A 72,089-nucleotide genomic window follows, 5' to 3' on the forward strand; every position below is an offset into this window, starting at 1 on the left:
AGTACATGTGTTTGCATGTGGCATGTACACGTACGTATGCATGGCACCGTAGACTGTTTAGCTCCTTGATTGAAGAGGCGTAATTATAGGTTTCTCCCCCGATTAATTTGCCAGGTTTTCTTTTCCCACCACAAGGCAAAAAATGCCAAGTTTATCAAGTTGTGCTAACTGGTGCCTGCCATAGAATATCCGCACGTACGTACACGAGGTAGGAGTACTCCTCAACAAGCACTCCACTACTGGAGTTGTATACTAGTGTACACGTAGATACACAAATTAAGCATATTATAGTGGTAAAGATAATCGATGAATTAAGTTCAGCCTGTCTAGGGATTACACCACGCACAAGTAAACATACGTCGGCGTACTACTTTGATTACTCGTATTGCTTACGGTATACAGTAGTACACTGCTCCAACCACTGTCGCAGGTGGCCGTATGTTGAGCATCCCGCAGTCGCAGCGTAATTAACTAAGTCGTCTTTGTGTTGGTTGGTTAATATTTTTTTTTGACGACAAATAAGTTGACTAATTAACGAGAGCCAGGTTAATTTGATTTTACTACATGCTACCACGGAGTTTACCAGTAGTACGCCGCCGTGGTTGATCCGTACGCAAATTGTCGGTAACCAAATGTTGCTAGCGCTTCATCGACGGTTTATATAGTATACTAGTACTAATTTGACTGTGATTAGACTGATCTTGGCTGCTGCGCGCGCTACTATTTACTGTACTACTAGTAGAACCGAATGAAGAACAAACCGTCGGCGCCCGTTAGCTAACGGACGGACGGAATCCGTTGCCCCTGTAGAGCACGCAACGGAACGGAACAGCGTTATGATATGCATATGTGATGATGTCAGGCTCGGGTGGCCGTAAAGCCAAAGTGAGAGAGCGAGAGAAAAAGCTGATATGCCTTCCCTGGCTTGGCTTGGCTTGGCTTGAGAGTTATCCATGGATGATGGATGGGATCACATGCATCATAGATCATGGATGCCTGCCTCATCAGACTCCAAGAACACCACCACTTTCTCATTAGATTAAGTCTGATCTTTTTCTAGTTGGGATTACATTAATCTGTCTTTCTATACATCCTTTTTCAGTTTTGTGCTGCCTCGCTAGCAAGTTTCCTGCAAACTTTATAGCAGCCGACATGCACAAGGCAGAGTACGTTATATTTTATTGCTACTAGGTAAGATGCGCGTACTTTCGAGAATTAATTATTGAGTGATAATTCCTTGCCTGTGATGGAGATGAAATTTGATGGCCAACTACTTATCACTAGTTAGAGATATTCCATGGAGGCCTTGGCTGGATATATCAAGTTGGATCGATCGTGCGGTTCGCCTTGTCTAATTATACCTAACCTTAAAAATGGCTCACATGTGGACTGGAGTATTTGAGCTCGGGCTCAAATGAGCCTGCATAAACAGTAAAATCGAAATGAAAGGAAAAAAAAATTCAAAACATTCTGATTTGTTTTGCGATAAACTTTGACAAATTTTAGAAGTGCTTGAAAATTTTCATCATGAGATCACATTCGAGGGAGGCGTGACAAAAAAACAAAAACGATGTTCTGAAAATGCTACTTTCGAAAGTATTTTGGAACACAGATTTATTTTTGCAACACCTTCCAGATTGTGATCTCATGATGAAAATTTGCAAACACTTAGAACATTTGCCAAAGTATACCACAAAAAAAAAGTTCAGTTTTTGTTTATGAATTTACTGTTCATCCGGGCTCAAAGAGCTCGAGCTCAAAAGGATACTTTCCATAATTGTGATCCACGGCTTGCATGTGTTCATTCATGCTCGACCCGGATCTAACCCGTCGACATAGACCTACGTACACCGGTTGTCTATTTGGGGCTGGATTAGGTCATTCCAGCACTAATACAACTTCTTATTTATTTATTTAGAAAGAGTTTTCCGTGAATGAGAAACACTGAAACATAATTCATTTTTCTTATGTGATTAATTGAATGTTAATAAAGAGGAAGACAATTTCAAGAGGACACACGTAAACATAGTTTTCTCAACAAAACATATGTGGTGCATGTCGAAATCCTTCTACAACTTCAGGCATATATATGAAAATAAGAATTCGGCATCACCTTGATTCAGTTGGCTCTTACAGGATAACTTCTATAATAAGTGAATTAAAGAAAAATTTCTGTAAGAACATTGATAAAGAAAGGGCCGTTGTCATATTTCCGTGTTATGGATAACTACGTCCGAGAACCGCTCATCATAAGCATTTTGTGATGCAACCCCTGATAAACCCCACTTGACTATGTGATCAGATTCTGGTATCTATTAAAGCAAGATAGTACACTTCATGGTGCAAGTTTATCCTGGCTTGTGTTTTTATTGTGCAGAATAAACATTAAACACATCTTTATGCCAAAATAAATATAGTGTAGCATGAGTCTTATATATTATTTCTGGTCTAATTAATCCTGATATGCGTGTTGTAGGTCGGCATCCTCTTCCGATGTACTCCCTCCGTCCCAAAATAAATGACTCAACTTTGTACTAACTTTAGTACAAAGTTAGTGTAAAGTTGAGTAATTTATTTTGGGATGGAGGGAGTATTTCTTTTACCTATTGGATGTGTCTTTATGGTTCCTGACATTATCTAGAAACCTTTACCAGTTTATTAGGTCTTACTTTTGCTAACTCCCTCTTTTGGTCAATAGTCGATCAGTGGGATTTATTCTTTCTCTCCGACAGGTTCTGAATTCCTCCACCTCTTATCATCTCATTTTTTCTAGAGAAAAAAATGTATTGGTCCAAGATACATTGTTAAGATATTAGCTTTTGATCTCGCATGCAATGCTTGTCATGCAAGTTTTTTTTTATCAATAGTGTAATATCAGGGATTGAGAACACAGAAGATCACGTGTCCCTTTCGATGAAAATTGATGGACAAATAGGCAAAAGGGAACAAATAATTGGACAAGCTAGTGTCCAAGTGTGTGCAGATATAAAACCTGGAAATTAGATGGACCTGCAGGGATCAATCACAGATGAGGCTCATAGATATGGGTGTAGACATACATCTTCATTTATTGAAAAGGAAAAGGATAATTCAAGAGGAAATATTAGACTGACCATTCAGCCATCGGTCTAATCTCATTCTCTCCATGTACCAAAGGTTTAATCCTAAGCTTTCAATTCTCGATCATATCAGACTGAACTGCAACCACCATCTTGTTGATTTCTGCGGGCTCTTCCGCTCTTGCTAAACATCTGATTGTCTGACTTTTGATCAGCTAATAATATAGTCTCTTTGGGGGTCCTAAATGCATTTCTATAATAGAGTGGTCGCCTTCTTTCGCCGTCTCTACAAAAATTGATTTCTTGTCTCATTGCCTGGTCTGGTTTGCGTTGGTTTTACAGGTGTGATCGTGACTGGCCCATGTGTGAATGACTCAATGTTCATCTTCATCCCATGTCTCTTCTTATGGGGCATTTCACTGAGCAGCTTCTAAGTGGCCGGAGTATAACGGCCGTCGTGGAGCTTTATGCGCCAGGTGAGGAGCTCGACGTCGAGGGACCCCTATGGCAAGCCAGCCAATATATTTGTCATTTTGTAAGCCATTTGCATCAAAACGAGGCATAACATAATTTCTGAACAAAATACATTTCTTTTTCGGAAAGGAAGAAGAGACGATCTCTGCACAAGAAGGAAAAAACGGCACAAAACCAAAAGAATAGTTCTCCTCCCAGGCGATTGAGAGCTCACATCCCCCATTTTTCAAGGGCAAAAAGGCCCACCACTTGATACTAGAGTACTGTATGAACCAACTGAAGAACTGGCAGAGGGCTATACCAATATGAGATCTGGAGTCGCGGATCTAGCCCAATTTTTTAGGGTGGGGCAATAGGTAGAAGGGGTGGGATTTTTTCTACTTATTTTTCTTCACACCCATATGGGCTGGGTCAAACTCTTAGGGTGGAGCCACCCTGCACCCTATTGGATCTGCCATGCCAAAACATCTTTTTTCATGTGTACGAAAACCGTAATAAATTTATGAAATAAATATGTATATAGCATACATACTTATACGCCTTACTGTCTAGCAAGCAGCATGTGGGCAACATCAATTTGGTTCTGCGCTCTAGCTGACTGGGTGTTTGTACGCGCTGTTTTGCTCATTGACAATAATTCAAGACTCACACCCCCAAAATAAATCCATTTAGCAACCAAAAACAGTCGACCAGTTACATAACTAAAATTTAGCTGGTGCACGCTTCGGGTTGTCGCCACCGCCCTCGTCTCTTAATTAGCTAGCCAACGCGTGGAGATCAGTTGAACTTCATGCAGTAATCCTCGAGCTTCTTGCAGTTGTGATGGCACGCTAGTCCGAGCATGGTCACCACGTTTCGTTCTGACACGCACTCACCAACCAAGGTATCGCACTTGTCCTTCATCCTGTCCAGATGGAAGCGAGACGCGGCAACCAACATGTCTTGGGCAATAGTTGTCACACCATGCCCCGTAGCAAGGGCTATTTCTTCCAAGGGAGGCAGCTCGTCGGTGTAGATGAAGCGAAGCACCGCCTTGAAGACTTCAACCCTCATACCCCAGACCGGTACGATGTACTCCTCCTCCTGGTTGGTGGCCAGAACCATCGTGTATAGGGCCGGGGACCGTGTGGCGTTGATGAGGCTGTGTGCGTGAATCTCTCTGTTTTCGACTAGAAACGTCACATCTGCACCCTTCTCGCTCACCAGGAGCTGCTCAAGATGAGACACAATGTTGGGTGGTGGCGCAAGAGTCATGTCTTCGACACCGGCTGAAGTGGCACTCGTAACAGTGCACAACTTGTTGGTCAATACAAAGTCGCAGCGAATGGTTAGAGAGCCATCATCAGCGTATACTGACACATCATCTTCCTGGCTGATCAAACACGAAAACCCACAAGAATCACCTTCCGAGTTGAAGGTTTCTTCAGCTTGCCACATGATGAGGGGCGAGTTGCCACCAGGGTCATCAATCATGAAACATAAGGACACCCTAACACTAGCCGTTCCTGGATCGGTCAACAATTCAGTGAACACGGAAATTCTCCCTTCCTTCACTGATACCTCCAACTTCCAGTCATGGCCTCCTATCTGGAAAGTGTCAGAACTGAATCTTTGTTTAACACCATGGCTCGTATGCAGGCTCTTAAAGTTTGGGATCCTCAACTCGTGTATACCGTGAGCCACCTCCGACGTGTTATACGTCAACACAGTCCGTTGCTCCGGCCGGCAGAGGCTGGTGTATGCGTGGCTGTCCACTAATTTACAAGTGGCTACTTTGTCTGTGACACCTGCTAGGAAAGAACATCAGCTTTCCTTTAGCTGACGGCAGCTATGCCGGCCGTGCACCGCCATCAACGTCGGAATGACAGACGCAATGTCTATGCTTTCGGACAATATCTTCTCACACATGAGCCTTAGCTTCTCTAGGTCGTAGCGATCCGCGGCAACGAGCAGGTCAAGCGCCATGTCCACACGACGCCTCGCGGCACATTTTTCTTTGCAACCACGTTTAATAGTCGCCTTTCCTTTGATGGGCATCTCGTCGGTGTAGATAAAGCGGATCATGGCCCTGAAAGTTGAGGCGCTCATGTCATCGACCACGACGCGACGGGTGGCGCTCTCTCTCATGTCACCGAGGAGCTCGGCGGCGAACACGGATGACTGCATGGCAAGGATGAGCCTGTGCGCCTGGATCTCGGCGGATGGGCTCTCCTGCTGGGATCCCTGCACGCACTATCGTGCAGGGCCAACCAGCGGCCAACACGTGGCCTGGTGGACCCCATCACTAAAACAACCAGCCCGTATCTCTCTAATTACATAAAATCAGTAAAACTGCCTTTCTTTCTCGCGTATCAACAGATTGCCGCCAAAATCACCAACATCCTTTCTCCTATCTATCTACTCCATTGTGGATCACACGAGAATAGATCAGGATCGATAGAGAATTGCCCTCTCACGTGGACCAGCATCTACGGTGTTCTTCGGCATGGAAGGAGCTCCTGCGACTTCAACCATAGGTTTGTTGTTGTGTCTTGAATCTGCAAATTATCAACACTCTCATCATATGGAGGAGACAAGATTAAACAGAAACAAAGGAAGAGCTTATTTATGACATGCAAATTAATCCTTGAGACTTAGCTCCACGTACTTCATCTTCCATAGGTCTGTTTCTTGTGTCTTCTTTGCCAATTGTAATGATAGAGATTATTGTATCTAAGAAAAAGGACAATGTTTTGCTAATGCTCCTATGAATACAGTGTGATATTTGGCAAAATATGTTGTCCCATCTTCAAGTGTTGTTCAGGTTTCACTACAACAGGACTCTGAATATTGTGTTTTTTTTAACAAAACTGTGTCGTCCATGAATTAATTAGTATATGATATTTTTATGTTGTGTAGATCATGAGACCACTAATGTGGGAGAGGCAGGTCGAAAGACAGATGATTATTACAGCAAAAGGTTAAAACCAGAGATAGGAATGGAATTTGAGAATGAAGATATAGCATATGAGTTTTATAATGCATATGCAGGACATGTAGGTTTCAGTGTTAGGAAATTTTGGCATGATAAATCCTCAACGAATGTTATTCGAACAAAGAAATTTGTATGCTCAAAGGCAGGTTTCAAGGACAAGAGCAAGGAACAATGCCAGCGGAAGCGAGCAGATACAAGAGTTGGATGTCTGGCAGAGATGACCATCAAAATAAGTGCTAACGGAAAATATGTTGTAAGCAGCTTGGAGGATGCCCATAATCATGAACTCGTAACTCCAAGCAAATCCCATCTACTGCGATCCCAAAGAAGAATTACAGAAGCTCAAAAGGCCCAGATTGACATATTGAATGATTCGGGTATTAGACCAAAATCTGGTCATGAAGTGATGAGTAGGCAAGCAGGGGGCCGACAAAGTCTTTGCTTCGGTCGCAAAGATTATAAAAATTATCTCCGGTCAAAGCGTATGCAATCAATCCAAGAAGGAGACACAGGTGCCATTCTTCAATACCTACAGGAGAAGCAAATGGAAAATCCTTCCTTTTTTTATGCAATACAAGTAGATGAAGAGGATATGATGACCAATATATTCTGGGCAGATGCAAGATCAATATTAGATTATCACTACTTTGGTGATGTGGTATGCTTTGACACAACCTTTAAGACAAATAGTTATGGAAGACCATTTGCCCCTTTTGTTGGTGTCAACCATCATAAACAAACAGTGATTTTTGGAGCTGCATTATTGTACGATGAAATAGCTGATACGTTTGAATGGTTATTTGAAACATTCAAAAGGGCTATGTCAGGGAAAGAACCAAAAACAATATTGACCGACCAATGTCCTGCCATTATTAGTGCCATTGACAAGGTTTTTACCAATTCAATACATCGTCTATGTGTGTGGCACATGTATCAGAATGCTGCAAAACATTTGAGTCATGTTTTCCAAGGTTCAAAGACATTTAAGAAAGATTTTGGCAAGTGTGTTTATGATTTTGAAGAAGTTGATGATTTCTTAGCAGGTTGGAATGATATGCTAGTGAAATATAATTTGGAAGACAATGACTGGCTACATAGATTATTTCAGAACAAGGAGAAGTGGGCTTTGGTTTATGGTCGGCAGACCTTTTGTGCGGATATGAAATCTACGCAAAGAAGCGAGAGTATGAATGCACTATTGAAGCGATACTTGCATGTTCGCCTTGATTTATTAGATTTCTTCAAGCACTATGAGAGGGCCGTGGATGATAGAAGGTATGCTGAAGTAGAAAGTGATTTCTATGCGAGTCAAACATCACCAAAAGTGCCACATGTGCAGATGTTGATTCAAACTTCCAAAGTATATACACCTGCTATGTTCGAGGTATTTAAACAAGAATTTTACATGGTAATGGGATATTGTGTGTATGAAAGTGGCCGTGCTGCCTCTATTTCTGAATTCAAGGTTACCCATTCAGCTAGCCAAAATAGTCATACAGTGAAATTTGATCACAATGGATCAAAAGTTTCCTGCTCATGCAAAAAGTTTGAATTTATTGGGGTCTTGTGTCGTCATGCATTGAAGGTGTTGGACCACAACAATATTAAGGAGTTGGCACCGGAATATATCTTGAAAAGATGGACAAGGCAAGCAAAATCAGGGCCATCATATGCAATTCAAAAGTGCGCTGATGACGAAGATGCTAGAGTTGTGCTAGCTAGACAGTATGGATCACTATGTCGCACTTACAATAACATTTTGAGCAAAGCAACAGCAAACAAAGAGGCATATGCACTACTGCAAAGTATGTCAATAGAACTAATGGAAAAGGTGGACCAGATTTTACATGGAAGCAACCAATCGAAAGATATACCATCAAATCATGAACAAGCTGAGAAACAAGCAGAGAAACAGCCAGTTAAATGCAACAATGAGAATGTTGTCCAAGAAAAAGGAATAAGGAGAAAAGAAAAAGGAAATAGCAGTAAGAGGATTAAATCTGGATTGGAACTAAACAAAAAGAATACACACAAGAAAGGTATGGTACAGCTCAAGAAATGGCTATATAATTATCTGCTCATGTTATTCAAATAGATCTAACAGTTTCTTTTCCAAATAGGTCAAGCAACAACATGCAAGAATAGGAATGGTGATTGTGCTTCTGCCTCAACTGAAGCAAATCCTAGCTTCACCATGTCAAATCAGTACTCCAACTTGCAAGTACTGCAGAGTGCCATGCCTCTAGTACCACATGCTACGAACTACAGTTTGCAAGTATCATCGCACGCTATGCCTCCACTACCACATGTTGCGAACTACAGTTCGCAAGTATTGTCGCACGCTATCCCTCCGAACCCACAAGCTACGAACTACAATTCGCAAGTATTTCCGCGCGCTATGCCTCCGCACCCACAAGCTACAAACTCCAATTTGCAAGTATTGCCGCATGCTATGCCTCCGCAACCACAGGCAGAAAACTACAATTTGCATCTACTTCCTCAGACTATGACACCAGTGCCACAGCCACAGAATTATAATTTGCAAGTACTGCATCACGGCCTGCCTCAACTACCGCAGGCAGATGCTACTTCTTTTCAGCAGTTACTCGGCTTGCAACCACAGCAACCATATTTCTATTATGGCACTCAACCAAGTCAGGTATATTTACTTGGTTAGTCGTTAAAAATTAAGACGAACATGCATAGGTCATTCACTTCCATTAACTTTAAACTGTATGTAGAGTTCTGTATTGATACCGAACTCGGAATGGCCAGCATATCAAAATGACCAGCTGCCGACTAAGGTATTGTTTCACTTACAAGTCAGACTCTCAAATTCAAGTTTATTTCTCACACGAAATCGTTCCTTTTTTTTATTTCAGGACTTGGGTAGCCAATCAAGCCATGGACAAGATGGCACTTTTAAATAGCTCATTCGCAAAAAAAATAGCTCTATATAAACTTTGCTTCTAAGGATTGCTCTACAAAACAATTTTTTTTTGAGGGTTGCTCTACAAAACAATTACGTCCCCATGTAATAGTTAATCTTACTGTTCCTTTTGGTGTGAGATGTATAACGGATTTATTCTAAATGGATATATATAGGTGCACCGATTAGTTGCTGGTTATTTCTCTGTGGTTCCATCCACAAGGATCTTTCACCAATTTGAGATTTCTGTGACTGTCCTGTGACTAAAAACAGAGAACATAGTTGAACATAGCTACATGACGCTGCCTAGTTTGAAGTCATTGAAAGCTAGTTTAATCTCAAATTAACGGTTATCTTAGCAACATACTAGCAGTAATTAATTGGATAGCCCTTGTACTAGTTTGAAGCCATCGTAAGCTAGCTACTAGTACACGATAGATGAAGAAATCAGCTACCACTAACCTGTAACCTCTGTCCGGCGAGTGTGCATCTGGCTCCCGTCTTGATGTGCGCCTGCACGGCCTCTTGCGGCATCCCAGCGAAGCAGTGCTGCACCCAGCCGGCCGCATGCCCTGCAGTTCCCCACCTTCTCCAAGGGATCTGGTCGGTCCAGGAGGGGAACGGCGGCATGCCAGAGCAGCTGCTCCAGCCTTGGCCGGGGCTTGGGCGCGCCGGAGTCAGGCAGCAGCAGCCGCGGCTGCTCCCTCTGTTGCTCGCCACGACCACGACGCTGCCGGACGGCGAACCTCACTTTCTGGAACTCTCTATCTCTCTCACTCACGGAGCTTAGTTCAGTGGAATAATGGTAGTACTAGCTCGAAGCGTCCGCGGCGGATAAGGCAAGGAGAAGGACTTTTCAGAAAATTAAACAAAACAAAATCTGTTTATTAAGTGGTGGGGTCCACCAGGCCTCGTGTTGGCCGCTGGTTGGCCCTGCACAATAGTGGGTGCAGGGCTCCCAGCAGGAGAGCCGGACCCGGATCTCGGCCTCCTCCACGACGAACGTCACGTCCGGCACCATGCATGCAGGTGTTGTACTCTTTGGCTCCAACGAGAGGAAAAGAAGCTTTTGCATATCCTCGGCGATAGCAGACTCCTCCTCCTCCGCCCGGAGGACCTCGACAATGCAGATGATGGTGAGGCGGTCGTCTTGCACGTAGCGGCTCTCATGGTCGCGGAATGCCTCCGGCACCGGCAACGTCCAGCTCCTGCCGGCCCGAGACAGCTGCCAGCTGTTGCCGGACCACACGGGGAAAGTGTAGGCTTCGTCGCTCTCCCACACGGCGGCGGGCCACCGGCCAAGCGGGTCCTCGATCCTCAGGCTGGCCGCTGGCCTTGGCGACGACGGCGTCGTCGGTCATGTAGGGGGTGAGCAGCAGGAGAGCGATAGAGGCGAGGTGCCCGTCGTCATCGAAGCTGCAGTCTAAGGCCCAGTTGTGGCCGCCGACCTTGAAGGCGCCGGAGAGGATGGAGTAGTGGGCGTTGTTGGCCAGCGCCGCGCGAGCGTTGTAGCCGACGATGTGGAACTCATGCTCGCCTCGGACGAACGATGTCGGCCTACGCGACGCCGGAACGGCGGCCGGCGGGGTAGACCGCTTCTTCCATGGGCAACGGCGAGTCATCTGCAATGCTGCTGCTGGCTGACCGCTAGCTTGCTGGATGGATAGCTTCCTTCCGGTGGATACATGGGATTATATAGGCGTAGTAGAAGCTAACCTATTTCCTTCCATGTACGAGCGGGACATGAATGGATAGCTTCACGAACCCGAGTAGGACTCGCCATCAACAGCACGCAGTTCCAATCGGATTGCTTTAGGGCCCTTTCCGAAACTCTCCATCACCATCACGAAGCAAAGCGGTTCGGCTCGTGTGCTCCGGTTTTATTTTTCTTTTGTTATTTTTCACCAGTTTCTTTGCCGGGTTTTCTAGTTTTCTGAACGGTTTTTTTCCATCTTTTACTAATTGTTTTTTACAAAAAGGTTCTGTGTGCATTTAAAAAATGCTCAGCACGTATTGCAAAAAAAATCACCGTACATAAAGAAAAAGTTCTCTGTATATTAAAAATGCCCACCTTATATTAAAAATCTGTGTGTATTTTAAAATATGTAAACAGCTAGCCCCCACTATTAGGATTTCCCTAACTTCTCCTTGAGCCACATCACTTAAATTATTTTAGCGGTTGGATTTGCTAGATTAGTGTACGACAGACATCAGATATGCACTTGGGAGCAGCTGCACCAAGCTTATGCACGCATGCATGCAATGCCTCTTTTTTTTGCGGAATGAACATTTGTATTACTCATTCATAAGATCCTTGCAATCAGCTTGAACCACTTCTAAAACCCTGGGCGGGCCTGAGCCTATCCAGGTCATAGTTCTTTGTTCGATTCTAGCGAAACTAGCAAGACAGTCACTAGCATTATTTTGACTACCACTCACATGAATAACACACGTTTCTCTAAGACCTCTCAGATATTTAATCTCCTTAACTAGTGCAGCATACACCGATCTGTCCACCTCCCTTCCTTGAATCATGGAAACCGCAGAGATCGAATCCATTTCAATGATAATTGGCGAACTGCTTCGCTGAAGAGCCAGCGAAAGTCCTTCCATACAGCCACAGAGCTCAACTTCCAACGCATCCCGGCACGAGAACAGTTGTCTGCATGCCAAGAAGATCACGTCGCCAGCTTCATTACGTAGGATCATTCCGGCACCCGTTGTTCCATCCAAATGATATGATCCATCCGTATTAAGCTTGAGCCACCCTTGAGTGGGTGGATTCCACCTTACAACCTTCTCCATAGACATGGCCGCCGGCTCCCTTTTCTCACACGATAAGCTCACCTTCCCTTTTCTAAGTTCAGCAACTGAATCTGATCTGATTGCAATGATGGAGTCCAAGTAGCTTTGGAGAAATCTACATGAGGCCTCCACCCAATATGTAAGCAGCTTCACCAAGGTCTTTCATTGAAAAACTCTTATTCAAGTATCCCTTTATGCTATCCAGAAATTCTATATCATTTCCAATCAGTAATATGTCATCCACATACAATATCAGAAATGCTACAGAGCTCCCACTCACTTTCTTGTAAATACAGGCTTCTCCGAAAGTCTGTATAAAACCAAATGCTTTGATCACACTATCAAAGCGTTTATTCCAACTCCGAGAGGCTTGCACCAGTCCATAAATGGATCGCTGGAGCTTGCACACTTTGTTAGCTCCCTTTGGATCGACAAAACCTTCCGGTTGCATCATATACAACTCTTCTTCCAGAAATCCATTCAGGAATGCAGTTTTTACATCCATCTGCCAAATTTCATAATCATAAAATGCGGCAATTGCTAACATGATTCGGATAGACTTAAGCATCGCTACGGGTGAGAAGGTCTCATCATAGTCAATCCCTTGAACTTGTCGAAAACCTTTTGCGACAAGTCGAGCTTTGTAGACAGTAACATTATCGTCAGCGTCAGTCTTCTTCTTGAAGATCCATTTATTCTCAATTGCTTGCCGATCATCGGGCAAGTCAACCAAAGTCCATACTTTGTTCTCATACATGGATCCCATCTCAGATTTCATGGCTTCAAGCCATTTTGCGGAATCTGGGCTCACCATCGCTTCTTCATAGTTTGTAGGTTCATCTGTTGGAAATATGCCCTAGAGGCAATAATAAATTGATTATTATTATATTTCCTTGTTCATGATAATCGTTTATTATCCATGCTATAATTGTATTGATAGGAAACTCAGATACATGTGTGGATACATAGACAACACCATGTCCCTAGTAAGCCTCTAATTGACTAGCTCGTTGATCAATAGATGGTTACGGTTTCCTGACCATGGACATTGGATGTCATTGATAACGGGATCACATCATTGGGAGAATGATGTGATGGACAAGACCCAATCCTAAGCATAGCACTAGATCGTGTAGTTCGTATGCTAAAGCTTTTCTAATGTCAAGTATCATTTCCTTAGACCATGAGATTGTGCAACTCCCGGATACCGTAGGAGTGCTTTGGGTGTGCCAAACGTCACAACGTAACTGGGTGGCTATAAAGGTACATTACAGGTATCTCTGAAAGTGTCTGTTGGGTTGGCACGAATCGAGACTGGGATTTGTCACTCCGTGTAAGCGGAGAGGTATCTCTGGGCCCACTCGGTAGGACATCATCATATGCGCAATGTGACCAAGGAGTTGATCACGGGATGATGTGTTACGGAACGAGTAAAGAGACTTGCCGGTGACGAGACTGAACAAGGTATAGGGATACCGACGATCGAATCTCGGGCAAGTACAATACCGCTAGACAAAGGGAATTGTATACGGGATTGATTAAGTCCTTGACATCGTGGTTCATCCGATGAGATCATCATGGAACATGTGGGAGCCAACATGGGTATCCAGATCCCGCTGTTGGTTATTGACCGGAGAGTCGTCTCGGTCATGTCTGCATGTCTCCCGAACCCGTAGGGTCTACACACTTAAGGTTCGGTGACGCTAGGGTTGTAGAGATATTAGTATGCGGTAACCCGAATGTTGTTCGTAGTCCCGGATGAGATCCCGGACGTCACGAGGAGTTTCGGAATGGTCCGGAGGTAAAGAATTATATATAGGAAGTGCTATTTCGGCCATCGGGACAAGTTTCGGGGTCACCGGTATTGTACCGGGACCACCGGAAGGGTCCCGGGGGTCCACCGGGTGGGGCCACCTGCCCCGGAGGCCACATGGGCTGTAGGGGGTGTGCCTTGGCCTATATGGGCCAAGGGCACCAGCCCCAAGAGGCCCATGCGCCAAGAGAAGAGAAAAAGGGGAGAGTCCTAAAGGGGGAAGGCACCTCCGAGGTGCCTTGGGGAGGATGGACTCCTCCCCCCCTTGGCCGCACCCTTCCTTGGAGGAAGGGGCAAGGGCTGCGCCTCCCCCTCTCCCTTGGCCCTATATATAGTGGGGAAAAGGAGGAGCAAACCAATCTAAGGCCTGACGCCTCCCTTCCCCTCCCGTGACACATCTCCCTCCTCCCGCAGCGCTTCGCGAAGCCCTGTTGGAATCCCGCTACTTCCACCACGCCGTCGTGCTGCTGGATCTCCTCAACCTCTCCCTCTCTCCTTGCTGGATCAAGGCATGGGAGACGTCTTCGGGCTGTACGTGTGTTGAACGCGGAGGTGCCGTCCGTTCTGCACTTGGTCATCGGTGATTTGAATCACGACGAGTACGACTCCATCAACCCCGTTCACTTGAACGCTTCCGCTTAGCGATCTACAAGAGTATGTAGATGCACTCTCCTTCCCCTCGTTGCTGGTCTCTCCATAGATAGATCTTGGTGACACGTAGGAAAATTTTGAATTTCTGCTATGTTCCCCAACAGTGGCATCATGAGCTAGGTCTATTGCGTAGATTCTATGCACGAGTAGAACACAAAGTAGTTGTGGGCGTTGATTTTGTTCAATATGCTTGCCGTTACTAGTCTTATCTTGATTCGATGGTATTGTGGGATGAAGCGGCCCGGACCAACCTTACACGTACTCTTACGTGAGACCGGTTCCACCGACAAACATGCACTAGTTGCATAAGGTGGCTGGCGGGTGTCTGTCTCTCCCACTTTAGTCGGATCGGATTCGATGAACAGGGTCCTTATGAAGGGTAAATAGAAATTGGCATATCACGTTGTGGTTTTGCGTAGGTAAGAAACGTTCTTGCTAGAAACCCATAGCAGCCACGTAAAACATGCAAACAACAATTAGAGGACGTCTAACTTGTTTTTGCAGGGTATGCTATGTGATGTGATATGGCCAAAAGGATGTGATGAATGATATATGTGATGTATGAGATTGATCATGTTCTTGTAATAGGAATCACGACTTGCATGTCGATGAGTATGACAACCGGCAGGAGCCATAGAAGTTGTCTTAATTTATTTATGACCTGCGTGTCAACATAAACGTCATGCAATTACTTTACTTTATTGCTAACCATTAGCTGTAGTAGTAGAGGTAACAGATGACGTGACAACTTCATGGAGACACGATGATGGAGATCATGATGATGGAGATCATGGTGTCATGCCGGTGACGATGATGATCATGGAGCCCCAAGATGGAGATCAAAGGAGCTATATGATATTGGCCATATCATGTCATTATTATTTGATTGCATGTGATGTTTATCATGTTTACACATCTTATTTACTTAGAACGACGGTAGTAAATAAGATGATCCCTCATAACAATTTCAAGAAGTGTTCTCCCCTAACTGTGCACCGTTCCTAAAGTTCGTCGTTTCTAAGCACGCCGTGATGATCGGGTGTGATGGATCCTTACGTTCACATACAACGGGTGTTGACGAGCCTAGCATGTACAGACATGGCCTCGGAACACATGCAAACACTTAGGTTGACTTGACGAGCCTAGCATGTACAGACATGGCCTCGGAACACAGAAGACCGAAAGGTCGAGCATGAGTCGTATGGTAGATACGATCAACATGAAGATGTTCACCGACGTTGGCTAGTCCGTCTCACGTGATGATCGGACACGGCCTAGTTGACTCGGATCATGTAATCACTTGGATGACTAGAGGGATGTCTATCTGAGTGGGAGTTCATAAGATGAACTTAATTATCCTGAACATAGTCAAAAGGATTTTGCAAATTATGTCGTAGCTCACGCTATAGTTCTACTGTTTAGATATGTTCCTAGAGAAAAATTAGTTGAAAGTTGATAGTAGCAATTATGCGGACTAGGTCCGTAAACTGAGGATTGTCCTCATTGCTTCATAGAAGGCTTATGTCCTTAATGCACCGCTCAGTGTGCTGAACCTCGAACGTCGTCTGTGGATGTTGCGAACATCTGACATACACATTTTGATAACTACGTGATAGTTCAGTTAAATGGTTTAGAATTGAGGCACCAAAGATGTTTTGAAACGTTGCGAAACATATGAGATGTTTCGAGGGCTGAAATTGGGATTTCAGGCTCGTGCCCACGTCAAGAGGTATAAGACCTCCGACGATCTTCTTAGCCTGCAGACTAAGGGAGAAAAGCTCAATTGTTGTGCTTGTGCTCAGATTGTCTGAGTACAACAATCGCTTGAATCAAGTGGGAGTTGATCTTCCAGATGAGATAGTGATGTTTCTCCGAAGTCATTACCACCAAGCTGCTAGAGCTTCGTGATGAACTATAATATATCAGGGACATATATGATGATCCTTGAGATATTCGCGATGTTAGACACCACAAAAGTAGAAATCAAGAAGGAGCATCAATTGTTGATGGTTGGTGAAACCACTAGTTTCAAGAAGGGCAAGGGAACAAAGGGATACTTCATGAAACGGCAATTCAGCTGCCGCTCTAGTGAAGAAACCCAAGGTTGAACCCAAACCCGAGACTAAGTGCTTCTGTAATAAGGGGAACAACCACTGGAGCAGAATTACCCTAGATACTTGGTAGATTAGAAGGCTGGCAAGGTCGATAGAAATATATTGGATATACATTGTGTTGATGTGTACTTTACTAGTACTCCTAGTAGCACCAGGGTATTAGATACCGGTTCAGTTGCTAAGTGTTAGTAACTCGAAATAAAAGCTACGGAATAAACGGAGACTAGCTAAAGGTGAGCTGACGATATGTGTTGGAAGTGTTTCCAATGTTGATATGATCAAGCATCGCACGCTCCCTCTACCATCGAGATTGGTGTTTGCGTTGAGCATAGACATGATTGGATTATGTCTATCGTGATACGGTTATTCATTTAAGGAGAATAATGGTTACTCTGTTTATTTGAATAATACCTTCAATGGTCTTACACCTAAAATAAATGGTTCATTGAATCTCGATCGTAGTGATACACATGTTCATGCAAAAAGATAGTAATGATAGAACCACCTGCTTGTGGCACTGCCACGTAAGTCATATCGGTATAAAACGCATGAAGAAGCTCCATGTTGATGGATCTTTGGACTCACTCATTTTTGAAAGGTTTGAGACATGCGAACCATGTCTATTGGTGTATATGCATGAAGAAACTCCATGCAAATGGACCGTTTTGTACTCGCTTGATTTTGAATCACTTGAGACATGCAAATCATACCACATGGGCAAGATGACTGAAAGCCTCGTTTTCAGTAAAATGGAACAAGAAAGCAACTTGTTGGAAGTAATACATTTTTGATGTGTGCAGTCCAATGAGTGCTGAGGCATGTAGTGGACATCGTTATGTTCTTACTTCACAGATGATTTGAGTAAATGTTGAGTATATTTACTTGATGAATCACGAGTCTGAATTATTGAAAGGTTCAAGTAATTTCAGGGTGAAGTTGAAAGATCATCGTGACAAGAGGATAAAATATCTATGATATGATCATAGAGATGAATATCTGAATTACGAGTTTGGCACAGAATTAAGACATTGTGGAAATTGTTTCACAACTGATACAGCCTGGAACACCATAGTGTGATGGTGTGTCCGAACATCATAACTGCACCCTATTGGATATGATGCATACCATGATGTCTCTTATCAAATTACCACAATAGTTTATGGGTTAGGCATTAGAGACAACCACGTTCACTTTAAAAGGGGCACCACGTAATTCCGATGAGATGACACCGTATGGACTATGGTTTAAAGAAACCTAAGTTGTCATTTCTTAAAAGTTTGGGGCTGCGACGCTTCTGTGAAAAAGTTTCAGGCTGATAAGCTCAAACCCAAAGCGGATAAATGCATCTTCATAGGACAACCCAAAAACAGTTGGGTATACCTCCTGTCTCAGATCCGAAAGCAATAAAGGATTGTTTCTAGAATCGGGTCCTTTCTCGAGGAAAAGTTTCTCTTGAAAGAATTGAGTGGGAGGATGGTGGAGACTTGATGAGGTTATTGAACCGTCTCTTCAACTAGTGTGTGGCAGGGCACAGGAAGTTGTTCCTGTGGCACCTACACCAATTGAAGTGGAAGCTTATGATAGTGATCATGAAACTTCAGATCAAGTCACTACCAAACCTCGTGGGATGACAAGGATGCGTACTACTTCAGAGTGGTACGTAATCCTGTCTTGGAAGTCATGTTGCTAGACAACAATAAACCTACGAGCTATGGAGAAGCAATGGTGGGCCTATATTCCGATAAATGGCTTGAGGCCATATAATCCGAGAGAGGATCCATGTATGAAAACAAAGTGTAGACTTTGGAAGAACTACTTGATGGTCGTAAGGCTGTTGAGTGTAGATGGATTTTAAAAGGAAGACAGACAATGATGGTAAATGTCACCATTAAGAAAGCTCGACTTGTCGTTAAGATGTTTTCTGACAAGTTCAAGGAGTTGACTATGGTGAGATTTTCTCACTCGTAGCGATGCTAAGAGTCTGTTGGAATTATATTAGCGATTACTTCATTATTTATGAAATCATGCAGATAGGATGTCAAAACATTGTTTCCTCGACGATTTTCTTGAGGAAAGGTTGTATGTGATACAAGCGGAAGGTTTTTGTCAATCCTGAAAGATGATAATAAGTATGCAAAGCTCCAGCAATCCTTCTAAGGACTGGAGTAAGCATCTCGGAGTTGGAATGTATGCTTTGATGATGATCAAAGATTTTGGGTTTATACAAAGTTTATGAGAAACTTGTATTTCCAAAGAAGTGAGTGGGAGCACTATAGAATTTCTGATGAGTATATGTTGTTGACATATTGTTGATCAGAAATGATGTAGAATTTCTGGAAAGCATATAGGGTTATTTGGAAAGTGTTTTTCAATGAAAACCTAGATTAAGCTATTTGAACATTGAGCATCAAGATCTATAAGGATAGATCAAAACGCTTAATGGTACTTTCAAATGAGCACATACCTTGACATGATCTTGAAGGTGTTCAAGATGGATCAGTCAAATAAGGAGTTCTTGGCTGAGTTATAAGGTATGAAGTTAAGACTTAAAGCTCGACCACGGCAGAATAGAGAGAAAGGACGAAGGTCGTCCCCTATGCTTAAGACATAGGCTCCACAGTATGCTATGCTGTGTACCGCACCTGAAGTGTGCCTTGCCATGAGTCAGTCAAGGGGTACAAGAGTGATCCAAGAATGGATCACAGGACAGCGGTCAAAGTTATCCTTAGTAACTAGTGGACTAAGGAATTTTTTCGATTATGGAGGTGGTAAAAGAGTTCGTCGTAAAGGGTTACGTCGATGCAAGCTTAACACCTATCCGGATAGCTCTGAGTAGAGATGCCGGATACGTATAATGGAGCAACAATTTAGAATAGCTCCAAGTAGAACAGTTATTTGGATTAGCTCCAAATAGAACGTGGTAGCTACATCTAGTAGATGACATAGAGATTTGTAAAGCACACACGGATCTGAAAGGTTCAGACCCGTTGACTAAAACCTCTCTCACAAGCAACATGATCAAACCCAGAACTCATTGAGTGCTAATCACATAGTGATGTGAACTAGATTAATGACTCTAGTAAACTCTTTGGGTGTTAGTCACATGGTGATGTGACCTGTGAGTGTTAATCACATGGCGATGTGAACTAGATTATTGACTCTAGTGCAAGTGGGAGACTGTTGGAAATATGCCCTAGAGGCAATAATAAATTGATTATTATTATATTTCCTTGTTCATGATAATCGTTTATTATCCATGCTATAATTGTATTGATAGGAAACTCAGATACATGTGTGGATACATAGACAACACCATGTCCCTAGTAAGCCTCTAATTGACTAGCTCGTTGATCAATAGATGGTTACGGTTTCCTGACCATGGACATTGGATGTCATTGATAACGGGATCACATCATTGGGAGAATGATGTGATGGACAAGACCCAATCCTAAGCATAGCACTAGATCGTGTAGTTCGTATGCTAAAGCTTTTCTAATGTCAAGTATCATTTCCTTAGACCATGAGATTGTGCAACTCCCGGATACCGTAGGAGTGCTTTGGGTGTGCCAAACGTCACAACGTAACTGGGTGGCTATAAAGGTACATTACAGGTATCTCTGAAAGTGTCTGTTGGGTTGGCACGAATCGAGACTGGGATTTGTCACTCCGTGTAAGCGGAGAGGTATCTCTGGGCCCACTCGGTAGGACATCATCATATGCGCAATGTGACCAAGGAGTTGATCACGGGATGATGTGTTACGGAACGAGTAAAGAGACTTGCCGGTGACGAGACTGAACAAGGTATAGGGATACCGACGATCGAATCTCGGGCAAGTACAATACCGCTAGACAAAGGGAATTGTATACGGGATTGATTAAGTCCTTGACATCGTGGTTCATCCGATGAGATCATCATGGAACATGTGGGAGCCAACATGGGTATCCAGATCCCGCTGTTGGTTATTGACCGGAGAGTCGTCTCGGTCATGTCTGCATGTCTCCGAACCCGTAGGGTCTACACACTTAAGGTTCGGTGACGCTAGGGTTGTAGAGATATTAGTATGCGGTAACCCGAATGTTGTTCGGAGTCCCGGATGAGATCCCGGACGTCACGAGGAGTTCCGGAATGGTTCGGAGGTAAAGAATTATATATAGGAAGTGCTATTTCGGCCATCGGGACAAGTTTCGGGGTCACCGGTATTGTACCGGGACCACCGGAAGGGTCCCGGGGGTCCACCGGGTAGGGCCACCTGCCCCGGGGGCCACATGGGCTGTAGGGGGTGTGCCTTGGCCTATATGGGCCAAGGGCACCAGCCCCAAGAGGCCCATGCGCCAAGAGAAGAGAAAAAGGGGAGAGTCCTAAAGGGGGAAGGCACCTCCGATGTGCCTTGGGGAGGATGGACTCCTCCCCTCCTTGGACGCACCCTTCCTTGGAGGAAGGGGCAAGGGCTGCACCTCCCCCTCTCCCTTGGCCCTATATATAGTGGGGAAAAGGAGGAGCAAACCAATCTAAGGCCTGGCGCCTCCCTTCCCCTCCCGTGACACATCTCCCTCCTCCCGCAGCGCTTCGCGAAGCCCTGTTGGAATCCCGCTACTTCCACCACGCCGTCGTGCTGCTGGATCTCCTCAACCTCTCCCTCTCTCCTTGCTGGATCAAGGCATGGGAGACGTCTTCGGGCTGTACGTGTGTTGAACGCGGAGGTGCCGTCCGTTCTGCACTTGGTCATCGGTGATTTGAATCACGACGAGTACGACTCCATCAACCCCGTTCACTTGAACGCTTCCGCTTAGCGATCTACAAGGGTATGTAGATGCACTCTCCTTTCCCTCGTTGCTGGTCTCTCCATAGATAGATCTTGGTGACACGTAGGAAAATTTTGAATTTCTGCTACGTTCCCCAACATCATCATGATCTAGTAGCATGACTTCTAGAACAGGATTACCGTACCACTCTGGTGCGGATCTTACTCTGGTTGATCTACGAGGCTCAGTAGTAACTTGATCTGAAATTTCTTGATCATCATCATTAAATTCCTCACTAATTGGTGTAGGTATCGCAGAAACCGGTTTCTGTGATGAACTACTTTCCAATAAGGGAGCAGGTACAGTTACCTCATCAAGTTCTACTTTCCTCCCACTCATTTCTTTCGAGAGAAACTCCTTCTCTAGAAAGTTTCCGAATTTAGCAACAAAAGTCTTGCCTTCAAATCTGTGATAGAAGGTGTATCCAATAATTTCCTTTGGATATCCTATGAGGACACATTTCTCCGATTTGGGTTCGAGCTTATCAGGTTGAAGCTTTTTCACATAAGCATCGCAGCCCCAAACTTTCAGGAACGACAACTTTGGTTTCTTGCCAAATCATAGTTCATAAGGCGTCGTCTCAACGGATTTCAATGGTGCCCTATTCAACGTGAATGCGGCCGTCTCTAAAGCATAACCCCAAAACGATAGCGATAAATCAGTAAGAGACATCATAGATCGCACCATATCTAGTAAAGTACGATTACGACGTTCGGACACACCATTACGTTGTGGTGTTCCGGGTGGCGTGAGTTGCGAAACTATTCCGCATTGCTTCAAATGTACACCAAACTCGTAACTCAAATATTCTCCTCCACGATCAGATCGTAGAAACTTTATTTTCTCGTTACGATGATTTTCAACTTCACTCTGAAATTCTTTGAACTTTTCAAATGTTTCAGACTTATGTTTCATTAAGTAGATATACCCATATCTGCTTAAGTCATTTGTGAAGGTGAGAAAATAAAGATATCCTCCACGAGCCTCAATATTCATCGGACCACATACATTTGTATGTATGATTTCCAAAAAATCTGTTGCTCTCTCCATAGTACCGGAGAACGGTGTTTTAGTCATCTTGCCCATGAGGCACGGTTCGCAAGTACCAAGTGATTCATAATCAAGTGGTTCCAAAAGTCCATCATTATGGAGTTTCTTCATGCACTTTACACCGATATGACCTAAATGGTAGTGCCACAAATAAGTTGCACCATCATTATCAACTCTGCGTCTTTTGGCTTCAACATTATGAATATGTGTATCACTACTATCGAGATTCAATAAGAATAGACCACTCTTCAAAGGTGCATGACCATAAAAGATATTACTCATATAAATAGAACAACCATTATTCTCTGATTTAAATGAATAACCGTCTCGCATTAAACAATATCCAGATATAATGTTCATGCTCAACGCTGGCACCAAATAACAATTATTTAGGTCTAATACTAATCCCGAAGGTAGATGTAGAGGTAGCGTGCCGACTGCGATCACATCGACTTTGGAACCGTTTCCCACGCGCATCGTCACCTCGTCCTTAGCCAATCTTCCCTTAATCCGTAGTCCCTGTTTCGAGTTGCAAATATTAGCAACAGAACCAGTATCAAATACCCAGGTGCTACTGCGAGCATTAGTAAGGTACACATCAATAACATGTATATCACATATACCTTTGTTCACCTTGCCATCCTTCTTATCCGCCAAATACTTGGGGCAGTTCCGCTTCCAGTGACCAGTCTGCTTGCCGTAGAAGCACTCAGTTTCAGGCTTAGGTCCAGACTTGGGTTTCTTCTCTTGAGCAGCAACTTGCTTGCCGTTCTTTTTGAAGTTCCCCTTCTTCTTCCCTTTGCCCTTTTTCTTGAAACTAGTGGTCTTGTTGACCATCAACACTTGATGCTCCTTTTTGATTTCTACCTCCGTAGCTTTCAGCATTGCGAAGAGCTCGGGAATAGTCTTATTCATCCATTGCATGTTATAGTTCATCATGAAGCTCTTATAGCTTGGTGGCAGTGATTGGAGAATTCTGTCAATGATGCAATCATCTGGAAGATTAACTCCCATCTGAATCAAGTGATTATTATACCCAGACATTTTGAGTATATGCTCACTGACAGAACTGTTCTCCTCCATCTTGCAGCTATAGAACTTATTGGAGACTTCATATCTCTCAATCCGGGCATTTGCTTGAAATATTAACTTCAACTCCTGGAACATCTCATATGCTCCATGACGCTCAAAACGTCGTTGAAGTTCCGACTCTAAGCCGTAAAGCATGGCACACTGAACTATCGAGTAGTCATCAGCTTTGCTCTGCCAGACGTTCATAACATCTGGTGTTGCTCCAGCAGCAGGCCTGGCACCCAGTGGTGCTTCCAGGACGTAATTCTTCTGTGCAGCAATGAGGATAATCCTCAAGTTACGGACCCAGTCCGTGTAATTGCTACCATCATCTTTCAACTTTGCTTTCTCAAGGAACGCATTAAAATTCAACGGAACAACAGCACGGGCCATCTATCTACAATCAAACATACATAAGCAAGATACTATCAGGGACTAAGTTCATGATAAATTTAAGTTCAATTAATCAAATTACTTAAAGAACTCCCACTTAGATAGACATCCCTCTAATCCTCTAAGTGATCACGTGATCCAAATCAACTAAACCATGTTCGATCATCACGTGAGATGGAGTAGTTTCATTGGTGAACATCACTATGTTGATCATATCTACTATATGATTCACGCTCGACCTTTCGGTCTCCGTGTTCCGAGGCCATATCTGCATATGCTTGGCTCGTTAAGTATAACCTGAGTATTCCGTGTGTGCAACTGTTTTGCACCCGTTGTATTTGAACGTAGAGCCTATCACACCCGATCATCACGTGGTGTCTCAGCACGAAGAACTTTTGCAACGGTGCATACTCAGGGAGAACACTTCTTGATAATTTAGTGAGAGATCATCTTATAATGCTACCGTCAATCAAAGCAAGATAAGATGCATAAAAGGTAAACATCACATGCAATCAATATAAGTGATATGATATGGCCATCATCATCTTGTGCTTGTGATCTCCATCTCCGAAGCACCGTCATGATCACCATTGTCACCGGCGTGACACCTTGATCTCCATCGTAGCATCGTTGTCGTCTCGCCAATCTTATGCTTCCACGACTACCGCTACCGCTTAGTGATAAAGTAAAGCATTACAGCGCGATTGCATTGCATACAATAAAGCGACAACCATATGGCTCCTGCCAGTTGCCGATAACTCGGTTACAAAACATGATCATCTCATACAATAAAATTTAGCATCATGTCTTGACCATATCACATCACAACATGCCCTGCAAAAACAAGTTAGACGTCCTCTACTTTGTTTGTTGCAAGTTTTACATGGGTGCTATGTGCTTAAGCAAGAACCGATCTTACCTACGCATCAAAACCACAACGATAGTTTGTCAAGTTGATGCCGTTTTAACCTTCGCAAGGACCGGGCGTAGCCACACTTGGTTCAACTAAAGTTGGAGAAACAGTCACCCGCAAGCCACCTATGTGCAAAGCACGTCGGGAGAACCGGTCTCGCGTAAGCGTACGCGTAATGTCGGTCCGGGCCGCTTCATCCAACAATACCGCCGAACCAAAGTATGACATGCTGGTAGGCAGTATGACTTATATCGCGCACAACTCACTTGTGTTCTACTCGTGCATATAACATGAAACCATAAAACCTAGGCTCAGATGCCACTGTTGGGGAACGTAGTAATTTCAAAAAAATTCCTACGCACACGCAAGATCATGGTGATGCATAGCAACGAGAGGGGAGAGTGTTGTCTACGTACCCTCGTAGACCGAAGCGGAAGCGTTGACGCAACGTAGAGGAAGTAGTCGTACGTCTTCCCGGTCCAACAGATCCAAGCACCGTTACTCCAGCACCTCCGAGTTCTTAACACACGTACAGCTCGATGACGCACCCCGGGCTCCGATCCAGCAAATCTTCGGGGAGGAGTTTTGTCAGCACGACGGCATGGTGACGATCTTGATGTTCAACCGTCGCAGGGCTTCGCCTAAGCACCGCTACAATATGATCGAGGTGTAATATCGTGGAGGGGGGCACCGCACACGGCTAAGGAACGATCACGAAGATCAACTTGTGTGTTCTAGGGTGCCCCCTGCCCCCGTATATAAAGGAGCCAAGGGGAGGGGGCGGCCGGCCAAGGAGTGTTGGAAATATGCCCTAGAGGCAATAATAAAAGCATTATTATTATATTTCCTTGTTCATGATAATTGTCTTTATTCATGCTATAATTTTGTTATCCGGAAATCGTAATACATGTGTGAATAATAGACACCAACATGTCCCTAGTAAGCCTCTAGTTGACTAGCTCGTTGATCAACAGATAGTCATGGTTTCCTGACTATGGACATTGGATGTCATTGATAACGAGATCACATCATTAGGAGAATGATGTGATGGACAAGACCCAATCCTGAACATAGCACAAGATCGTATAGTTCGTTTGCTAGAGTTTTCCAATGTCAAGTATCTTTTCCTTAGACCATGAGATCGTGTAACTCCCGGATACCGTAGGAGTGCTTTGGGTATACCAAACGTCACAACGTAACTGGGTGACTATAAAGGTAGACTACGGGTATCTCCGAAAGTGTCTGTTGGGTTGACACGGATCAAGACTGGGATTTGTCACTCCATATGACGGAGAGGTATCACTGGGCCCACTCGGTAATGCATCATCATTAGGAGCTCAAAGTGACCAAGTGTCTGGTCACGGGATCATGCAGTATGGTACGAGTAAAGTGACTTGCCAGTAACGAGATTGAACGAGGTATTGGGATACCGACGATCGAATCTCGGGCAAGTAGCATACCGATTGACAAAGGGAATTGTATACGGGGTTGCTTGAATCCTTGACATCGTGGTTCATCCGATGAGATCATCGAGCAGCATGTGGGAGCCAACATGGGTATCCAGATCCCGCTGTTGGTTATTGACCGGAGAGCGATCTCGGTCATGTCTACATGTCTCCCGAACCCGTAGGGTCTACACACTTAAGGTTCGGTAACGCTAGGGTTGTAGGGATATGTATATGCAGTAACCCGAATGTTGTTCGGAGTCCCGGATGAGATCCCGGATGTCACGAGGAGTTCCGGAATGGTCCGGAGGTAAAGATTTATATATGGGAAGTCCTATTTCGACCATCGGGACAAGTTTCGGGGTCACCGATATTGTACCGGGACCACCGGAAGGGTCCCGGGGGCCCACCAGGTGGGGTCACCTGCCCCGGGGGGCCACATGGGCTGTAGGGGGTGCGCCTTGGCCTATATGGGCCAAGGGCACCAGCCCCAAGAGGCCCATGTGCCTAGGGTTCAAGAGGGGAAGAGTCCCCAAGGGGGAAGGCACCTCCTAGGTGCCTTGGGGAGGAGGGATTCCTCCCTTGGCCGCCGCCCCCCTAGGAGATTGGATCTCCTAGGGGTGGCGCCCCCCCTAGGCCCCCTATATATAGTGGGAAGATGGGAGGACTTCAAAACCCCACGCCTTTGGTGCCTCCCTCTCCCTCTCCAACACATCCTCCTCCTCCATAGAGCTTGGCGAAGCCCTGCCGGAGTACTGCAGCTCCATCACCACCACGCCGTCGTGCTGCTGCCGGAGCCATCTTCCTCAACCTCTCCTTCCTCCTTGCTGGATCAAGAAGAAGGAGACGTCATGCTGACCGTACGTGTGTTGAACGCGGAGGTGCCATCCGTTCGGCGCTAGGATCTCCGGTGATTTGGATCACATCGAGTACGACTACCTCATCCCCGTTCTTTGAACGCTTCCGCTCGCGATCTACAAAGGTATGTAGATGCATCCAATCACTCGTTGCTAGATGAACTCATAGATGGATCTTGGTGAAACCGTAGGAATTTTTTTTGTTTTCTGCAATGTTCCCCAACTAGGAGGGCGCGCCAAGGGAGTCCTACTCCCACCGGGAGTAGGACTCCAAGTTGGAGAAGGAGAAGGGGAGGAAAGAGGAGGAAGAGAGGAAGGAAAGGGGGGGCGCTGAAGGAAATATGCCCTAGAGGCAATAATAAAGTTATTATTTATTTCCTTATATCATGATAAAAGTTTATTATTCATGCTAGAATTGTATTAACCGGAAACATAATACATGTGTGAATACATAGACAAACAGAGTGTCACTAGTATGCCTCTACTTGACTAGCTCGTTAATCAAAGATGGTTATGTTTCCTAACCATGAACAAAGAGTTGTTATTTGATTAACGAGGTCACATCATTAGTTGAATGATCTGATTGACATGACCCATTCCATTTGCTTAGCACCCGATCGTTTAGTATGTTGCTATTGCTTTCTTCATGACTTATACATGTTCCTATGACTATGAGATTATGCAACTCCCGTTTGCCAGAGGAACACTTTGTGTGCTACCAAACGTCACAACGTAACTGGGTGATTATAAAGGAGCTCTACAGGTGTCTCCAAAGGTACATGTTGGGTTGGCGTATTTCGAGATTAGGATTTGTCACTCCGAATGTCGGAGAGGTATCTTTGGGCCCTCTCGGTAATGCACATCACTTAAGCCTTGCAAGCATTGCAACTAATGAGTTAGTTGCGGGATGATGTATTGTGGAACGAGTAAAGAGTCTTGCCGGTAACGAGATTGAACTAGGTATTGGATACCGACGATCGAATCTCAGGCAAGTAATATACTGATGACAAAGGGAACAACGTATGTTGTTATGCGATCTGACCGATAAAGATCTTCATAGAATATGTAGGAACCAATATGGGCATCCCGGTCCCGCTATTGGTTATTGACCGGAGACGTGTCTTGGTCATGTCTACATTGTTCTCGAACCGTAGGGTCCGCACGCTTAAAGTTACGATGACAGTTTCATTATGAGTTTATGTATTTTGATGTACCGAAGGTTGTTCGGAGTCCCGGGTGTGATCACGGACATGACGAGGAGTCTCGAAATGGTCGAGACATAAAGATTGATATATTGGACGGCTATATTCGGACACCGGAAGTGTTCCGGGTGATTTCGGATAAAACCGGAGAGCCGGAGGGTTACCGGAACCCTACCGGGAGTAGTAATGGGCCATATGGGCCTTAGTGGAGAGAGAGAAGGGCGCCAGGGTGGGCCGCGCGCCTCCTGCCCCCCTTGGTCCGAATTGGACTAGGAGAGGGGGGGCGGCGCCCCCCTTTCCTTCTCCCTCCCCACTTCTTTCCCCCTCCTAGTAGGAGTCCTACTCCTACTAGGAGGAGGACTACTCCTGGCGCGCCTATAGGGGCCGGCCGGCCTCCTCCCCTTGCTCCTTTATATACGGGGGCAGGGGGGCACCCTGGGACACACAAGTTGATCTTTGTGATCGTTCCTTAGCCGTGTGCGGTGCCCCCCTCCACGATATTACACCTCGATCATATTGTAGCGGTGCTTAGGCGAAGCCCTGCGACAGTTGAACATCAAGATCGTCACCACGCCGTCGTGCTGACGAAACTCCTCCCCGAAGCTTTGCTGGATCGGAGCCCGGGGTGCGTCATCGAGCTGTACGTGTGTTAAGAACTCAGAGGTGCCGGAGTAACGGTGCTTGGATCGGTTGGACCGGGAAGACGTACGACTACTTCCTCTACGTTGCATCAACGCTTCCGCTTCGGTCTACGAGGGTACGTAGATAACACTCTCCCCTCTCGTTGCTATGCATGACCATGATCTTGCGTGTGCGTAGGAAATTTTTTGAAATTACTACGTTCCCCAACAGCCGCCCCCCTTCCCTTGTCCTATTCGGACTAGGAAGGGGAGGGGCGCGCGGCCACCTCCTGCCTCCTTCTCTCTTCTCCCTCAAGGCCCATGTAGGCCCAATAACCCCCCGGGGGGTTCCGCCCCCGGTACTCCGGTAAAATGCCGATTTCACCCGGAACGATTTCGATGTCCAAATATAGGCTTCCAATATATCAATCTTTATGTCTCGACAATTTCGAGACTCCTCGACATGTCCGTGATCACATCCGGGACTCCGAACAACCTTCGGTACATCAAAATACATAAACTCATAATGAAACAATCATCGTAACTTTAAGCGTGCGGACCCTATGGTTCGAGAACAATGTAGACATGATCGAGACACGTCTTTGGTCAATAACCAATAGCGGGACCTGGAAGCCCATATTGGTTCCTACATATTCTACGAAGATCTTTATCGGTCAGGCCGCATAACAACATACGTTGTTCCCTTTGTCATCGGTATGTTACTTGCCCGTGATTCGATCGTCGGTATCCAATACCTAGTTCAATCTCATTACCGGCAAGTCTCTTTACTCGTTCTGTAATACATCATCCCGCAACTAACTCATTAGTTGCAATGCTTGCAAGGCATAAGTGATGTGCATTACCGAGAGGGCCAGAGATACCTCTCCGACGATCGGAGTGACAAATCCTAATCTCGAAATACGTCAACCCAACATGTACCTTTGGAGACACCTGTAGAGCTCCTTTATAATCACCCAGTTACGTTGTGACGTTTGGTAGCACACAAAGTGTTCCTCCGGCACACGGGAGTTGCATAATCTCATAGTCATAGGAACATGTATAAGTCATGAAGAAAGCAATAGCAACATACTAAACGATCGGGTGCTAAGCTAATGGAATGGGTCATGTCAATCAGATCATTCAACTAATGATGTGATCCCGTTAATCAAATAACAACCCTTTGTCCATGGTCAGGAAACATAACCATCTTTGATTAACGAGCTAATCAAGTAGAGGCATACTAGTGACACTCTGTTTGTCTATATATTCACACATGTATTATGTTTCCGGTTAATACAATTCTAGCATGAATAATAAACTTTTATCATGATATAAGTAAATAAATAATAACTTTATTATTGCCTCTAGGGCATATTTCCTTCAACATATTCATAATGTTGAAGCCAAAAGATGCAGAGTTGATAATGATAGTGCAACTTATATGTGGCACTGCCGTTTAGGTCATATCGGTGTAAAACGCATGAAGAAACTCCGTATTGATGGACTTTTGGAACCACTTGATTATGAATCACTTGGTACTTGCGAACCGTACCTCATGGGCAAGATGACTAAAATACCGTTCTCCGGTACTATGGAGAGAGCAACAGATTTGTTGGAAATCATACATACAGATGTATGTGGTCCAATGAATGTTGAAGCTCGTGGCAGATATCGTTATTTTCTCACCTTCACAGATGATTTAAGCAGATATGGGTATATCTACTTAATGAAACATAAGTCTGAAACATTTGAAAAGTTCAAAGAATTTCAGAGTGAAGTTGAAAATCATCGTAACAAGAAAATAAAGTTTCTACAATCTGATCGTGGAGGAGAATATTTAAGTTACGAGTTTGGTCTACATTTGAAACAATGCGAAATAGTTTTGCAACTCACGCCACCTGGAACACCATAACATAATGGTGTGTCCGAACATCGTAATCGTACTTTACTTGATATGGTGCGATCTATGATGTCTCTTACAGAATTACCGCTATCGTTTTGGGGTTATGCTCTAGAGACAGCCGCATTCACATTAAATAGGGCACCATCAAAATCCGTTGAGACGACGCCTTATGAACTGTGGTTTGGCAAGAAACCAAAGTTGTCGTTTCTAAAAGTTTGGGGCTGCGATGCTTATGTGAAGAAACTTCAACCAGATAAGCTCAAACCCAAATCGAAGAAATGTTTCTTCATAGGATACCCAAAAGAGACTGTTGGGTACACCTTCTATCACAGATCCGAAGGCAAGACATTTGTCGCTAAGAATGGATCCTTTCTGGAGAAGGAGTTTGTCTCGAAAGAAGTGAGTAGGAGGAAAGTAGAACTTGATGAGGTAAGTGTACCTGCTCCCTTATTGGAAAGTAGTACATCGCAGAAACAGGTTTCTGTGACACCTACACCAATTAGTGAGGAAGCTAATGATAATGATCATGAAACTTCAGAACAAGTTACTACTGAACCTCATAGATCAACCAGAGTAAGATCCGCACCAGAGTGGTACGGTAATCCTGTTCTGGAAGTCATGCTACTAGATCATGATGAACCTGTGAACTATGAAGAAGCGATGGTGAGCCCAGATTCCGCAAAATGGCTCGAAGCCATGAAATATGAGATGGGATCCATGTATGAAAACAAAGTATGGACTTTGGTTGACTTTCCCGATGATCGGCAAGCAATTGAGAATAAATGGATCTTCAAGAAGAAGACTGACGCTGACGATAATGTTACTGTCTACAAAGCTCGACTTGTCGCAAAAGGTTTTCGACAAGTTCAAGGGATTGACTATGATGAGACCTTCTCACCCGTAGCGATGCTTAAGTCTATCCGAATCATGTTAGCAATTGCCGCATTTTATGATTATGAAATTTGGCAGATGGATGTCAAAACTGCATTCCTGGATGGATTTCTAGAAGAAGAGTTGTATATGATGCAGCCGGAAGGTTTTGTCGATCCAAAGGGAGCTAACAAAGTGTGCAAGCTCCAGCGATCCATTTATGGACTGGTGCAAGCCTCTCGGAGTTGGAATAAACGCTTTGATAGTGTGATTAAAGCATTTGGTTTTGTACAGACTTTTGGAGAAGCCTGTATTTACAAGAAAGTGAGTGGGAGCTCTGTAGCATTTCTGATATTATATGTAGATGACATATTATTAATCGGAAATGATATAGAATTTCTGGATAGCATAAAGGGATACTTGAATAAGAGTTTTTCAATGAAAGACCTCGGTGAAGCTGCTTACATATTAGGCATTAAGATCTATAGAGATAGATCAAGACGCTTAATTGGACTTTCACAAAGCACATACCTTGACAAAGTTTTGAAAAGGTTCAAAATGGATCAAGCAAAGAAAGGATTCTTGCTTGTGTTACAAGGTGTGAAATGGAGTAAGACTCAAAGCCCGACCAATGCAGAAGATAGAGAGAAAATGAAAGATGTTCCCTATGCTTCAGCCATAGGCTCTATCATGTATGCAATGCTGTGTACCAGTGTCTTGCTATAAGTCTAGCAGGGAGGTACCAAAGTAATCCAGGAGTGAATCACCGGACAGCGGTCAAGAACATCCTGAAATACCTGAAAAGGACTAAGGATATGTTTCTCATATATGGAGGTGAAAAAGAGCTCATCTTAAATGGTTACGTTGATGCAAGCTTTGACACTGATCCGGACAATTCTAAATCGCAAACCGGATACGCGTTTACATTAAACGGTGGAGCTGTCAGTTGGTGCAGTTCTAAACAAAGCGTTGTGGCGGGATCTACATGTGAAGCGGAGTACATAGCTGCTTCTGAAGCAGCAAACGAAGGAGTCTGGATGAAGGAGTTCATATCCGATCTAGGTGTCATACCTAGTGCATCGGGTCCAATGAAAAACTTTTGTGACAATACTGGTGCAATTGCCTTGGCAAAGGAATCCAGATTTCACAAGAGAACCAAGCACATCAAGAGACGCTTCAATTCCATCTGGGATCTAGTCCAGGTGGGAGACATAGAGATTTGCAAGATACATACGGATCTGAATATTGCAGACCCATTGACTAAGCCTCTTCCACGAGCAAAACATGATCAGCACCAAAGCTCCATGGGTGTTAGAATCATTACTGTGTAATCTAGATTATTGACTCTAGTGCAAGTGGGAGACTGAAGGAAATATTCCCTAGAGGCAATAATAAAGTTATTATTTATTTCCTTATTTCATGATAAATGTTTATTATTCATGCTAGAATTGTATTAACCGGAAACATAATACATGTGTGAATACATAGACAAACATAGTGTCACTAGTATGCCTCTACTTGACTAGCTCATTAATCAAAGATGATTATGTTTCCTAACCATGAACAAAAGAGTTGTTATTTGATTAACGGGATCACATCATTAGAAGAATGATGTGATTGACATGACCCATTCCATTAGCTTAGCACCCGATCGTTTAGTATGTTGCTATTGCTTTCTTCATGACTTATACATGTTCCTATGACTATGAGATTATGCAACTCCCGTTTTCCGGAGGAACACTTTGTGTGCTACCAAACGTTACAACGTAACTGGGTGATTATAAAGATGCTCTACAGGTGTCTCCAAAGGTACATGTTGGGTTGGCGTATTTCGAGATTAGGATTTGTCACTCCGATTGTCGGAGAGGTATCTTTGGGCCCTCTCGGTAATGCACATCACCTAAGCCTTGCAAGCAATGCAACTAATGAGTTAGTTGCGAGATGATGTATTACGGAACGAGTAAAGAGACTTGCCGGTAACGAAATTGAACTAGGTATTGAGATACCGACGATCGAATCTCGGGCAAGTAACATACCGATGACAAAGGGAACAACGTATGTTATTATGCGGTCTGACCGATAAAGATCTTTGTAGAATATGTGGGAGCCAATATGAGCATCCAGGTTCCGCTATTAGTTATTGACCGGAGACGTGTCTCGGTCATGACTGTTATATTATGAGTTTATGAGTTTTGATGTACCGAAGTTAGTTCGGAGTCCCGGATATGATCACGGACATAACGAGGAGTCTCGAAATGGTCGAGACATAAAGATTGATATATTGGACGGCTATATTCGGACACCGAAAGTGTTCCGGGGAAGTTTTGGATAAAACCGGAGTACTGGGGGGTTACCGGAACCCCTGGGGGGTTAATGGGCCTCATGGGCCTAAAGTGGAGAAGAGGAGGGGCTGCTAGGGCAGGCCGCGCGCCCCCTCTCCCCCTAGTCCGAATTGGACAAGGAGGGAGGGGCGGCGCCCCCCTTTCCTTTCTCTCCTCTCTCCCTTCCTTCCCCCTCTCCTACTTGGGCAAGGAAAGGGAGGGAAGTCCTACTCCCGGTAGGAGTAGGACTCCTCCTGCGCGCCTCCTACTAGGGCTGGCCACACCCCCCTTGGCTCCTTTATATACGGAGGCAGGGGGCACCCCTAGACACACAAGTTGATCCACGTGATCGTTTTCTTAGCCGTGTACGGTGCCCCCTTCCACCATAATCCTCGATAATATTGTAGTGGTGCTTAGGCGAAGCCCTGCGACAGTTGAACATCAAGATCGTCACCACGCCGTCGTGCTGACGGAACTCTTCCCCGACACTTTGCTGGATCGCAGTCCGGGGATCGTCATCAAGCTGAACGTGTGCTGAAACTCGGAGGTGTCGTAGTTTCGGTGTTTGGATCGGTCGGATCGTGAAGACGTACGACTACATCAACCGCGTTGATATAATGCTTCCGCTGTCGGTCTACAAGGGTACGTAGATCACACTCTCCCCTCGTTGCTATGCATCACCATGATCTTGCGTGTGCGTAGGAATTTTTTTGAAATTACTACGTTCCCCAACAAAATATGCATGCGTCCCTATTTTTTTTGCGGGATAAATTTCCGATCTATTCATCTTTAATCATGAGAGTACAACGAACACTAAAAATAATAAAAAATACATCTAGATCCGTAACCACCTAGTGATGAATACCCTCGCCGGAGCCGGGCACCTTGTTGTAATATACAGTCGGGAAGTCGTCGTGCTAAGGCCCCATAGAACCAACGCACCAGAACAACAACTGTCGCCGACGAAGAGTGTAGATAAGAAGGATCCAACCTGAAGACACACGAACAAAGACGAACGACGAAAAAATCCGAGCAAACCCTCCGGAGACACACCTCCACACGCCCACCGGCAATGCTAGACGCATCAACGGAACGGAGGCTGGGCAGGGAGATCTTTATTCCATCTTCAGGAAGCCACCGCCGTCTTGCCTTCCTGAGAAGGACACGAACCCTAACAAATCTTAAAAAGATCTAAAAACGGAGTCCTCCCACCGGCAAGAGCCGGGATCCACTCCGCCCCAAGTCCACGGGAGACGAGGCGGACCGGCATGCTTCCCCATTTATCACGTCTCTTACTTGATTTGTGGTCCTGGACAGCGTATTGTAAACTCCATCAGTCAAGCAATGAAATAATTGTTTTGCTGCTGTTGTTGGTGACTGAGGCTAGGTAGGTAGCTCTTTTGATATTTTTATTTTTCGTTTTCAGTAGTATTACTTTCCTCTTTATCTATGAATTGGATCTCCCTTGGAGTGGTTTATGTATTGTAGCTTCTACAATCTCAAGTCTTAACCCATCAAGGTGCTAAAGTCCCCCTTATCTATCAAACGTGTTATAGAATCTCCATCTTGCCCATATATCTTGCATGCCACTCTTATTGATGATTAAATTATTTCCCATGTTTACAAAATAATCTGACGCAGTCATTGGATCCAAAACCTTACTGTTTTCCTTATGTATCAAGTATTTGAGACTTTTAGTTACATGAAAACACTATTACTACCATCGGACCTATTTGCACATCCAATTATTTTCATGCGTACTGTGCATGCATATGCCAACAGTTGCAGTGTGCATTTTAATTCTTCCTTTCTCATACCAGCATAACACAAAAAACCACATGGCAACGCACGGGGTATCTATTAGTGTTCATCATATAAAAAACATTGTTTGGTGTGTATTTAACAAAATGTTCACCATATATACTAAATATTCAGAGTGTATTTGAAAAATATTCACCATTAATTTCTTTCTATAGTTCCTAGAACTATAAAAAAGAGAAAGCGTAAAAGAATCCCTAAAAAAACCATACTAGAAGAGAAAACATGTAAACAATAGATAGAAAACAGAAGAAACCCAGAAAAGGAAAAAGTCCGAAACAATTTGATATCTTCTTCTTTGTTGGGTCTCATTAGAATTTGATTTTGCTATATATGTAGAGGAGAGAGGATCATGTCTGCTACGGCCGCCTCCATCACCCCAGGGGTGGTCGGTGCAGGGCAAGAGGCTAGAGAGCAGTAACGTGCCGCCGCCGCCCCAGCCACCACTGATGGCCGTGGCGGCACCGCAAAACCTTTTGTCCATGAAATGAAATGAAAGACCAGCGCGACACATTGAGCCGACACTGGTGTCCCTCTGTTTGCCTGCCTTACTTAATTCAGATGATCATTAAGGACCTCGAGAAATAGTCAATGTTGGGTCTATCCCGGAACTTGCGCTCTCTCTCTCTCTCTCTCTCTCTCTCTCTCTCTCTCTCTCTCTCTCTCTCTCTCTCTCTCTCTCTCTCTCTCTCTCTCTCTCTCTCTCTCTCTCTCTCTCTCTCTCTCTCTCTCTCTCTCTCTCTCTCTGAGGTAGACGAAGGAGTACAAGAAGATAGTTTTCTGGTGACTAATACCCTGGCGCTCAAAACGCCTTTTTTTGCTCTTATCAAAACAACCAGCTTACGAGTCTTTAAGTAGCCTCACGCATGCATGCATAGCCGGTCCATCATGATGACTGTTAGAAGGGATAGAGGGGGATTGGTGTAATGCGATGGATGTATTATTGAGCCTCGAGGGCGAGTATGTATTGAGTACAATATTTGAAGGGTAAGACACCTCTCCTAGAGATAAGGTAGGAGACAGATTACAAATCCTAGACTACCAAACACATGTAACCCAGATATATCTTTAACATCCCCCGCAGTCATAGCGGTAGCGTTGCGAACAACATGAGCATCGCAGACGGTCAGACTAGAGAGAATACCAGCCGACGGCTGACATCCCCCCGTAGTCGTAGCGGGAGCGTCGTGGACGGTGTTGGGTCGCAGACGCGTTGACTATAGAGGAAGCCGTCGAGTTGCTCAAGCAAGGTGACAACCCTTTGTGCCATTGTCGAGGTAGCCAAGAGCGTGGGTGGGGTGGTCAAGGTCGATGTAGCAGTGCGAAAAATGCCATGGTCCATGTCGAGTCGGGGCGGCCGGTGCCGAGGAAGTCGACGTGGGTCCGCATGCGCAAGGAGGCGCCGAGTTAGTCATGGACGCAGTGGTGTCGAAGTAGTGGTGCGCTAGGAAGAAGACGGTGTTGACGAAGCTCGGCGCCGGGTTTTGCTAGACCTGGGGACACGTCATAGACAAAGGCACGCGTCATTGTTGCCAGCACCGGGCATGCGTAGATGGACGAAGACAAAGTTGACGAAGCGCCGTACCAGGCTTGCCAAGCCCGAGGACACGTGGTGGACGAAGGCACGCATCGGTGGTGTCAGCACCGGTCATGCGTAGACGGGGACCTGCACGAGCTGTACGTCATGTCGATGAGTCGGAGGGGCCAGCAGAGAAGGAGACTCGACAACGATTGTGGCGCCAATTGGCATGGGGCTGATGTCATCAACGGTGGTCGTAGTAGACGAAGTAGTCGGGGAAGATGACGGCGACGCTGGCGACGAGCTGGTGCTGGACGAAGACGAAGGGGGTGGACTGGGGCGGCTCGGATGAGCAAGCGGCAGCGGCGCCAAGGTAGTAAAGCGGCAGTAGCGGCCTGAGGAGGAGGCGGCGGCGGTGCTCGAAGTAGGCGAGGAGAACCCAACAGCGTGACGAAGACCAGCGTGGACGGTGGCATTCCGACACCGAGGGAGGAGGCGCATCGCATACTACGAGAAGTTAACGCGCCGTGATGGCGGAGTGGACCACGGGCCGCGGCAGTATGGCCCGAAGGGGCGACGCGGCGATGGCGGGCAGGTCGGAGCGACGACGGGAATACCTCGGGCGGTTGCGTGGACCGTGCGCCACGTCGATACGGTCAAAGGGACGGCGCAGCGGCAACGTGCGAGTCGGTGCAGCCGCGAAGAGAACCACGCGGTGGCGGTGCTGCGACCCGACATGGCGACACAGCGGCAGCCCGACGCTTGGACGGCGAAGAGGCGTGCATACTCAGGTAGGATCTTGACAGGAATTGACGAAGGCCCATGCAACGACTGATCAGGTCGGTCGCGGGACGTGGATGATAGCACATATACAGTTGATTAGACTGGACATGCGATAAAGATGGAGTGGATCGTCAGGCGCGAGGACAGAATGACGGTAGCGAAGTGCGACGACGATGGCGCGCCAGCCGCAGACGAAACGCGAGCTTATGATTGATTGATTCTGCACATGTACGTGCATGCTGTAGACATGATAATGAGGTGTCACGTGAAGCTTCCTGGTGCAGAGCAATTCCATCTTTAGCTGGCTTGATGGCGGTAGTCCTGTTGCACCGACGGCGCTGTACAGAACCATGAGCGTACAACTGCTCAAGTGGCCGCCGGACCAGCACATCATGTACTGCCATGCGCTGCATAATCCAGTGGAGTCGATGTAGGTTTCTTGATCAAAACGAAGCGATGATGTACGGCCAAGAATGAGAGGCAGACCAACGCACGGATGCGCGAACGACGACCTTTATAGTCTTCCGTGGGTCGCGTGAGGCCTTGTTGTGTCGTTGAACAGGCCGACGGAGTCGAAGGCCAAAGTCGGAGTAGAGGCGCACGAACGTCGATGGGACGGCGGGCGATATAAACTGATCTTAAATCGAAAAACCAAAAAGAAAACATCAATCAATGCGATCGGGAGAAGAGAGAAAAAACCGGATTAAACGATTGGGGAAAAAGACTCTTTAAGGCAGCCGGTCAACACGACCGGCGGACGAACACTAAGTACGGGCAGCGCGGCCCCTGGTGGTGACCATGGAGATCAATCGCCCCGGGGGCGGCGCGGTGGGGAAGCGGCAGCGGCGTTAGGGTTTGGATCGGTTAGGCTGATACCATGTTAGAAGGGGCAGAGGGGAATTGGCGTAATCCGATGGATGTATTATTGAGCCTCGCGGGCGAGTATATATTGAGTAAAAGACTAAGACGCCTCTTCTAAAGATAAGATAAGAGATGAATTACAAATTCTAGACTACCAAACACATATAACCCAGATATATCTCTAACAATGGCTACTAACAGCATGAGCCACACAACCTGAGTGTTCAGCTAACCAGCCCACGAACTAACGTGCTCTGGAAGTTAGCTGATAATTATGTCAAATTAATGTGCTTAGGAAGTTAGCTGATAATTATGTCAAACTAATCCAGAAGCATGTTCTCAGGTTGTCATTTAAATGGATTTGTCAGTTGCATTATTTGTATCAAATCTGTGATATGATGCTAGAACAAATCACTCCATTATTAATCTATAAGCTGTAAAAGTGGGTAACTTTGCTGAGACAAAAACAAGTTGGGCATATATGCCAATGTTATTGCGAGAAACTGAGATACCAAATAGATTATGCTTATTATATCTGATAGATATTGTTCCTGCCTCTTGTTACCTTTTTTTAGCAAACTCTTGACACCTGCACATTTTTACAAGTTCTATTATATGTCCACTGCAGGGTAACCTTGAAGGGAAACTTGCAACTTAAGCTGCAACCAAAGATTATAGAAAATGAGGTCTCTTCTTGTGTATATTTAGTTGATGCACTTGTGTGTTTTTAGATGTTGCACCTCTGTTTTCATTGACCTTCGATTCATGTATGTAAATTCTATGGAACTGTATCTGAAGACATGTGAATTTGTATCTCTGGTTGATGAAAACAATTGATAGTGATGTTTCTATGTTCTAAATATTCTAAGTTATGGAATAGCTATGTATAAAACCATTGATATTTTTTTATTGGGTTTCTTTTTCTCCTGATGGTTATGTATGACGGGGATATACTATTTCCCTGGTTTGCCAAACCTGACGCCTATTCCATCAACAGACAGGCATAGGTTATTTTCCCTATCAAGCTACCCCTGACGGCTAACCCTAACGGGTGGCCAATAGGAAATACTTTTCCTGTCGGTACACCCTATTTTCCTGTCGGTTTTGGGCTCACAGAAAAATATCAGTTTCTGGTAGTGTACGAGCTAACTACATGCACGCCACACTAAGGTGCTTCATCCAAACGCTTCGGCCGCGCGCGCACACCGCGGCCACCCGCAACAGACCGCTAATTCACCTAGCTCACGCAACTGTACCGCCCTGCCATACATACACATGCACACACACGCACGGCATGCACGCACACATGCTACACACACGGTCGTGACCCAGCCCCGCAGACTCGACCTGACGCGCTCATGTCGGTCTGCACCGCCACGGACCCGATCTGGCGCACTGAGCCGGTTGTTACCATGCTCCATCGCGGCTTATTCCCAACAGTCAATTGTATAAGTATTACTTTCTGTGGACACGTATAGTTTTAGGCATCATTCTATTTTTCTTAGGCAATGAAGCTGCGCGGAGCATTTACACATATAATGACAATCATTTTATTGCTATAGTATGTATCAAACTTTTTGTCATTTGGGAATTTGATCTACTGAGTGTTAACTGAATGCCTAGAAGGAGGCATAACACAACAAAGGCAAAATGATGTGCCCAAATATTTTTGTCATTTTGTGAGCCACTTGAATCAAAACGGAGCACAACATAATCTCCGTACGGAATACACAATTTTCATACAAAAAGACAAGATTGGAGAAGGAAAGGGAGCACAACACCAGTAGAGCTCCAATATAGGGGGCTGAGAACTCAGATCCCCCGGTTTCCCGAGGACAAAAAAGCCCACCACTTGATACTAAGAGCATCTCCAACAGTCGCATAAGACTTTCGCGCGCTAAAATAGTTTTAGCGTGTCACTGTAGCACTTTTAGCGCGTTGGACTCAACATTGGTTTACCAGATGCCAAAAACGCGTGCCCAAAAAATCACGCAGTGCAAATTGTGAAGCGCGCGTAATTGGGCGCCCTAAATTTGCAGCATACGATAGCACTTTTAGCGCGTGCCTAAACCATTTTTGCGCGTGCACTATTTTACAGCTTCAGTTGGAGCTGTCAGACGCCCAAAAAACCCGAATTTTAACGCGCGGAGCAGTTTTTAGGCGCCTGTTGGAGATGCTCTAAAGTACTTCACTTCTGCATAAACCAGCAAAAAAATCTGCATAGATCACACAAACTTATACGCCCTATTGTAGACCTAGCCGGAAAGAGCGAGCGACGTGCTCGGACAAGAATACAGTTGAAGGGTACAAGCGAAGGAAAGAGTGGCTAGGGATCATTGGGATGTATGGCATAGGAAAGCCGCCGTGCCGGGATTCAAACGAGATCCATGGCCAGCCGGAGATTGGCTTTCTCTTCCCACACATCCCACGGCTCCAAGCCACCCAGCTTCCTTGTCTCGGCTTCCATGGACGTTGAACTCGGACGAAGCACTGGACACACCCCATTTTGCATCCGAGAGAAGGAGAGCAGCGAGATGTGGTATGGCATTGGCATGCATGAGTGAGCAGCGTGCTTGCTACATAAATTTTGTGGAGTGCTCTAGCTGACGACAAGGTGTCGTACGCTATTTTCATTACTCAACTGAAATAACACCAATAATTTGAATACTGACTGATATAGGAAAAACTATCCATTTAGTAACCGCAAACAGTTGACAAGCTACATAACTAAAATTAGCTAGTACATGCTCCGGAATTGTTGTCATTGCCCTCGTGTCTTAGTTAGCTATCCACGCGTACGTGGAGATTATTCAAACTTCAAGCAGTAATCCTTGAGCTTCACGCAGTGGTGATGGCGCGCAAGTTTGAGCATGCTCGACGCGTTCTGTTTCGAGACGGACTGACCAAATAAGGTCTCGCATTTGTCCTTCATCCTGTCCAGCTTGAACCGGCACGCCGCAGCGAGCATGTCCCCAGCGGTAGTCATCACGCCGTCTCCCGCAGCAAGGGCTATGTCTTCCAAAGGAGGCAACTCGTCAGTGTAGATGAAGTGGAGCATCGCCTTGAAGACCGCAGCCTTCATATCATTGATGGGTACAATGTCCTCCTCCTTGTTGGCGGCCACAACCACCATGTAAAGGGCCGGGGACCGTATGGCAATGATGAGGCTATGTGCGTGAATTTCTCTCTTTTCAAATAGGAACGTCACATCTGAGCCCTTCTCGCTCACTAGCAGCTTCTCAAGGTGACACATAATGTTGGGCGGTGGCGCAAGAGTCGTGTCTTTGATACAGGATGAAATGGCACTAACTAAGAAATTGCAGCGTATGGTTAGAGAGCCATCATGTGCCAGGTACTGGTACGGTGACTTGGTGCCTTCAGCGCCCATGAAATTTGAATACCCCCATGTTGTTGCTTTCCTGCTGAAGATTGGTTTAAATCGTCTTACGATTGGCCGCAACTTGCCACCAGGGTCATCCATCCTCATAAACAGGGCTGCCCTAAGACCAGCGGTTCCTGGATCAGTCAACAATTTGGCGAACACGGAGATTGTCTTTTCCTTTACTGATACCTTTAGCTTCCAGTCATAACCTCCTATCTGAAAAATATCCGAAAAGATTGTTTGCTTGACACTATAGCTCCTTCGCATGCTATCGAAGTTGGGGATCCTCATCTCATATGTGCCGCGGACAACCTCCGATATGTTATATGTCGACACACTCTTTTTCTCTGGTCGTCGGCGGCTGGTGTTGGCGCCCAAGGAGGAGTCATTAGCCGCTAATTTACGTTTGGCTACTTTGTCCATTACATCTGCTGTGAACGACCAACAACTTTCCTCTAGCTCCTTGTACTCCTCCATGGCCTTGACATTGGCATACAAGTCGTCATCGGACGCCAAGTAATCGATGCAAGATGCCTCCAGTTGGCGGCAGCTTAACCGTCCGTGCACCACCATCAGCGTCGGCGTGACAGAATCCACATCTATGCTTTCAGACAGTATCTTGTCGCACATGAGCCTTAGCTTCTCTAGGTCGTAGCGATCAGCGGCAACGAGCAGGTCAAGCGCCATGTCCACACGACGTCTCGCCGCACGTTTTTCTTTGCAACCACGTTGGCTTCTCAAAGCCACATCGCTAGCCTTCCTTTTGATGTTCAGCTTATCGGTGTAGATGAAGCGAAGCATGGCCCTGAAGGTTGAGGCGCTCATGTCATCGACCATGATGTGACGGGTGGTACCCTCTCTCATGTCACCGAGGAGCTCGGCGGCGAATACCGGTGACCGCATGGCAAGGACGAGCCTGTGCGCCTGGATCTCGGCCTGCTCCACAACGAACGTCACGTCCGGCAACATGCATGCAGGTCTTGTACTCTTCGACTCCGACGAGAGGAAAAGAAGCTTTTGCATATCCTCGGCGATGCCAGAGTCCTCCTCCTCCTCCCGGAGGACCTCGACGGTGCATAGGATGGTGAGGCGGTCGTCTTCCATGTAGTGGCTCTCATGGCTGCGGAACGCCTCTGGCACCGACAAGCTCCAGCTCCTGCCGGCCTGAGAAAGCTGCCAGCTGTTGCCGGACCAGACGTGGAAGGTGTAGGCTTCGTCGCTCTCCCACACGGCGGCGGGCCACCGGCCAAGCGGGTCCTCGATCCTCAGGCTGGCCTTGGCGACCACGGCGTCGTCGCTGATGTAGGCGGTGAGCAGCAAGAGGGCGATAGAGGCGAGGTGCCCGTCGTCATCGAAGCTGCAGTCTAGAGCCCAGTTGTGGCCGCCGACCTTAAAGGCGCCGGAGAGGATGGAGTAGTGGGCATTCTTGGCCAGCGCCGCGCGAGCGTTGTAGCCGACGATGTGGAACTCGTGCTCGCCTCGGACAGAGGACGCCGGCCTGCGTGCTGCCGTCTCTTCTTGTGGAGGCGGAGCGGCGGCCGGCGGGGTGGACCGCTTCTTCCATAGGCAACGGCGAGTCATCTGCAATGCTGACCGCGAGCTTCCTGGATGTATTCCTTCCGGTGGAGTATACGATGGATTGCTAAGGGGATACATGGGATTATATAGAAGCTAACCTATTCCCATGTACGAGCCGGACATGGATGGAGATAACCAATGCAAAGTTTCTTGTCCCGTGTAGGACTCCCCATCCGAAACGACTCGCAGTTCCAATCGGATTGCTTTAGGCTCCGTTCGGCTCGTGTGGTCCGGTTTTATTTTCTGTTTTATTTTTCTTTTGCTTTTTTCAACAGTTTCTTTGCTGGGTTTTCTAGTTTTCTGAACGTTTTTTTTTCTATATTTTTTACTTATTTTTTTAGAAAGGGTTCTGTGTGCATTTTAAAATTGTTCAGTGCGTATCACAAAAAAATCGCTGTACATAAAAAAGTTCACTCTATATTAAAAATGCCCATCGTATATTAAAAATCTGTGTGTATTTCAAAAAATGTTCACCGTATATTAAAAAAATCTACTATATCTAAATAGCTAGCCCCCACTACTAGGATGCCTCTGGTAACTCCATCAGTCAAGCAATGAAATAATTGTTTTGCCGCTGCTGTTGGTGACTGCGGCTAGGTAGGTAGCTCTTTTGATATTTTTCTTTTCATTTTCAGTATTACTTTCCTCTTTGTTTATGAATTGGATCTCCCTTGTAGTGGTTTATGTACTGTAGCTTCTACAATCTCGAGTCTTAACCCCTCAAGGTGCTAAAGTAAGTCCCCCCTTATCTATCAAACGTGTTAAATAATCTCCATCTTGCCCATATATCTTGCATGCCATATTTATTGATGATTAAATTGTTTCCCATGTTTACAATATAATCTGACGCGGTCATTGGATCCAAAACCCTACTGTTTTCCTTGTGTATAAAGCATTTGAGGCTTTAAGTTACACAAAAACACTATTACTACCATTGGACCTATTTGCACATTCAATTATTTTCATGCGTACTGTGCATGCATATGCCAACAGTTGCGGGGTATCTACTAGTGTTCATCATATAAAAAACATTGTTCGGTGTGTGTTTAAAAAAATATTCACCATAAATTTCTTTCTATAGTTCCTAGAACTATAAAAAAGAGAAAGTGTAAAAGAATCACTAATAAAAGAAAAACCATACTAGAAGAGAAAAAAAATGTAAACAATAGATAGAATACCGAAGAAACCCATAAAAGGAAAAAGTCTGAAACAATCTGATATCTTCTTCTTTGTTGGGTCGCATTACAATTTGATTTTGCTATATATGTAGAGGAGGGAGGATCACGTCTGCTACGGCCGCCTCCGTCACCCCAGGGGCGGTCGGTGCGGGGCAAGAGGCTAGAGAGCGGTAACGTGCCGCCGCCGCCCCGCCACCATTGATGGCCGCGGCGGCACCGCAAAATCCTTTAGATCGGCAGCAACGCGTGCATCGTCTTTTGTCCATGAAATGAAATGAAAGACCAGCGCGACATGTTGTGCCGACGCTGGTGTCCCTCTGTTTGCGTGCCTTACTTAATTGGGATGATCATTAAGGACCCCGAGTAATAGTCAATGTTAGGTCTAACCTGGAACTTTCTCTCTCTCTCTCTCAGAGGTAGACGAAGGAGTACAAGAAGATAGTTTTCTGGCGACTAATGCTCTGGCACTCAAACCGCCTTTTTTTTTTTTGCTCTTATCATCAAAACAACCAGCTTACGAGTCTTTAAGTAATAGCCTGTCGCACGCATGCATAGCCGGTCCACCATGCTGGCTGCTAGAAGGGATAGAGGGGGATTGGCGTAATGCGATGGATGTATTATTGAGCCTTAGGGCGAGTATATATTGAATACAAGACTTGAAGGGTATGACGCCTCTCCTATAGATTAGGTAGGAGACGGATTACAAATCCTAGACTACCAAACACATGTAACCCAGATATATCTCTAACATCCTCCCGCAGTCATAGCGGTAGCGTTGCGAACAACATAAGCGTTGCGGACGATCAGACTGGAGAGAATAGCATCCGACGGCTGGCATCCCCCCGCATTCGTAGCGGGAGCGTCGTGGACGGTGTCAGGTCGCGGATGTGTTGACTGTAGAGGAAGCCGTCGAGTTTCTCAAGCGAGGTGACAGCCCTTTGTGTCGTTGTCGAGGTAGCTGAGAGCATCGGTGGTGAAGCCGTGGTGGAGATAGCCGTGCGGAGAATGCCGTGGTCCATGTTGAGTCGGGGTGGCCGATGTCGAGGAAGTCGCCATGGAGCCACAGGTGCAAGGAGGCGCTGAGTTAGTCATGGACGCAGTGGTGTTGAGGTAGTGGTGCGCTGGGAAGAAGACGGTATTGGTGAAGCTCCGCGCCGGGTTTTGTCAGACCCAGGGACACGTCGTAGACGAAGGCACACATCGGTGTTGCCAGCACCGGGCATGCATAGACGGACGAAGACGAAGTTGACGAAGCGCCGCACCAGGCTTGCCAGGCCAGGGGACACGTCATGGACGAAGGCACGCATCAGTGGTGCCAGCACCAGGCATGCATATACGGGGACCTGCACGAGCTGTATGCCATGTCGAGGAGTCGGAGGGGCCAGCAGAGAAGGAGACTCGATGACGGTTGTGGCGCCAATCGGCATGGGGCCGATGTCACCAACGGTGGTTGGAGTAGACAAAGTGGTCGGAGAAGATGACGACGACGTTGCTGACGAGTTGGTGCTGGACGAAGACGAAGGGGGTGGACTGACGGCGCGGCTTCGGTGAGCGAGCGGTAGCGGCGCCGAGGAAGTAGAGCGGCAGCAACGGACTGAGGAGGCGGCGGTAGCGGTGCTCGAAATAGGCAAGGAGAACCCAACAACGTGACAAAGACCGGCGCAAACGGCGCCAAGGGAGGAGGCGCACATCGCATACGACGGGAGCTAGCTACTCTGTCAGTGAATCTGCTTAAACTCACAATTGTTTCATAGGCTCATTATTGCGTATGATCCCGAGTGCCTTCTCCAGGTTGGCCACCACGTTTGACATGGCTGGCCGGTCCTTGCCGTGCGGCCACAGGCAGAGCCTCGCCGTGTGTGTCACGAGCTCGAGCGCCTCCAACTGTCGCAGCATGGGCTGCAACTGCAACACCGGGCGGCCGTCTAGCATATCGTGCAGATTACCGTCTCGAATGACCGGGAGCGTGGAGTCCACCAGGGTCACGACGTCCTCGCCCTTCACCCGGCCGCTGCTGACCGGCGGCCTCCCGGTCAGCGCCTCCAAAATGACAACACCGAAGCTGTACACGTCGCTGGCCAGGTTCATGCGCCCCGTGCACCGGTACTCCGGGTCGATGTACCCGGGAGTGCCGACGACCTCCGCAACGAGCTGGTCCGCCTGCAAGACCTGTACGCTGACGAAGCCAGATAGGCGCGGCATCGAGTAACAGTTGGTGTCGAGGTGGATGTTGGACGAGCTCACGTTGCCGTGGATGATCGCGCAGCGGTGCAAGTGCTCTATGGCCCGGGATACGCCCAGCAGCACCTCCACGCGGGTCCTCCAAGACACCGTCACCGGCGACGAGCTGGAGACACCGTGCACCAGGTGGTCTCTCAGCGTGGTGTTGCTCATATGCCCCTGCTCGTAGACGAGGATCTTACGCTCTGCCACGAACGCGTCGTCCACGTCTTGCAGGGAACCGGCAGAGGAGCAGCCCGGCATCTCGCCGTCGCTAGTGTGCTCCGGAGAAAACATTTCGAGGATCTTGTGCTCCTCCATGAACGCCTCCTCCACGTCGTGGAGGGAGGCAGCCGAGTAGCAGCCCGGCACCTCGCCGGTGTCTTCGGGAGGAAAGATTCCTAGGATCTTGCACTGCGCTGCAAACGCGTCCTCTACGTTCGGCTGGGAGCCAGCAGAGGAGCAGATCGGCACCTCGCCGGTGTGGATGGCAGGAAATATCTCGAGGAGCTCCGCCACGAACACGTCCTCCTGCTCCACCTTCCGCGGAGCCGGGGATCCGGGACAGGAGCAGCCTGGTTCATTGAGGCGGCGGGCGATGGCGGCGTAGCTGATCAAGGGGAAGAGGCTGAGGTGGGAGTCGATCCTGGCGTTGACTGACCTTAACCTATCGGCGTGGATGCTTGCCCGGAAGAATTGCTTGGCGGTGCTCCGCTTCTGGAAAGCGACGATGAGGTCGTATGCCTGTTGCAGCATGTCGATCAGCTCGGCCAGCGGCCGCTCCAACTCCGGGTCCGGCGGCAGGCCATGCAGCACGTGGCCGATCGTGGGCAGGCGGTCCCTGAGGTGGTCGTACTCCACCTTGTTCTGGCGCGCCGTCTCCACCACCCGCTTGATCTTGCCTATGATCCCCACCGCGGCCCCGACAAGCTGCGTCGTGCTGACCGCGATCTCCATATGACACACTGTACGCTATAGTCGTCCCAAGAAGAGGAAACAGAGGTAGAAGAAGTAGCTAGAGGAGTAGCATGCATTGATGAATGTGCCTATCAGACTATCAGTAGCTAATATATACATATAGCACGTAGTTTGTAGTTTTTTTTAACGTGAAATTCATATAGAGCGAGTCGCTTTGGAGACCAAGTACTAGAGTAGTACGTACTTAGTGCCCACAAGTAGCTAATTTAGTGGAAGTAAATTAGTGCCCACGAGTCCTACTGAACTTTGATTCTTGGAGAAGATGCTCTCACGTCGTGGAAATTCGGAGGAAATTCCGCAGGTGGAAGGGCGTCGTCCACGTGGAAGACCGTGAGCAGTCGGGTCCTCCTCGCTACTCTCGATCGATCTGCACCCTTGAGTATATTGGTCAGCGCTGATCGTACGGTGGACCCTCCTCAGCCCTTGATCGTAAGGCGAGCGCTGACTTCAGCTTACAGCGCGTCCCTTTCACCACCCACCCTCACACGCGTTTGCTTCACCCACACACCATGTTGAGTACTCCCTTCGTTTTAAATTACTCGTTGCATAAATGAATGTATGTAAAACTTAAATACATCTAGATACATCTATATCCGCGACAAGTAATTCGGAACGGAGGAAGTAGTACTTTACTACTTTCTTATTATTGGACCATGTACTAGGACTATAAATAAACCGGTCGGCCGGCCAACGCATGTCATCTGTGGTAACCGTAACCGTGTATAATAGAGAATACCCCACGCGTCGTTGAGGGAACTGATGATGATAGAAATTTAGGTTGATAGCATCATAATCAAAATTAAAAATAGTTATGATTTATTATATTTGATCATGTATCATTGTAAAATATTCATTGAAGACAAGTGGAATAATTGAATGGTAAACAGTTTCCTATGCATGGTTGAATATTGTGGTGAATTTTTTTTCCATGCATGATTGCATGTTGTGATGGGTCTTTATGTCATTCATAATTGTATGGTAAAATGCACTAGTAGAAAAAAACCCATTCGTCCCGGTTGGTAAGGGCCTTTTGTCCCGGTTTATGAACCGGGACTAAAGGGTCGTTACTAATGCCCTAACCCTTTAGTCCCGGTTCTTACACGAACCGGGACAGATGGGCCTCCACGTGGCCGGTGCGCCGAGCCCAGGCAGGAGGGCCTTTGGACCCAGTTGGTGGCACCAACCGGGACCAATAGGCATCCACGCGTCAGCATTTCAGGGGCTGGGGTTTTTGTTTTTTTAAGGGGGGGGGGGGGGTTGGGGTTTTGGGGGTTTAATTTAGGTGTTTCATATGTTGTGTTAGCTAGCTAATTAATAGAGAGAAGTGTCCTCTCTTATGTCGGTGCTTGGTCGACGTTATATATACGTATATATAGAGAGGACTAGACACGCTAGCTAGTAAGCAAATGAAGGAAACAGAAGATCGTCATGAACATATGCATACAGAGAGAAGTGATATCGACCACCTCTCCTTCTCCGAGAGATTGGTCGAACAACAAGTTCTCGTATATCTATCCGACACTACCGGCTACATATATACAATAATTATCTCTTACAATGTAATTAATGTCCTAATTATATATGAACACAGGGTCCACATAGTATTCTTCGTCTTCAGCGATCACGTGGTCAAGGAAGAATGCCACCAATTCCTCTTGAATTGCTCGCATACGATCTGGTGCTAGGAGTTCATCCCGCATCCGAAACATCTTATTTGAACAAGGGGGTAAATATATATATATATATATATATATATATATATATATATATATATATATATATATATATATATATATATATATGAATAAATGAAACTCAACACAAATGATGGTAATAAAATAAAATTGTGAATATTATTGCTTACACACTTCATATTGTTCATCAGAGTAGCCCCGTTCACAGGTCGTGTGGCGGATGGACTCGCAAACGTAGTATCCATAGAAATCATTCCCTTGTTCCTGCCACAACCACTTTACAAGAAATAGAGGTCAATCAAACTGATAAGCAAGCATGCCAAATGGTATTGATGAAACTAGCGGTTGAATCACTAGGAGATGCGTGGAACATGTTACTATAGTACTTACTTTCGGGTGTCTAAATTGCAGCTTCTTCGGCAGCCCCGGAGCTTTTTTGGTGAATTTTCTCCAAACCCTGCCAGACAAAGAAAACAATTACTTGATGTATCAGGAAATGAACAAAGTTGTTGATATGGTGGATAATGATCGATTTAACTTACTTCTCGAGCATTTGAGTCATGTTCGCATAGTCCTGGGGATCTTTTTGTCTCGAGTCTAAGACGGTTACTAGTCCCTGCTCAAGCTTAATCTCTAGGAGAATATACTGGAAGTTGCGCACGCATGCATAACTCATCAATTACATTACTATAACCTAGACTAATAAGGGAAACCAAATATGCACAAGACAGTAACACTCACTTGAAGTTGTAAGGAAAGAGTATTATATCTTTGTTTTCATTTATTACCAACAATCGTAGCAAGTTGGCCTCGGTATCTTCGGCACGATATTTAACCTCAGTTGCATCTATGAGAGTTGTGTTAATGAACCCAATATCACCGATTTGTCTTTTCTTCAATTCGGCAATCTTCAATCTGCATAATATAGTGAGGATAATTATAAATACATGCAATGAAAGAGCTGACCTATATAGAGAGACTTAATGACAGAAGTAGTACTACTTACAGACAATAGCAAGTGACCGTTGCTTTATCGAGGGCCTTTTGATTGAAACACTGGAAGAACTCCTCAAATGGAACATTCAACAGTTCAATTCCAACGAGGTCATGCTCCTCTCGAACTCTCAGCGTCAAAGTATTCCTCCCCCAGACTCTCTGCGGGTTTCCATGTACCAATCATTGAATCTTTGCATCATCGTTGCTAGAGATCTTTCATATTTGACGAGAGGCTTCCCGTACTCGTATTTGTGTTCCTCCACCTCCAAGAACTCATAATGTACATCGTCGGGCAGGTAATCTCCAAGATTGCTATAACCGGGCACCATGCTCGGATCATTAGTAGGCACCTTGAGCGGGGGGCACGATTGGTTCGCTTGTTCGCTGAGCTGGGGAATTTTTTTCCCAGCTCGTCATTCTTTTAACCTTTGATCACTGACAGTACTTCCCGACCACTCCGCTTTGACAAATGACTTTGCAATAATGCCGTCATAGTTGCCTTTCGGCGGAGACTTTGCTGGTTTTTTCAGGGCAGCCAGAGTGCGATTCGCTTTCACCGGATCTACCTTCTCCTCCGGAGGTGGATGTTTCTTTGCTTTCACCCCTTCAAAGAAGTTCCTCACTTCGGCTCGCGCGATCTTGGCGTTCTCCTCCGGGGTCCTCTCGCATGGTAACTTCTCTGGAATCTTCAAAGAAGGACCGAATCTGTATTGCCTCCCGCCTCTGGCTGTACTGCTAGACGCCGGCAGAGCAGACGGAGCGGCTGCGGCTGTCTTCTTTCCTTGCTTACGAGACGGAGGAGAAGGACTGCGATGCGTCGGAGCAGCCGGAGCGGCGGCGGGTCTCTTTCGCCCTTGTTGACGAGGGGGAGAAGGAGGAGGCTGGCTGCTCGGGCGCGCCGGCACAGGCGGAGAAGGAGGCGGAGTGCCGCCACGCGCCGGAGAAGGAGGCCGAGTGCCCTGATCGTCACTCGCCGAAGGAGGAGGCGGTGGAGGAGGCGGAGTGCCCTGACTCGCCGGAGGAGGAGGAGGAGGCGGAGGCGTTCAGTTCGGAAGGTTGATGAGCTCCTTCCGCCATAGGCATGAAGTCTTCAGATCAGAACCCAACCGAGTCTCCCCTTCACCGGTAGGGTGGTCAAGCTGGAGGTACTCAAATCCCTCTGTTATTTCATCCACCATCACCCTAGCATATCCTTCTGGAATCGGCCGACGGTGAAAAGTTGCACCGGGTTCAGTAGGAAAAATAGAGCCAACAGCCGCCTTGACCTTCAAATTCATCCATTGCGTCATAAGATGGCAATTTTGAGACTCCGTGATAGCATCCACGGGATAGCTGGCAGGAGCCGTCAAGACATGCTCCGGCTGAAGCAGCTCGGTGGAAGCCACGCTGCTTCTCCGTTGAGATGGCAGGGTAGCTTCGGGGGAAGCTTCGGCAGGTTGCTTGCTGCGATTTGCTTCTCGTTCCTCTATCGCTTGTACCCTTGCGTGCAGTGCCTGAATTTGGGCATGCTCCACTTTTTTCCTCCTCTCCTGGCATTTGTAACCGCCTGCGTTCGGAAAACCAGCCTTCCACGGAACGGAGCCTGGCGTGCCTCGTGTCCGTCCAGGGTGCTCAGGATTCCCGAGGGCCATTGTGAGCTCGTCGTTCTCTCTGTCTGGAATGAACGTCCCTTGCCGCGCTGCATTGATATAGTGCTTTAGCTTCTTGACTGGTATGTTCATTTGCTCGTCCGTCCAAACGCATTTCCCTGATACAGGGTCCAAGGTTCCGCCAGCCACGAAGAACCAAGTCCGGCAACGGTCTGACCAGTTCATTGTCTCTGGTTCGATCCCTTTATCAAGCAGACCATTCTCAGCCTTGGCCCACTTAGGCCGGGCTTTGAGGTAGCCACCTGACCCCGTGCGATGGTGAAGCTTCTTCTTTGCAGCATTTTTCTTGTTTGTCGCCGACATCTTCTTACTCTTTTCCGATGTCTTGTATGTTGGGGAACGTTGCAGAAAACAAAAATTTTCCTACGGTTTCACCAAGATCCATCTATGAGTTCATCTAGCAACGAGTGATCGGATGCATCTACATACCTTTGTAGATCGCGAGCGGAAGCGTTCAAATAGCGGGGATGAGGTAGTCGTACTCGACGTGATCCAAATCACCGGAGATCCTAGCGCCGAACGGACGGCACCTCTGCGTTCAACACACGTACGGTCAGCGTAACGTCTCCTCCTTCTTGATCCAGCAAGGGGGAAGGAGAGGTTGAGGAAGGTGGCTCCAGCAGCAGCACGACGACGTGGTGGTGGTGGAGATGCAGTACTTCGACAGGGCTTCGCCAAGCTCTATGGAGGAGGAGGAGGTGTTGGAGGGGAGAGGGAGGCGCCAGGGGCAAAGGTGTGAAGCCCTCCCTCCTTATCCACTATATATAGGGAGCCTAGGGGGGCGCCGGCCCTAGGAGATGCAATCTCCTAGGGGGGCGGCGGCCAAGGGGAGGGGGGCTTGCCCCCCAAGCAAGCGGCGCCCTCCCTTAGGGTTTCCCCCAACCCTAGGCGCATGGGCCCTAGGGGAAGTGGCGCCCCAGCCCACTTTGGGCTGGATCTCTTCCCACTTCAGTCCATGGGGCCCTTCGGGATAGGTGGCCCCACCCGGTGGACCCCCGGGACCCTTCCGGTGGTCCCGGTACAATACCCGTGACCCCGAAACTTGTCCCGATGGCCGAAATAGCACTTCCTATATATAATTATTTACCTCCGGACCATTCCGGAACTCCTCGTGACGTCCGGGATCTCATCCGGGACTCCGAAAAACTTTTGGGTTACTGCATATACACATCTCTACAACCCTAGCGTCACCGGACCTTAACTGTGTAGACCCTACGGGTTCCGGGAACATGTAGACATGACCGAGAACGCTCTCCGGTCAATAACCAACAGCGGGATCTAGATACCCATGTTGGCTCCCACATGCTCCTCGATGATCTCATCGGATGAACCACGATGTCGAGGATTCAAGCAACCCCGCATACAATTCATTTTGTCAATCGGTACGTTACTTGCCCGAGATTCGATCGTCGGTATCCCAATACCTCGTTCAATCTCGTTACCGGCAAGTCACTTTACTTGTACCGTAAAGCATGATCCCGTGACCAGACACTTGGTCAGTTTGAGCTCATTGTGATGATGCATTACCGAGTGGGCCCAGAGATACCTCTCCGTCATACGGAGTGACAAATCCCAGTCTTGATCCGTGTCAACCCAACAGACACTTTCGGAGATACCCGTAGTATACCTTTATAGTCACCCAGTTACGTTGTGACGTTTGGTACACCCAAAGTACTCCTACGGTATCCGGGAGTTACACGATCTCATGGTCTAAGGAAAAGATACTTGACATTGGAAAACTCTAGCAAACGAACTATACGATCTTGTGCTATGTTTAGGATTGGGTCTTGTCCATCACATCATTCTCCTAATGATGTGATCTCGTTATCAATGACATCCAATGTCCATAGTCAGGAAACCATGACTATCTGTTGATCAACGAGCTAGTCAACTAGAGGCTTACTAGGGACATGTTGGTGTCTAAGTATTCACACATGTATTACGATTTCCGGATAACACAATTATAGCATGAATAGAAAGACAATTATCATGAACAAGGAAATATAATAATAATGCTTTTATTATTGCCTCTAGGGCATATTTCCAATATTGTAGGCCACAAACGCGGGCCAGTGATCTCTGACGATGAATTCTGGTGTCTCTTCTTTGTTGACAAACGTTTTCAGCTCATTCTTCCACCTCCTGAATAGGTCTGCCATCTTCTTAAGAGCATGAGACTTGATTAATTGCTCTTTAACTGGCTTCTCCGGATCCTCCTCTGGCAGTAGGGTGAAATTTGCCTTCAGCTCAGTCCAAAGATCATCTTTCTGCATATCATTGACATAAGACACCTCAGGGTCTTTGTTCTTAGGCTTATACCATTGCTGGATGCTGATCGGGATCTTGTCCCTAACAAGAACCCCACACTGAGCAGAAAATGCTTCCTTTGTCTGGATGGGTTCAATCGGTTGGCCGTCGCACGCGATTGCTGTGATCTCAAACCTTTCATCCGAGCGCAACTTTTTCTTCGGGCCTCGTCTCTTTACCGAAGTTGTGCTCGATCCGGAGGGCTAGAAAAAAGAAGAATTAGACAAGAGTTAATTAATATGTGTACATACCAAAACAATGAATGCATCAATTAACTAGTCATCATTGGCTTAACTAATATATTTACCTGGCCGGACTCTGTTCGGTCACCGGAGCCGTCACCACGGGCTCCTTCTTGCACCAGCATTGGGTCACCGGAGCCATCATAATCATGTCTTTCCTCCTCCACTGTCCAATCACCGTAGCCTGCTTGTTCTTCACCCGGTTCTGCTTCCAGACCATCATTGTCGTTAAGATACGACATGACATCACCTCCGGCTAAGATTATGTCCCCCAACACCTGTTCTTGTTCCTCGTCTCGTCCGAACTCCATTGTTTCTGCAAATATTACAACATGGCAATTATTACACAAACATGACAGCATGTGGATATATTAGTGGCAAATGTAGACCTAGCTTATTCCGGGTTTGGGGTGGCCTCGGCAACGCTTCAAGGGTAGGGGCGCGGAGGGAGGGGGTAGGAGACCGACATCATTTTTTTCTAGGGTTTGGGTGTCCTCGAGAGTTTTGGTCGAGCGAGAGGGCCGGGGGTGCTCCCGTGGTATAAGTTATCATGGTCGAAGTTATCCGGGAGGGGGTTATATCGACAATGACGACATACATACATGGGAAAATAATGTTATCGGGGAGGGGGTAGGTCGAACCCCCCCTCGTGTTGAAGTTATCGGGACACGGGGTATATCGACAACGACATATCCGATAAAAAATAAGAAGACGAAGAAGAAATAAAAAGAGGAGAAGAAGATATTAATAGAGGAGAAGATTGAAGAAAAAAGAAGAAGAAAAAAGAGGAGAAGAAGAAAGAAATAGAGGAGAAGAAGAGAAAATAGAATATTCTATTTTTTCTTCTTCTCCTCTATTCCTATATTCCATTTTTTCTTCTTCTCCTCTATTCCTTTCTTCTTCTTCTCCTCTTCTTTTTCTTCTTTTTTCTTCTTCTTACTTATTTCTCCTCTTCCTCCTCTCCTCTTCTTCTCCTTTCTTCCTCTTCTAATTTTCCTTTTTCCTCTCATTCTTTTTCTTCTTCTTCCTTTCCTAGCTAGATATATAAATTTTTTCTAAAAATGTAACTTTTGCATACATACATGGGAAAATAATATTATCGGGGAGGGGGTAGGTCGACCTCCCCTCATGTATATCGACAACGACATATCCGATAAAAAAATAAGAAGACGAAGAAGAAATAAAAAGAGGAGAAGAAGAAAGGAATAGAGGAGAAGATCGAAGAAAAAAAAAGAAGAAGAAAGGAATAGAGGAGAAGAAGAAAACATAGAATTCTATGTTTTCTTCTTCTCCTCTATTCCTTTCTTCTTCTCCTATTTTTTTTCTTCTTTTTTCCTTTTCTTATTTATTTCTCCTCTTCTTCCTCTCCTCTTCTTCTCCTTTCTTCCTCTTCTTATTTCATTTTTCCTCTCATTCTTTTTCTTCTTCTTCCTTCTTAAAAATACACGAAGTAGTATTGCTTGCTTTTTTTAAAATAATGTTCAAAAATAAAAGTAGTATTGCTTCCTTTTTCCTCTCATTCTTTTAAAATAAGGTTTTGCCTAATTCATTGTTCATATGAATATACAAACATTTGCATATTTACAATAAATAATATCACCAAAAAATTATATGAACAGAAAAAAATCCTATTTTTTCTAAAAATCTATCTTTTGCACATATATATATATATATATATATATATATATATATATATATATATATATATATATAGTATAGGGTCGTGCTATTCGTCACCCTGGGTGAGCAATTCTTATTCCTCACCCCATACCACCCGACGGCCAAAACTTTAGCAGGTAACAAATAAACTACTTGAGGTAAGATTAAACCAGGAGGAGGAACCTGACCTTCCACCGCAAACAAAGGTGGGTGAGGTAATCTTACGCTACTAAAATACAAATGATGGTGTTGTAATTTTACGGCAATGTGTAGGGAGGCATTACTGACATTTTTTTTTATAGAATAACACTGCGCTCCAGAACCATTGCCGTAAGAAACAATAGACTTGCAAGGTAAATTTACCTCGCGCACATAATTCTGCACGGGCTGCATCGCATGACCCTTTTCGTGTCAGGTCGATTTCTTTAAATATCTTCTTCCACTCCCAGAGTAAGAACGAGACAGATTGGATGGCCGAGACTTCTCTTTACAACTGCTTCATATCAAGGCTAATGCATACGTACTAAGTTTTTCTCTTTCCTTTTCGTCATCTATTTTTATCACTTGCTCATGAGGCACCATTGATTTGACCATTGATGTAGTGGAAATATTATTTAGGGTATCTTCAATTGCATCCTCAACCATTCGAAAGTTTTTTATTGAGTTTTGACTGGAATTTCAAGCAGTAAAATGGCCTCAAAATTACATTCCTGAAAAGACCGTATTTGTATCATATGAACACAACATTGCTTCTTCTTTTTTGCAAGGAAACACCTATTCTTTAAAAAGAATAATGTTATCTCAAAGGGATTCTTGCCAAACTTCATTAAAATACACTGAAAATTTTACAGTATCATTTCTAAGAAACGTAAAACTCGAATTTACAGGGTCAGCTCTCAAGAAAACATAGATGGGACTCTATACATGGCCTCCAAGAGCAAGCTGATAGCCTCACTACCGACATAAATACACGATTAAACCTCATTTCTTCACAGGGTCAGTCCGGAGAAAATAGCAGGAACGCGATTCAGAAAGAAGTCAAGCAGCCCGCAGCTCTCTAGGGTTAAACCTCATCAATTATAGCCTCAAACACCATGTCAGCAAAACCTCTGTTCTGTCAAAGATCCAGACACCGTGTTCTGTTCAAATTTGCCAATGTATTAATATCACTGTAATATCAGCCTACTATTATCAGGGTACATGAGCTACCTAAAAGGTAAATAAATTTCTGATATATATATATATATATATATATATATATATATATATATATATATATATATATATATATATATAAGATTTTTTGACTGAACCAAATACAAATCTTCTCTCATGAGAAGACTGGTAAATTAGTTAAATCAAAATTATCATAGAGGACTCAGCCAAATAGTAGAACTGAAGATACAGAGATTATTCACATAAAGCCTATATGCACACGGAAAAAATTATCCTATCTCAAAATTATCTGCATCCAGAACATGGTTAATCAACCAATTACAGCTTGTATTACAGAAGGCAATATAGCAAATTAAACATGCATACTCTCCTAGAACTAATTATTACATCTACTACTTGTCATAATAGATTTGGTGATAAAGGGTTTCCCCCCGCTTTATATTATAAAGCATCCATCTACTACTTGTCAGAATAGATTTGGATCAGTAGGATAACCAATCAAGGTACTCAAGATGTTGCACATCTAGTCGAAGCCTGACTGCTTTGCTCTCTGCCTTTGAGAGATGATGAACTGAAACATCAGATGGAATGGTTGCCTCTGGAAGTCACGCATTGCAATTAAAATAGGAACAAAATATTATGCCTGGAACAAACTCAAGGAAATGATCTCGAAGCAAAATCAAAATTTCTTTACTCACTAATTTTAGTCTACGAAAGATAATCATGCCAAAACACTGTTTTTCTATTATTTTTCTATTAGCCTTTCATTGGCATGTCTACATGAACCAACAAGCAACACATCTGACACAAGACTGCTAGTGATTGGTTGCTACAGAATGTAAAGCATGATTCAAAAGCAAATTAACCTTTTTTTATTACACTAAACCTCAATTCTATAGCATGGAAGAGTTGCATGCTCTGCCTCGCCCCACTAGGGTTGGTGAGTCACCTTCTCTCTGCATGCCCATTGGCGGCTGATTTCGGGGCCGCGTTGAGTAGAAGGTGCCTTCAGTGACCTCTTTCTGCAATCTGTCGTATGCGGCTCGCCTCAATGGCGATGTTATATTAAGGTGCACAAAACAGGCCTAATTTTTTTAGTGCAAGGAGAGCTTATATTACGCATAGCCAATCGCAGTATTACAATCAAGAAGTAAATGTACAGATAGGGACTGCGGTGACTGCAAAACCATGTCATCTTATTCAGGTATCCTACCGAAATACTTCAAGGAGTCTGGAGCTTTCTTGTCACTGACCCACTAGTATTCGTTAAAACATGAAAACAAAGTTAATTTAGTTGGATCATGGTACATTCGCAAAAAATACAAACACCATATCAAATCACAGTGTAGTAGGTACTTTTTTACAAGCTGCACAACAGTGGAATTGCAGTATGCAGGCTAATTCTTGGCACACCAGTAACATGAAAATTTAGGACAGAATCAAGCACAAGTTTTCGTAATTTTATCCAGGACACCAAAGATAACTTAGTCTGCTGGGATTGGATGAAAACTCAGAAGTAAATAAACAATGCCACATGTTCTGCTAGTAAAATGCTATATGAATATCAAAATTACAATCAACTGAAGCTGAACTATTAAGGCAACTACAATGGTGAATTCTTCCATTGTCCCAATCCGGAGAGGCTAGCTATGAAGACAACCACGAGAAACAAGTACCACTACAGACGTTTGTATCCCAAAGATTGTTGTAAGTTGTAACAGTAGCCTTAGAGCTTACACAGCGGACACCCTACATTTGGCATCTCTAAATCTTCATAGTACAATGCAAGACAAACAACAGTGAAACTCCTCATCTACAGGCCTAACTGCCACCAAGAATCTTCCACAAGATCCGCTAGTCACAGTTATGAACAATCATTAGCCCCAACAATCAAGGCAAGCAGAGCAAGATCAAATTTTCTGGAGGACCAAGGCGACCCGACCATACCAGCAGGCACATCGACAGGCGTGGGGACTGGGGACTGTAAACAGTATGCGAGTTGGCCCGTTGACAGACCTGTGGTTCTTGATGGTGTCGCAGGTAATGGCATACTATACTTCATCTTGACGACGGATCAAACGCGCGTCCTTGGTGGCGAGGCAGTTGTGGGCGGTGGCGAGCATGGACTACTAGGCGTGGACGACGTCAGAGAGCAGCAAGCGGATCCGCACCGACTGCTGCCCCACCGTGTTCTAGGTGGTTGCGATGCGTAGGTGTGCTCCACCGCTCCAACTGGTGTCGCACTACTCACCATGACGTCCTCCGAGTCCGCTGGGTGGAGTAGCGCCGTCGTGGCCGACGGAGAGGAGGAAGCGGCCATGGTCAATGCAAGGCCACGACGAGCACCACCCGCAGATCCGCCCCACGCACCACCCGCCGCGTCGCTCGAACCGCTCGCAGTAGCATCGCCAAATTAGGGGGAAAAGGGGATAGCGGGCAAGGTTTTTAAATTTTTTTTGTGAGTTGAAAGGATCGTGCCGTTTTCCACATCGACAGGGGGGAGGGGGCGGTGCAATCATGGCTCGGTGGATGGGCTGGGGTGAGGAATTACTTATTCCTCACCCTAGGTTATAAATAGAGTTTACATATATATACACACAGAGAGAACATATATACATACATATATACATTTTTATAAAAATGCAAAAACAGAAAATCTAAAAAAAGACATATAAACAGATATACACACATACATATACTCATACATATACATATAATCAGGAAAAAAACATCTATATATATATATATGCAAAAAAACAGGGATGAAGAGGGGGGCTGTGCCGGCCCTGACCAAATGGATGAGTCAGGGCGTGGTCGGGGCAGGGCGAGGTAGAGGCGACGGCGGCGTGTGGTCGGGGCAGGGCGCGCGAGCCAGATGCGACGGCGGTGCGGGGCAGCTGGGGCGACGACGACGTGGTCGGGGCAGGGGCACGCGACATGGTCGAGGCGGGCCACCGGCGGCGTGATCGGGGCAGGGCGGCGACGACGTCGACAAGGCAGCAGAGGGCGGCGACGGCGTCGACGGGGCGAGCTTGATCGGGCAGCCTGGTGGCGTCGTCGGGCGAAATGATGCAGATGATGTCTGAAAAACGCCAAGTGCTTTCGTATATACTGAGAGCATTGGTCCCGGTTCGTGGCACCAACCGAGACCAATGCCACCCTTTAGTCCCGGTTGGTGGCACCAACCGGGACCAAAGGCCTCTTTTTAGCAGCCCAAAGGGCAGGAAGCGGCGGCCTTTGGTCCCGGTTGGTAGCACCAACCGGGACTAAAGGGTGGCATTGGTCCCGGTTGATGCCACAAACCGGTACCAATGCACCCCTTTAGTCCCGGTTGGTGGCACCAACCGGGACCAAAGGCCTTGTGCTGGAACTGGCGCGGTGCGATGGGATGTTTACTCCCACCTCGCTAGCCGAGAGGCTTCGACAGTGGTTTATAAGCGCTGCTGCGCTGACCACTTCGAGCTCCTCTCAAATGCAGGCTTACGGGCCTAAAGTCACTTTATCTGCCTGTGGGCCTACTGGGCCTCCTGCGGGCCTATATCCTGGCCCATGGTAGGGTTTCTAGTCGTATTCAGGCCGTGAGGGCCCAGTAGGTGGCACTTTTTTGTTTTTTTGTTTTCTTTGTTGCTTTATTTATTTTATTTTGTTTCTACTTACAAGAAAATACTTAATGTTGCTATTTTTTTCCCAGTTTTTTGTTTTGTTTTTTGCATTATTTATTTTCTTTTGTTTCTTGCTTTATTTTTTAAATCTTATTGCTTTTAGGTCTGAAAAATTATAAACTTTCTGTTAGTGCCATTAGTTTTCAAATTTGAATAGTTAAAATTTGAATTCTTTGAAATTTGTGTGAATCACAAGTTTGTGATTAACTTTACTATAAAAATAGTTTTTTTTCTAGTTTTTTGTTTTGTTTTTTTTGCATTATTTATTTTCTTTTGTTTTTTGTTTTTTGTTTTTTGCTTTTTGCTTTAATTTTTAATTCTTTTTTTCTTTTAGGTTAGCAAAATTATAAACTTTCTATTAGTGCCATTAGATTTAGAAAAATTATAAACTTTCTGTTAGTGCCATTAGTTTTCAAATTTGAATAGTTAAAATTTGAATTCTTTCATATTTGTTGAATTCACAAGTTTGTGATTAACTTTACTATAAAAATAGTTTTTTTTCTAGTTTTTTTGTTTTGTTTTTTGCATTATTTATTTTCTTTTATTTTTTGCTTTATTTTTTAATTCTTTTTGCTTTTAGGTCAGAAAAATTATAATCTTTCTGTTAGTGCCATTAGTTTTCAAATTTGAATAGTTAAAATTTGGATTGTTTGAAATTTGTGTGAATCACAAGTTTGTGATTAACTTCACTATAAAAATAGTTTTTTTCCTGTTTTTTGTTTTGTTTTTTGCATTATTTGTTTTCTTTTGTTTTTTGCTTTAATTTTTTATTCCTTTTGCTTTTAGGTTAGCAAAATTATAAACTTTCTATTAGTGCCATTATTTTTAGAAAAATTATAAACTTTCTGTTAGTGCCATTAGTTTTCAAATTTGAATAGTTAAAACTTAAATTCTTTGAAATTTGTGTGAATCACATGTTTGTGATTAACTTACTAAAAAAATGAGCATAGATGCGCTTATAGAGAAAATTCAACCTAAATTCACCGTAAATTTCTATGATTTCAGAGAAATTCACTCTGAATTTAGGTTAAACTTTTCTCTATAAGGGCATCTATTTTCATTTTGAGAGGAGCTCAACAAGGCAGAGAGGGAAGGGCTTATAAACCGGTGTGAGCCCCTTTCGGTTGGAGAGGTGGGACTAAACTCTGCCCGCAACGAGGACCAACCCTTTTGTCCCGGTTTGTGGCACAAACCGGGACTAATGGTCATGGGCCAGGGGCGAGGAGCATTGGTCCCGGTTGGTGCCACGAACCGGGACCAATGCCCCCTTTAGTCCCGGGTGGTGGTACCAACCGGGACCAAAGGCCTTGCACTGCATGCGGCAAAAGTTTAGTCCCACCTCGCTAGTTGAGAGGGGCTCGGAGTGGTTTATAAGCCCCAATGCGGCTGCCCTCTCGAGCTCCTCTCAAATGCAGGCTTACGGGCCTAATCTCACACTATGCTGTCTATGGGCCTATTGGGTCTTCTGCAGGCCTGAATCCTGGCCCAGGTTGGGTTTCTAGTCGTATTCAGGCCGTGCTGGCCCAATAGGTGGCAGTTTTTTTATCTTTTTTCCAGTTTTTTGTTTTGTTTTTTGCATTATTTATTTTCTTTTGTTTCTTGCTTTATTTTTTAATTCATTTTGCCTTTAGGTTAGAAAAATTGTAAACTTTCTGTTAGTGCCATTAGTTTTCAAATTTGAATAGTTAAAATTTGAATTCTTTGAAATTTGTGTGAGGCACAAGTTTGTGATTAACTTTACTATAAAAATAGCTTTTTCCCATTTTTTTTGTTTTTTGCATTATTTTTTTTCTTTTGTTTTTTGCTTTTTAAATTCTTTTTTCTTTTTGGTTAGCAAAATTATAAACTTTCTGTTAGTGCCATTACTTTTAGAAAAATTATAAACTTTCTGTTAGTGCCATTAGTTTTCAAATTTAAGTAGTTAAAATTTGAATTCTTTGAAATTTGTGTGAATTAGAAGTTTATGATTAACTTTACTATAAAAATAGTTTTTTTCCATTTTTTGTTTTGTTTTTGCATTATTTTTTTTGTTTTTTGCTTTTTTAATTGCTTTTAGGTCAACAAAATTATAAACTTTCTGTTAGTGCCATTAGTTTTAGAAAAATTATAAACTTTCTGTTAGTGCCATTAGTTTTCAAATTTGAATAGTTAAAACTTAAATTCTTTGAAATTTGTGTGAATCACATGTTTGTGATTAACTTACTAAAAAAATGAGCATAGATGCGCTTATAGAGAAAATTCAACCTAAATTCATAGTAAATTTCTATGATTTCAGAGAAATTCACTCTGAATTTAGGTTAAACTTTTCTCTATAAGGGCATCTATTTTCATTTTGAGAGGAGCTCAACAAGGCAGAGAGGGAAGGGCTTATAAACCGGTGTGAGCCCCTTTCGGTTGGCGAGGTGGGACTAAACTCTGCCCGCAACGAGGACCAACCCTTTTGTCCCGGTTTGTGGCACAAACCGGGACTAATGGTCATGGGCCAGGGGTGAGGAGCATTGGTCCCGGTTGGTGCCACGAACTGGGACCAATGCCCCCTTTAGTCCCGGGTGGTGGTACCAACCGGGACCAAAGGCCTTGCGTTGCACGCGGCAAAAGTTTAGTCCCACCTCGCTAGTTGAGAGGGGCTCGGAGTGGTTTATAAGCCCCACTTCGGCTGCCCTCTCGAGCTCCTCTCAAATGCAGGCTTACGGGCCTAATCTCACACTATGCTGTCTATGGGCCTATTGGGTCTTCTGCGGGCCTGAATCCTGGCCCAGGTTGGGTTTCTAGTCATATTCAGGCCGTGGTGGCCCAATAGGTGGCAGTTTTTTTTATTTTTTTTCCAGTTTTTTTGTTTTGTTTTTTGCATTATTTATTTTCTTTTGTTTCTTGCTTTATTTTTTAATTCATTTTGCCTTTAGGTCAAAAAAATTGTAAACTTTCTGTTAGTGCCATTAGTTTTCAAATTTGAATAGTTAAAATTTGAATTCTTTGAAATTTGTGTGAATCACGAGTTTGTGATTAACTTTACTATAAAAATAGCTTTTTTCCATTTTTTTTGTTTTTTGCATTATTTATTTTCTTTTGTTTTTTGCTTTTCTTAATTCTTTTTCCTTTTTGGTCAGCAAAATTATAAACTTTCTGTTAGTGCCATTACTTTTAGAAAAATTATAAACTTTCTGTTAGTGCCATTAGTTTTCAAATTTAAGTAGTTAAAATTTGAATTCTTTGAAATTTGTGTGAATCAGAAGTTTATGATTAACTTTACTATAAAAATAGTTTTTTTTTCATTTTTTGTTTTGTTTTTTGCATTTTTTTTTTTGTTTTTTGCTTTTTTAATTGCTTTTAGGTCAGCAAAATTATAAACTTTCTGTTAGTGCCATTAGTTTTAGAAAAATTATAAAATTTTTGTTAGTGCCATTAGTTTTCAAATTTGAATAGTTAAAATTTGAATTCTTTGAAATTTGTGTGAATCACAAGTTTGTGATTAACTTTACTATAAAAAATCATTTTTTTCCAGTTTTTTGTTTTGTTTTTTGCATTATTTATTTTCTTTTTTTTTTGCTTTATTTTTTAATTCCTTTTGCTTTTAGGTCAGAAAAATTATAAACTTTCTGTTAGTGCCATTAGTTTTAGAAAAAATTATAAACTTTATGTTAGTGCCATTAGTTTTAAAATTGGAATAGTTAAAATTTGAATAATGGTATTACGAGGGCCGAACCATAAGACATTGAAGCATTTCAAATGAACTCTGGAAAAGTTGAAAGTTGGCATAGTATCATAATTTCACCCACATAACATGTGCATGTACAAAACGGACAATGGTATCATACTCGTCTGTTACAAAGTTGGCATGGTATCATCATAATAGTTGCGGGAGAAAGTCTTCACTTTTTCCTCGCTTGTTTCATTTGCTTATTGTGCCGTAACCATGAATAATCGGGACAACAGGCCCTTTTTCTACCAGTCTTGTGTTCATCGACATACGGGGTCACCAAGATAGAGTTCTGTAGAACTGTGTAGTGTGCTTGAGACCAAGAATATCCGTCCCTGCATATTATTGAGGCCCCTCCCAGCGTGCCTTTTCCAGTCAGTCTCCCCTCATACCGCGATTTAGGGAGACCTATCTTCTTAAGGCCAGGAATGAAGTCAACACAAAACCCAATGACATCCTCTGTTTGATGGCTCATGCAGATGCTTCCTTCTGGCCTAGCGCGGTTACGGACATATTTCTTCAGAACTTCCATGAACCTCTCAAAGGGGAACATATTGTGTAGAAATACGGGCCCAGAATGACAATCTCGTCGACTAGATGAACTAGGACGTGCGTCACGATATTGAAGAAGGATGGTGGGAACACCAGCTCGAAACTGACAAGACATTGTGCCACATCACTCCTTAGCCTTGGTACGATTTCTGGATCAATCACCTTCTGAGAGATTGCATTGAGGAATGCACATAGCTTCACAATGGCTAATCGGACGTTTTCCGGTAGAAGCCCCCTCAATGCAACCGAAAGCAATTGCGTCATAATCACGTGGCAGTCATGAGACTTTAGGTTCTGGAACTTTTTCTCTGGCATATTTATTATTCCCTTTATATTCGACGAGAAGCTAGTCGTGACCTTCATACTAAGCAGGCATTCAAAGAAGATTTATTTCTCTTCTTTCGTAAGAGCGTAGCTGGCAGGACCTTTATACTGCTTCGGAGGCATGCCGTCTTTTTCGTGCAAACGTTGCAGGTCCTCCCGTGCCTCAGGTGTATCTTTTGTCTTCCCATACACGCCCAAGAAGCCTAGCAGGTTCACGCAAAGGTTCTTCGTCACGTGCATCACGTCGATTGAAGAGTGGACCTCTAGGTCTTTCCAGTAGGGTAGGTCCCAAAATATAGATTTCTTCTTCCACATGGGTGTGTGTCCCTCAGCGTCATTCGGAACAGCTAGTCCGCCGAGACCCTTTCCAAAGATTACGTGTAAATCATTGACCATAGCAAGTACGTGATCACCGGTACGCATGGCGGGCTTCTTCCGGTGATCTGCCTTGCCTTTGAAATGCTTGCCTTTCTTTCGACATTGATGGTTGGTCGGAAGAAATCGACGATGGCCCATGTACACATTCTTCCTGCATTTGTCCAGGTATATACTTTCAGTTTCTTCTAAACAGTGTGTGCATGCTGTTGGGGAACGTAGTAATTTCAAAAAAAATTCCTGCGCACACGCAAGATGATGGTGATGAATAGCAACGAGAGGGGAGAGTGTTGTCTACGTACCCTCGTAGACCGGAAACGGAAGTGTTGACACAACGTAGAGGAAGTAGTCGTACGTCTTCCCGATCCGACCGGTCCAAGTACTGAACGTATGGCACCTCCGAGTTCTGCACACGTTCAGCTCGATGACGATCCCCGGATTCCGATCCAGCAAAGTGTCGGGGAAGAGTCTCGTCAGCGCGACGGCGTGGTGACGATCTTGATGTTCTACCGTCGCAGGGCTTCGCCTAAGCACCGCTACAATAATATCGAGGAGTATGGTGGAAGGGGGCACCGCACACGGCTAAGGAGACGATCACGAGGATCAACTTGTGTGTCTAGAGGTGCCCCCTGCCCTCGTATATAAAGGAGCAAGGGGGGTGCCTCCGGCCCTAGGAGGAGGCGCGCAGGAGGAGTCGTACTCCTACCGGGAGTAGGACTCCCCCCTTTCCCTAGTTGGATTAGGACTTGGGGGGAAGGAAGAGAGGGGGGAAAGGAAAGGGGGGGTGCCGCCCCCCTCCTTGTCCAATTCAGACTTGGGGGGGAGGGGCGCGCGGTAGCCCCTAGGCCTCCTCTTCTCTTTCTCCACTAGGCCCATTAAGGCCCATTAGGTTACCGGGGGGTTCCGGTAACCTCCCGGTACTCCGGTAAAATGCCGTTTTCACTTGGAACACTTCTGATGTCCAAACATAGGCTTCCAATATATCAATATTTATGTCTCGACCATTTCGAGAGTCCTCGTCATGTCCGTGATCACATCCAGGACTCCGAACGAACTTCGGTACATCAAAATATATAAACTCATAATGAAACTGTCATCGTAATGTTAAGCGTGCGAACCCTACGGGTTCGAGAACAATGTAGACATGACCGAGACATGTCTCCGGTCAATAACCAATAGCGGAACCTAGATGCTCACATTGGCTCCTACATATTCTATGAAGATCTTTATCGGTCAGACCGCATAACAACATACGTTGTTCCCTTTGTCATCGGTATGTTGCTTGCCCGAGATTCGATCGTCGGTATCTCAATACCTAGTTCAATCTCGTTACCGGCAAGTCTCTTTACTAGTTTAGTAATACATCATCTCGAAACTAACTCATTAGTTGCAATGCTTGCAAGGCTTATGTGATGTGCATTACCGAGAGGGCCCAGAGATACCTCTCCGACAATCGGAGTGACGAATCCTAATCTCGAAATACGCCAACCCAACATGTACCTTTGGAGACACCTGTAGAGCTCCTTTATAATCACCCAGTTACGTTGTGACGTTTGGTAGCACACAAAGTGTTCCTCCGGCAAACGGGAGTTGCATATTCTCATAGTCATAGGAACATATATAAGTCATGAAGAAAGCAATAGCAACATACTAAACGATCGGGTGCTAAGCTAATGGAATGGTTCATGTCAATCACATCATTCTCTAATGATGTCATCCTGTTAATCAAATGACAACACATGTCTATGGTTAGGAAACATAACCATATTTGATTAACGAGCTAGTCAAGTAGAGGCATACTAGTGACGTTTATTTTGTCTATGTATTCACACAAGTATTATGTTTCCGGTTAATACAATTCTAGCATGAATAATAAACATTTATCATGATATAAGGAAATAAATAATAACTTTATTATTGCCTCTAGGGCATATTTCCTTCAGTCTCCCACTTGCACTAGAGTCAATAATCTAGATTACACAGTTATGATTCTAACACCCATGGAGCTTTGGTGCTGATCATGTTTCGCTCGTGGAAGAGGCTTAGTCAACGGGTCTGCTACATTCAGATCCGTATGTTTCTTGCAAATCTCTATGTCTCCCACCTGGACTTGTAGAAAACAGGGCTTTGGTCCAGGCCGGGTCAGCCCATTAGTCCCGGTTCAGTCCAGAACTGGGACCAATGGGGGCATTGGTCCCGGTTCGTGAGCCCAGGGGGCCGGCCGGGCCACGTGGGCCATTGGTCCTGGATCATCTGGACCTTTTGGTCCCGGTTGTGGGACGAACCGGGACCAATGGGCCTCGCTCCTGGCCCACCACCATTGGTCCTGGTTGGTGGCTTGAACCGGGACGAAAGGCTCCCCTTTAGTCCCGGTTCATGCCACCAACCGGGACCAATGAAGTGCCTATATATACCCCCTCGCGTAAGAGCAGAGCACACTGCTCTGTTTTTTTCTGGCCGAGGGGGAGAGGGCTTGTTGGTGCTCTAGCTCACCTCCTATGCACACAAGGTGTTCGATGGAATGCCCGAGCCACACTACTTAAGCTTTCTCCTCTCTAAGCTCGACCTACAAGCTCCATTTTTGACAATATTTGTCTAGGTTTAGTGGCCCGTCACGCCCCGTCCCCGTCTTCACCGCCGTCGATCACCCGCGCCGAGCTCATCGCCGGCACCACCGTGGTGAGCCTCTTGTTCTTATCTTCTTTCTGAAAGGAAAAATATTCTTACTTGTATGTTTACATAGATACTTGTATTATTCTCTTACTTTTATTATTGCATCTTATATAGTGCGATGGTTTTGGTATCCGCCCCCGTCGGCCCTCATCCTGTCTATGATTCGGATGCGGTATATATATTATCTTTATAACTATTGGTTCATTTATTGTTTATGAAAATTATGCCGACCAACGTGACATAGATTTTATTTATGTAGGATGTATGTGAATCGGAAATGCCAACCGACCCTATTGTCGAGAGGTTAAATTTAGTTGAAGAAGAAAACAATTTGTTGAAGGAAAAAATAAAAAAATTGAGGAGGAGAAGATGATATTGGAGTTGCATGTTGCAGATGTCGTCGATGATCACAAGATCAAGATGGATGCAATGCGCTTGAAGATTAGAAAGATTAGAAAATATGCCATTCATACCGCTTGGTATCATTATGCTGTTGGATCAATTGTTACCTTGGTTGCGATTATGATCACATTTGTTTTCGCATTGAAATGTTTTACATAGTTTCAATGTATGGTTTAATTAATTAGATGCTCTGGAGAGCTATATGTTCTTAGATGAGAACTATGTATGCACTTTGGTTTTAATGTGATGATGAACTTCTATTAATTTGGACACTTAATTATATATAATGCACGCAGATGAACCGGCAATGGATGTACGGTGACAGACACACCTGCGAGTATATTAAGCGCGTGCATGAGTTTCTCGATGCGGCTGAGGCAAACAAGCAGAATGGTTTTATGTGTTGTCCATGCACTAAATGTGGGAATACGAGGTCTTACTCTAACCGGAAAATCCTTCACTCCCACCTGCTTTACAAGGGTTTCATGCCACACTATAATGTTTGGACGAGGCACGGAGAAATAGGGGTTATGATGGAAGACGGCGAAGAAGAAGAGTACGATGACACTATGTGCCCCCTGGATACGGTGATGCTGCAACGAGGGGAGCTGGTGGAGATCAAGAGGAACCAGACGATGTGCCCAATGATGCTGCAACGGGTGAAGCTGCTGAAGATCAAGAGGAACCAAACGATGTGCCCGATGATGATGATCTCCGCCGGGTCATTGTCGATGCAAGGACGCAATGCGAAAGTCAAAAGGAGAAGCTGAAGTTCAATCGCATGTTAGAGGATCACAAAAAAGGGTTGTACCCCAATTGCGAAGATGGCAACACAAAGCTCGGTACCGTACTAGAATTGCTGCAGTGGAAGGCAGAGAATGATGTGGCTGACAAAGGATTTGAGAAGCTACTGAAAATATTGAAGAAGAAGCTTCCAAAGGATAACGAATTGCCCGACAGTACATACGCAGCAAAGAAGTACGTATACCCTCTAGGATTGGAGGTGGAGAAGATACATGCATGCCCTAATGACTGCATCCTCTACCGCGGTGCATACAAGGATCTGAATGCATGCCCGGTATGCGGTGCATTGGGGTATAATATCAGACGAGATGACCCTGGTGATGTTGACGGCGAGCCCCCAGGAAGAGGGTTCCTGCGAAGGTGATGTGGTATGCTCCTATAATACCACGGTTGAAACGTCTGTTCAGAAACGAAGAGCATGCCAAGTTGATGCGATGGCACAGTGAGAACCGAAAGAAAGATGGGAAGTTGAGAGCACCCGCTGACGGGTCGCAGTGGAGAAAAATTGAGAGAAAGTACTGGGATGAGTTTGCAAAGGACCCAAGGAATGTATGGTTTGCTTTCAGCGCGGATGGCATTAATCCTTTTAGGGAGCAGAGCAGCAATCACAGCACCTGGCCCGTGACTCTATGTATGTATAACCTTACTCCTTGGATGTGCATGAAGCGGAAGTTCATTATGATGCCAGTTCTCATCCAAGGCCCTAAGCAACCCGACAACGACATTGATGTGTACCTAAGGCCATTAGTTGAAGAACTTTTACAGCTGTGGAATGGAAATGGTGTACGTACGTGGGATGAGCACAGACAGGAGGAATTTAACCTTAAGGCGTTGCTGTTCGTGACCATCAATGATTGGCCCGCTCTCAGTAACCTTTCAGGACAGACAAACAAAGGATAGCATGCATGCACGCACTGTTTAGATGACACTGAAAGTATATACCTGGACAAATGCAGGAAGAATGTGTACCTGGGCCATCGTTGATTTCTTTCGACCAACCATCGATGTCGAAAGAAAGGCAAGCATTTCAAAGGCGAGGCAGATCACCGGAAGAAGCCCGCCATGCGTACCGGTGAGCACGTACTTGCTATGGTCAATGATTTACACGTAATCTTTGGAAAGGGTCCCGGTGGACTAGCTGTTTCGAATGACGCTGAGGGACACGCACCCATGTGGAAGAAGAAATCTATATTTTGGGACCTACCCTACTGGAAAGACCTAGAGGTCCACTCTTCAATCGACTTGATGCACGTGACGAAGAACCTTTGCGTGAACCTGCTAGGCTTCTTGGGC

The 72,089-nt window shown here is 45.2% G+C and overlaps 2 protein-coding genes and 1 pseudogene across 2 annotated transcripts; all 3 read right to left on the minus strand.

The window, feature by feature from the left end:
* Positions 1-4,132: 4,132 nt before the first annotated feature.
* Positions 4,133-11,058, minus strand: LOC123059781 (uncharacterized; annotated as a pseudogene).
* A 30,864-nt stretch (positions 11,059-41,922) lies between these two features.
* LOC123057481 (BTB/POZ and MATH domain-containing protein 3) lies at positions 41,923-44,245 on the minus strand. The gene has a single exon (XM_044480440.1). It carries the CDS (start codon positions 44,209-44,211, stop codon positions 42,055-42,057), a length of 2,157 nt encoding a protein of 718 aa, XP_044336375.1. The 5' UTR covers positions 44,212-44,245; the 3' UTR covers positions 41,923-42,054.
* Positions 44,246-47,123: 2,878 nt separating this feature from the next.
* Positions 47,124-48,563, minus strand: LOC123056576 (putative receptor protein kinase CRINKLY4). Its single transcript, XM_044479930.1, has one exon. The coding sequence runs from the start codon at positions 48,561-48,563 to the stop codon at positions 47,124-47,126; it is 1,440 nt and encodes a 479-aa protein (XP_044335865.1).
* Positions 48,564-72,089: the final 23,526 nt, after the last annotated feature.

The sequence above is a fragment of the Triticum aestivum genome, chromosome 3A (assembly GCF_018294505.1).
Source record: "Triticum aestivum cultivar Chinese Spring chromosome 3A, IWGSC CS RefSeq v2.1, whole genome shotgun sequence".
NCBI classification, from domain to species: domain Eukaryota; kingdom Viridiplantae; phylum Streptophyta; class Magnoliopsida; order Poales; family Poaceae; genus Triticum; species Triticum aestivum.

Coding starts and splice junctions, on each gene's coding strand:
- LOC123056576 (XM_044479930.1), bottom strand. CDS start 48,563: ATGGAGATCGCGGTCAGCACGACGCAGCTTGTCGGGGCCGCGGTGGGG.
- LOC123057481 (XM_044480440.1), bottom strand. CDS start 44,211: ATGACTCGCCGTTGCCTATGGAAGAAGCGGTCCACCCCGCCGGCCGCC.